A 72,089-nucleotide genomic window follows, 5' to 3' on the forward strand; every position below is an offset into this window, starting at 1 on the left:
GTGGCCTGGAAGGGTGTCTGACTCCCAGCCTGAATTACAGGCCCACTCCGGGCCTGATACCTCGTGCTGTTTACATTTCTGTCTCATAAAGTATTCAACCAATCACAAACAGAGCAGCTTTGACCTTGTTTTACAGGACCTTCACTTACTGTTGAACTTCCTCAGGGGAACCACTAGGTGTCAGTGAAGACACATGAGAACACTGTGTTTCACTGTGCGTCTCCATGACCTAGTTTTATTTATGTCAGACCATGTGACCTGTTCTGTACAACGTTACTATGAAACAATGATATTATATGATATTATATTACTATAGTATTACTGTATAATATCTTATATTGATGTAGTACTACTGTATAATATCTCTGGCATAGTAAGACTGTGTAGAACATATTGCTGTACTATGATGTGAACATAATACAGAAACATATGTATGTATGTATGTATGTATGTATGTATGTATGTATGTATGTATGTATGTATGTATGTATGTATGTATGTATGTACTCACATGGTAAATATCATGTAACTGTATGTACTCACATGGTAAATATCATGTAACTGTATGTACTCACATGGTAAATATCATGTAACTGTATGTACTCACATGGTAAATATCATGTAACTGTATGTACTCACATGGTAAATATCATGTAACTGTATGTACTCACATGGTAAATATCAAATGTTTATCATTGTGAAACAGTCTCATTAAGTGGTGCATAATAATAAGACAGTTAGTATGCTAATGTAAAAGTATAAAATACATTGAGGTGGATTGTTTTATGTATGACATCTTTTCATAGCCGAAACACAGAGGTATAAGAGAGAGAAATTAGAAAATGATTAAGTGTTTCAGCAAATGTACCTTGTAAGAATTCTGCCCAATGATACTTTTTCAAAAGACTGTGTAGACTGTGTGGTGTAAACACGCCCATTGGTGTGAACATGCCCATGTTCTAGTGTCATCTTTGCCTGCAGTTACCCATACTTGCCTTTAAGAGCCTTATTGTGTCTTATGAGCTTGTATCTTAAGAAAAGACCTATCCCACTCTGCGCCACAAGGGGCAGATCCGCCTGTGTGAGACAGGTAGTGTTATTTGGACAGGTGACAACATGCTGATGATCAAGGAAGAGAGAAAAACAACACCGTAGGTGTTAATGAGGTAATTAAAGTATTAGAACATAACACATGTTCAAAATAAGCACTTTGTCTGTAATGTAAAACAAAGCTTGTCTTGGGGTTAATTATGGCAGAAATATAGTGACTGAGTATTAGTTTATTATTGTTTGTTGTGAAGTCTAAGCACTGACTAGGCAGTCAGATTCATGGCAGCCATTACATAACTGCTGCTTTCAAACTGTATTTTGGTTTGTTTCACTTTTACAGTATTTGTGTTGCTGCCTTTAGTGTTTAAAGCTCCTGTTGTGTGTTTAACATGTTGGTCTACTTTTTGCATTTGGAAATGTTATTTTTCGTTTGCATTTAGTTTAATTAATTCCAGTGGTGCTAAACTACATTTACTCGTCTACTGTAACATTTTCAGGTGTTTTTACTTCACTGGAGTTATCCCAATTTTCAATACTTTTACTTAACTTCTACTCCACTACATCTCAGATACAAATATTGTACTTTAAGTCCATCACAAGACGTATCGTGAGCTTGTAGATCTGCTATTTTCAAAAGATTTCTATACATTTGAAAACTTGTGAAATGGCACATTCTGCATAACGAGTTCTTTCTACTTTTGGTACTTTAAGTACATTTTGATACCAATACTATTGTACTTTTACTCAAGTAAATTTTGAATACTTTTACTTCTACATTGCAGTATTGATACTTTTACTTAAGTAAAGGAATGTAGTACTTTTTCCACCACTGGTTAATTGTCTCCAGCAGTGTGTTGTAATGTGTGTTTGTAGTAGGTCTGCTAATCCAGTATTAACCTGTTGTCAGAACAGACACATGACATTTAAAAATAATTACTTCTAAAACAATATTTACTAAACATTACTGGATTAAGTCAAAGAGTTTGTTCCAGTTCATGGAAGCTGTGAAAAGTAAAAGTGAAAAAAGTCTGGAATTCAAAATTTTACCTGAGTAAAAGTACAAAAGTATTGGTATCAACATGTACTTAATTAAAGTACCAAAAGTAAAAGTACTAAAATGTTTGAAAATAGCAGATCTACAAGCCCACAATGCGTCACATTGCGACTCGTTGTGAGCTTGTAGATCTGCTATTTTCAAATGGCCAAAATGTATATAGGGCTGAAGTAGGGGGTAATGTATGTTTTGTAATAATAATAAAAATCAACAAAGTAACTAGTAACTGAAGTTTTCAATCGTAGTGGAATGAAAAGAACAATATTTTACTCTGAGATTTAGTGGAGTAGAAGTAAAAGTATAGAACATTGGAAATACTCAGTAAAGTGCAAAATATATATATATAAAAAATATTAAAAAAAAGTACAGTACTTGAGTAAATGTACTTAGTTACTTTCTACCACTGGTTAATTCTCTCCAGTTGTGTCTTGTAGTGTGTCTTTGTAGTAGGTCTGCCAAACCAGTATAACTGTGTGTGTGTGTGTGTGTGTGTGTGTGTGTGTGTGTGTGTGTGTGTGTGTGTGTGTGTGTGTGTGTGTGTGTGTGTGTGTGTGTGTGTGTGTGTGTGTGTGTGTGTGTGTGTAAAGGTCTCTGCTCTACCATGAGTAAGTCTGTGGAGAGAGAGGAGGGGGGCGTGGCCTCTAAAAGCAGCCTGTCTGAACAACATGAGAGGTAAGATAATCATCTATCCACCTGTTTCCTAGGCTTTTCACTGTGTTCCACTTCCTGTCTTTTGATCCAATGAAATCCAATGAAACCGGTCAGATGACTAATGATATCCAATGAAATCCGACAGGAAGTGGAAAACACACAGCCAAGAAACAGGTGAATAGTGGACCAGTTAGTACTTTTACTTGAGTACATTTCAGGCCTACAGTATTCTTGGCTCAAACATAAATAATACATTATGAATTAACCACTTAAGCCCTATTTTGAGTATAGTGAAAATAGACGATCTACAAGCTCACAACGCGTTGCATATTTTCACTACCAGAGGTTCAGGCTTTTACGCGGCCCTCACACCTACGTCACACTGCCAATCCGACTGATATGCCCATATTTGGAGATCTCTGTATCTGTCAGTCTTTGTCCCCTTTATGCCCATGTATAGAGATCCCTGATGCCATCAGTATTTGCCCATATATGGGCATGCTGAAATGCCCCCTTTTCTGCCCATATATGGAGCTGAGTGATATGTTTGAGCCACAACAAGAAAACTCCATATGTGGGCGTAGCTGCATTGGGAACTCCTTATATGGTTATGGCTGACATGAGCGTGACATCAGAGATCCGTCCACCCGCCGGCCGGTCCTTCCTTAAGCCAATTTTTATATAGGATTATTAGGGCCCGAGCACTGCACCAGTGCGATCTGACTTGTGGGTGACCTCATTGGACTTTATTCAGAGTCCTTGTCCTTCATTGGTGTTACTTAGCTCTGCCCCTTCGTCTGATTGATCGATATTTGATAGTTCCTATTTTTGGCTATAACTTTTGAACGGTCGATATTTGTAAATTCTTATATTTTGCCATAACTTTTGACCTGCTTGTCGTAGATTAATGAACACTAAAACATGATGTATGAATTACATGCACATGATTAGGTGTAAATATGCCGGATTTAGCGTGAAGCTAATTTTCATCCGTAGTCCCAAAACATTTAAACAGAATTATATTCTTAGCTGCTGTGCTGCCTCTGGCACTTGAATTATCTGTACAGGATTAATAAAGGTCTATCTATTTTCATTGTTGACATGCTGCTATTCTCACTTAGTGCTTCTTATATTTAGTGTTGTTTGTAGATGACCCACCTAAGGTGGAGTCATGCCTATGCTACCCCCGTTTACGGTTAGGCTTGGGGTTAGGGTTAAGGTTAGTGTTTGTTGTGAGGGAACATAGGGACACTCCGCTCAAGGTCACGGAGGCGACCAAAGGAAGGGCACCTGATCCACTTCTAGATGTTTCACAATGTTGGCATAAATGAGAGATATGCCCTTTATATTTACATGCATTCATGATCAACTATGATCCAACTAGCGTGAGGTGTTTTGTGCCTTCATCCATGGCACAACATGAACACGACCAATCACCTTTGCTCTTTTGCGGGGACATCAACCTGTACAGAAATACCTGTTCTTCAGCCACACTGTAAATCAGGGCTACTCAACTTAAGATGGCTCAGGGGCCACTCAGCAAAATACCAAAAGTCCAAGGGTCCGCCATAAAAATGACGGTCCTATTTTGGATTTTTCGATTTTGTAACACACAAGAAAATGTACATTTTGACATCATATTCTTTTCACTGTACCAGTTTATTTTGTGTTGTGTGTATGTCCAGTGGCAGCAACCTATCATGGGCGCGCGGCAAAGCCGCGCGGCTTGAAAAATTTGGGGGTCAAACCCCCCCAAAAACCCGAAATGCATAGAAAGCTATGCATTATACCTGTAACAATTGATGCACCTGTATGTATGTCTGTCTGTTTGTTTTTGAAAAATGTTTTAGCAACCCATATATTTGAACGGAAATGTTTTTTTTTTTTTTTTTTACCATGAGGGGGCCGCCAAGACGCTGCGATCGGGCCGCATGCGGGCCGCGAGTTGAGTAGCGCTGCTGTAAATAATGTCTGGGTATATGCAACAAAGTGATTTCTTCTCCCTTCTCATGATCATAGAAATGTTTTTCTTTATGATTCAAGAAATGCATCCACGGATTCTCCAACACCCAGCTGTGGGAGTGACAACTCAATGGATTTCCCTATGAACTTCAGTAACGATGAACCTTCAGACACAAAGTAAGATTGATTGATTGATTGAATATTCTATTAGGCAAAAAAGGTAAAACAGCACAGTTACACAGTTCAAATATCAATACAAACATACAGAAAAAGATAACACTATATACAAACAAAAAAGAAAAAAAGCAGGGGAAAAAATGATAATGCTATATGTACAAAAAAGGGGGGTCGTCTGTCTAACGTGAAAATAGTACTACCTCCTTTTTTGGCCTCCTGAAAGTTATTTTTAAGGGTTGTTTTAAATGAGCCCAGTGATCTGCACTCCAGATCACTGTAAAGACAACAAATAACACAATAAAGTTATCTCATGCTTCTATTATGCTGCATTATGTAATTTGCATGTGCAAAAAAGAAAAGACACAATTACAATCAAACTACTTTTAGCTATTGATAGTAATTTAATATGGTTAATGTCAGTGGTAGACAGTAACAAAGTACATTTACTTGAGTACTGTAATTGTTTTTTTTTACTTTTATAGCCCGAGCACTACACCAGTGTGAAGCCCTATTGAAATTGCAAATGTAACAGGGGTGGTATTGAGGACTATATAGCCAACTACTCCACCTAGGGAGTTGTGCCCTTGGAAATATTTGTGATAGACCTATTTCAATGACACACCTGAGTACCTTAGTGACTCCTCACACAGTTCTGGTACAATAGATAATAAAGGCAGAAACATGTATTTAGCAAAAGTGCAAAATCTTTATTTTAATTAGCAGATTATTTCATTCAATGAGTCTCATCAACATCATTAACAATAAAAAGAGAATGCATTTCAATGGGATAAAAGTACTTATTACCACCGTGGGTTAGCAATAACAATACTGTGCATAATGGGTCAGTGCTGGGGGGAAAGGGGGGGGGACAGGCCGACCGGCCCAGGGAAGTGGTACCCCAATAAATCAAAATAAAAAAAACAAACAAAATGAACTAGCACTAGCAAACAGAAAAGGGGGGTTACCACTACCACTGGGTGGCCGTCACCTGGTCCCAACGTGGTCCTGCAATGAGAACAGCAGTTAATAACTCACAGTGAAATATATTAAAATGCTATACGTTTCGTGCTCGGGTGGTGCAGTGGTTAAGTCCCTGCCCACCACCACGGAGGTTGTGGGTTCGAGTCCACCGTGGTGCATCCGGCTTTGTCGGGCGTCTACATGAACACAATTGGCCCGTGTTCGGGGGAGGGAAGCCGGGCGAGGAGGAGGAGGAGGAGGAGGAGGAGGGTGATGATGGTCATTACACATACTCCTACCGGCTGGGGCGGCACCTGTCAGTGGGGAGTGTTGGGCGGGAGGAGTAGGACGAAGGCTCTACGTCCTCCTGGTGGGGGCTCCTCACTGGCAGGTGAGTCAGAAGGATATGACAGCAGTGACAACACAGAAATGTGTGTGGAGGAGGAATTCATTGGCATAACAGCTAAATTGGGGAGAAAAGGTTCTCTCACTCTGCTATAATTTGAGCCAGTGGCACTACCTACTGGGGGGGGTGTCAGGCTTAACATTATGGTAATTATTTGTGCTGGGCCCTGTTTGGGCCCAGTCAGGGCCTAGTTAAGGCCGGGCCTTAAAGGTTCTATGACATTCATTTTCACTTTTTTTTATTTTTTATGTTTTTTGGGGGTTTTATGACCTCAATTACACCCAAAAAATCTGAACTTTGAACATTCAGTGGATTTTCTGTGGTCTGGGGTTTTCTGAATAATTAGGCTGAAAAGTAATCTGAGCTTGGCCCTTCGACAGTGAGGTCACAGCCGATTAATCCCACCCACTCTCCTCCTCGCCCCTCCCCTCCCCTATTCTTTCCTTTGGGGGGGCGGAGCAGAGGCGATGATTGACAGGCAAAATCCCTCACCAGCGACACCCGCAAGCAAAGATTTCTTTTTTCATTGCAGTTGAAAAGGCTTTAGAAATGTGAGAGAAAAACACCTGCCATGGATCACTGGAGTGGAATTTTCAGTTAAAACTTTCTATACACGTTTGAAGGACCATGACAAAGACTTTTAATGTGTGGTAAAACTGAACGTCATGAAACCTTTAATTTTCAGGCCTGTTGAGTACACTGTCACGTCGCGCCGAAAGTTGTAGTGAACCGTCGAAAGCGGACCGAGCAAGTTTGGTCGGCTTTCGACCGTCGGATAGCAGCGGGCTTGTTGTTTGAAAAAGACATGAAGCCAGAGGCTATTTTTAGCACCATAGTAGCCGTCTGTCGGTGTCGGCTCTCAGGTGCATTCAGCAACTTTTCTTCACACCTTCCAACCGACTGATCTCCCGACTTTGTTCGACTGCCAGTCTGTAGTAGTCTGTAGTCTGTGTGGTGGAGAGCTTATGACTGATATACAGCTTATGACTGTATATCACCATGATGATGATGATGATGATGATGATGATGATGATGTTGATGATGATGATGATGATGATGATGATGATGATGTTAATGATGATGATGATGATGATGATGATGATTGTTTGCCAGCAGTGACTCCCTGCTGAAAGGTAGCTCCTTGGATGGACCTGCTATGTTGGAAGAGAGACACCACTCTGAACAAAGGTCTGGTTCAGACAGATGATTAGAATTTTAACCCACTGCTCTGAGATCAGGATGTTAATTGTCTTCTGAAAATATGTTCATTAATTCAACTTCTTCTAAATTAGTTAATATAGCTTCAAGATCAGCTTAACCACTTAAACCATGTATATATATAACATTAAAACAATCTATACAAATCAATATATATTAAAAAAAAGAAAATAGTCGACCTACAAGATCAAAACGCATCCCAATACAACGCCTTGTGAGCTTGTAGATCTGCTATTTATTTATTTTTAATTGAAAATGTGAAAGATTTTGGATACTACCCAGCCCCCCCCCCCCCGCTATAACAAATATTGTGTGTAAAACCAGTTAGCATTATAGCTTTAGAAACAGAACGTTTTTAGACTATTTTTAGTCCAGTTGTGAAGAAAATTATTTTTGACCTTTTCTTGACCTTTGACAGGTCTATAAATCATCCTGATAACTTCAACGCTGGACAACACTCTACTGACCAGAGGTCAGAATGAGAACAACACATTATTTAGTTGTTATCACTCTATTGAGCATAAGTCATGAGGTACAATATATTAATGGTAACCGTAACCCTGATAAACTAAATAAATGTCTCCCGTACCCAGCTGTAAGTCCATAGAAGCACCTATTGTCTTCAAAGATGACTCTACTGATCAGAGGTCAGAGTGTAAAACAGACAGAAAACAAGTTCAACACATTATTTAGTTGTTATCAAACTCTATTGAGCAGAGGTCATGATGTACAATGTATAAATGGTAACCATAACCCTAATAAACTAAATATCCTTCATCATCTCTTTCTACCAGGGTTCATGAGTCTCCTGTACCCAGCTGTAACTCCATGAAGAGTGACTGGTCCATGGATCATCCTCTTAGCTTAAAAGATGGACAACACTCTACTGACCACAGGTTAGAGTGTAAAACAGACACATCATTTAGTTATCAAACTCTATAGGGCATAGCAGTGGCGGCCATGTTGTGGTGCCACAGATAGAAAGCCCATTCATATTTTTCCGATAGAGATTTCCCCCAAAAAGTAAATTTGTTTAAAGATGGAGTGCCATGATATTTTTCAACCCTAAAACCTGATCATAAGGTATTATTATTATGTAAGGATTTTTTTCAACAAAAAAAAAGTGTACAGTAAGTGTTAAAATGTTGTTTTTATGTAGACACACCCACCAGTGCATCAAGTATACCTGGTTCTCACCTTAGCACCTCCTCCACCACCTTAGCACCACCCACCTGTCCTAGTCCCTCCTCTTCCTCATGCCCACACCTGTTGTGTTATGATAATGAGGGGGAGGGTATGGCTTTGTGATGTCACTAAAGCGCTGTTTCTCTATTGGCACGTTTGACCCTCAAGGTTTCAGCCTCCAGGAAGAAACTCCAAATAGTCAGAGGAGACATAAAACACCATAAAAAACACCACCGGGGGGCTTAATGAAGTTCTATCAACCTCATAGACACATGAAAAACAGAAAAAGTGCAAAAACATGGCACCAGCTCTTTAAGCCTTGAACCAAGCCAGCCAGGCTCCTGGTGAATCATGGCCACAAAACATTTGATTCTGTGTCAAAATATATTTGAATATTTAATTATATCATAAACTATATTTAACGCATACCCTTTTTTGTGGGTTTTTCTTTTTCTTTTTACACAGAATCAAATGTTTTATGGTCATGATTCATCAGGAGCCTGGATGGCTTGATTCTAGGCTTTACATAATTAATATAAATATTTTTGGAAATCTGAATGGGCTTTTGATTTGTGCATGGCAAAAAAAAACATGGCCGCCACTGCTATGGCCGAGTGAGCAGAGGTCAAGAGGTACAATATATAAATGGTAACAATAACCCTGATAAACTAAATAGATGTATAAATGGTAACCGTAACCCTGATAAACTAAATAATTGTCTCCTGTACCCAGCTGTAAGTCCATAGAAGCACCTATTGTCTTCAAAGATGGACAACACTCTATAGATCAGAGGTCAGAGTGTTAAACAGACAGAAACAAACACATCATTTAGTTGTTATCAAACTCTATTGATCATGAGGTACAATATGTACATTGCTGCTTGGTAGCAGTGTTATAGCAGTGTTTAACACTTCAAAAGGCCATACTTCGGTGACCATTGCTCTTATCAGCGCAACATAGGACTAGGTTTGAAGTCCGCATACGGCACACGACACACGGCCGGAAAATCTAGTACATTTAAAATGACTAAATACAATAGAAATAAGAGTTAGGGTCTTTTCTTAGACAGGTAGACAATGGCTTATCTTTTAGCAGCAGTGTAAAAAAGACATTGTGTGTGTGTGTGTGTGTGTGTGTGTGTGTGTGTGTGTGTGTGTGTGTGTGTGTGTGTGTGTGTGTGTGTGTGTGTGTGTGTGTGTGTGTGTGTGTGTGTGTGTGTGTGTGTGTGTGTGTGTGTGTGTGTGTGTGTGCGTGATTCCTCTACAGAGACCACCATCATCAAACAGATCTGGTGAGTCACTTTACAACGTATTTTCTTAATACAAAACGTAATGGTTGAGTATCAGAGTCTTGAGCTCTGCAGTGTGTCACACCTCAGTGTGTCACACCTCAGAGTGTCACACCTCAGTGTGTCACATCTCAGTGTGTCACACCTCAGAGTGTCACACCTCAGTGTGTCACACCTCAGTGTGTCACACCTCAGTGTGTCTACGTAGGCGGTGCACCTTTTTCCCCTCCTAGCTGTGCGTAGGTTGGCTCCCACAGTGTCAGTTTGCCAACCATGAGTTGCAGGCTTAACACACACACACACACACACACACACACACACACACACACACACACACACACACACACACACACACACACACACACACACACACACACACACACACACACACACACACACACACACACTCTCTCTCTCTACAAATATGAAGTGAATGTGATGTTTTGAACGCCCATGTGTATTGTTCTACTGAATATTAATGTACACATGTATTATTGTGCATTAGGAGGGTTCTCTGGAGGAAGAGAAGAAGCTCCACATGGACCTGGAGAGAATCAACAGAAAGCTGGAGGAGGATCTGAAACGATCCCAGGAATCCATCATGGATCTGGAGAATGAGATCAAGAAGTAATGTGGAACACAGTATGAAATGACATGCAGAAAAACATACCTGCAGAATGACACTAACATATGATGTACTGTATTCCACTGTAGAATGACACTAACATATGATGTATTGTATTCTACTGTAGAATGACACTAACATAATGATGTACTGTATTCTACTGTAGAATGACACTAACATATGATGTACTGTATTCTACTGTAGAATGACACTAACATATGATGTACTGTATTCTACTGTAGAATGACACTAACATATGATGTACTGTATTCTACTGTAGAATGACACTAACATATGATGTACTGTATTCTACTGTAGAATGACACTAACATATGATGTACTGTATTCTACTGTAGAATGACACTAACATATGATGTATTGTATTCTACTGTAGAATGACACTAACACATGATGTACTGTATTCTACTGTAGAATGACACTAACATATGATGTACTGTATTCTACTGTAGAATGACACTAACATATGATGTACTGTATTCTACTGTAGAATGACACTAACATATGATGTACTGTATTCCACAGGAATAAAGAGGAAATAATCCTACTTCTGAATAAGATTGAAGATGAGCAGTCTTCTGTTCATCTACAGAAGACAATCAAAGAGCGGCAGGTATTTTTATTTTCCTTAAAGTCATTAATACAAAGTAAGAGTAAACTATGATTTTAACCTGTGTATCTACTTCACTGGTCTGGGAACCACCAGGGTTACAAATGAACCCTTGTAGCTCAGAGTGTACAAATGGAACAAAATGGCAAAATAAGGCAGAACTGGTATTGTATTTTTACCAGTGAATACCAAGTTCGACCCAATTCAAGCATGTCTGCAACTTAATGTCGATCTTGTTCATGAATAGTGTTAGGACTCGGGTGTGTGTGTTTGTGACCCAAGCGCACAGCAAGGAAGAGGCTAATTGAAGTTTTAAGCCCACAAGAGCACGTTTATTAACCACACTAACCTATAATATGATTGATTTGAAAGGCTCGTATTAAAGAACTGGAGGAAGAGATGGAGGCTGAGCGTGCTGCTTGTGCCAAGATAGAGAAGCAGAGAGATGACCTCTGCAGGGATCTGGAGAGAGCTGTGGGAGTCAACAGAAAGCTGGAGGAGGATCTGAAAGGATCCCAGGAATCCATCATGGATCTGGAGAAAGACAAGCAGCAGTCTGACCAGAAGATCAAAGAGCAGCAGGTACTTTCCTAAAGTCATTAATAAAAAGCAAGAGTAAATTAGGATTTTAATATGTTTATGTACTTCATTGGTTTCCGACATTGGGTCTGGACACACACACACAAACGCACACGCACGCACGCACGCACGCACGCACGCACGCACGCACACACACACACACACACACACACACACACACACACACACACACACACACACACACACACACACACACACACACACACACACACACACACACACACACACTCTGGATGAGTGTCTAAATACCTAAATCGTAATTGTAAATATGAAGTGAATGTGATGTTTTGAACTCTCATGTTTACTGAATAATGATACAAATGTATTATTGTGCATTTGGAGGGTTCTCTGGAGGAAGAGAAGAAGCTCCACATGGACCTGGAGAGAGTCAACAGAAAGCTGGAAGAGGATCTGAAAGGATCCCAGGAATCCATCATGGATCTGGAACAAGACAAACAGCAGTCTGACCAGAAGATCAAAGAGCAGCAGGTATTTTTATTTTCCATAAAGTCATTAATATAAAGTAAGAGTAAATTATGAATTGTAATGTTTATCTACTTCACTGGTTCCTAACGTTGGGTCTGGGAACCACCAGGGTTACAAATGAACCCTTACAGCTCTGTAACTCTGAGAGTGTACAAATAGAACCAAATGGTCCATTTTGTTCCATTTTTACACTCTGAGAGTTAAATTAACACTGAGCATTTTACAGTGTAGATTGGGGTCCCAGAGGTTTAAATAAATCATATCAAATGGGGGTCCATGGTCTAATGTATATCCAACTGGAGGTCCTTGAAATGCACAACGTTGAGAATCACTGAGTAAGAGTGATAAGTAAGAGTAAATGATGATTATCACACGTTAACCTATAATATCATTGATTTAAAGGCTATGAGATGCCTGTCCAATGACTCTTATGACTCTTTATAAGGGCTGTAGGATCTGTAGCTGTTGGGGCAACAGTACATGCACGCACGCACGCACGCACGCACGCACGCACGCGCACACGCACACACACACACACACACACACACACACACACACACACACACACCACTCTGGATGAGTGCTCAGAGGCCCTCATTGGAAACAAGCTTTCATGAACGTCCTGTTAAAAGGAATTATGATAAATGCCGAAATTTTAATTTTAAATATGAAGTGAATGTGATGTTTTGAACTCATGTTTACTGAATAATGATGTACACATGTATTATTGTCGATCCCAGGAATCCTTCATGGATCTGCAGAAAGACAAGCAGCAGTCTGACCAGAAGATCAAAGAGCAGCAGGTATTTGTTTTTTCCATAAAGTCATTAATAAAAAGTAATAATAAATTATGATTTTAATGTTTATCTACTCACTGGTTCCCAACGTTGGGTCTGGGGACCACCAGAGTTATAAATGAACCCTTACAGCTCTGTAACTCTGAGAGTTTACAAATGGAACCAAATGGACCCTTATGGGTCCATTTGGTTCCATTGGTACACTCCAGTGTTGTTTTTTGTTTCTTAGTCTTAGTCTTTTGGACGAAATGCTTGTTAGTTTTAGTCACATTTTAGTCATTTCTATCCTTGATAGTTTTAGTCTAGTTTTAGTCGACGAAAACTCAAAATGGTTTTAGTCTAGTTTTAGTCATTGGTTTTAGTCAAACAAATACAATAAAATAATGTATTTAAACTAATTTAATTAGGTCAATATACATATTGTATTTAAGATATGACTGCTAACAGTATTATCATAAATATATCCCATTTTTAGGGGATAACACAATAGGATACAACGTGTGTTACAACACATACTGTAATTCACACAAAATACTGCATGTTCAGAAAATAGAATAGCCTAGATCAGGTTCTCATTATCAACCTTTTTTTTTACCAGTACCAGCCAGAAAATATTTGTCTCTCCAAGTACCACCATTATGACTGATGTTAAAATACAGTAGCTTACACCTGCCCCATCCTATTCATATGCACAATTCACACAGGAGGCAAATGTATTCCTACAAAAAATGTTGTATTTTTGACAGTTGCGTACATTATGGTAGCACTAAACTGGAACTTAAACTCATGCAGTTGAAAGAAAAACATCTTAATAGCTTAATAACCACATGGTACCCTCTTTCTAAGCAATGGAAACATTAGAATGTACATATACTGTACTGTACATAGTGTATGTAAGAACTAGGTATATTAAGTTACTGTACTGTTGAGTTCCAAGGATTTACTCGTCACGTCACAGTCATAGGCATGATGCAAACAACCATTGAACCCCTACTTCACTGACGTACCCCCTTTTTCACTTGCTTTCACTTGCCCCTGTCCAGCCAAAAAAGCCTGCATGTTTTACTCATAACAATCCATAGCCTTGATACAAGGCTAAACAATCCAAGTTAGCTTAAGCCATTGGTTCTCAAAGTGGGGTCTGGGGACCCCCAGGGGTCCTTGAGGGAGTTCCAGGGGGTCCCCAGCTAAATGATGGATAGTTAGGAACCAAATGGACCCTTATGGGTCTGTAACTCTGAGCGTGTACAAATGGAACCAAATGGACCCTAACGGGTTCATTTGGTTCCATTTATACACTCTCAGAGTTAAATTAACATTGATTTTACAATATGAATTGGGGTCCCAGAGATAGAAATGCCATAAAATAGGGGTCCGTAGTAGGGGTGTTGGATATTGAAAAATATACTATCACGATATTTTTCAAGAAATATCACGATAGACGATATATATCACCATAATTTGTTTATGTTCGTTTTTAGGATTATTATTATTGTATGATTATTAATAACATATATGATGATTAATTATATTATATGATTATAACATTTTATAAGATATGATCATGGGGCACGTATAATCATTATATTATATAATATAATGAATCATCATATCTTATTAATTAATGTGTTCACAGACAGACAGGCTACATATAGATAGATAGATTTTATGCTGCTGATAGATAGATATAGATATAATATTAGTTTTTATGCTGCTGATAGATATATAGATATAGATATAATATTCGTTTTTATGCTGCTGATAGATAGATAAATAGATATAATATTAGTTTTTATGCTGCTGATAGATAGATATATAGATATAATATTCGTTTTTATGCTGCTGATAGATAGATATATAGATATAATATTCGTTTTTATGCTGCTGATAGATAGATAGATGTAGATATAATATTAGTTTTTTATGCTGCTAATAGATAGATAGATAATATTAGTTTTTATGCTGCTGATACTGATAGATAGATATATATTCCTTTTTATCCAGCTGTTGCATCATGTGACATTCAGTGTAGGCTGCTTATGGTGAGTTAGTATGTAACAGACTGCTTCAGACAGAACATCTGACAGTCAGTGGTGGAATGTAACTAAGTACATGTACTTAAGTAGCCTACAAATTTGAGGAATTTTCACTTTACTGGATTATCTTAAATTTTCAGTACTTTTACTTCTACTCCACTACATCTCAGAGGCAAATATTGTTCTTTTACTCCACTACAATTTAGTTACTTTGTAGATTTGTATTATTACAAAACACGCATTAACCACTTTATCCATATATACTTCAGCTATTTGAAAATAGCCGATCTACAAGCTCACAACGCGTGGCTTTGCGACCCGTTGTGAGCTTGTGAGTATTTCTGCATTGCAGTACTGATACTTTTATTCAAGTACTTTTTCCACCACTGCTGACAGTAGCCTAGTATTATTACACCTACTGTACCTACTAACAGTAGACTAGCAGGTCACACAATGGATCATTGATATGCATATGCATCCAGCCAGGTCGGTCATTCCTATGTTAATTCATGGTGTTGATAAGCTTTTGTAAGCGAGGTACGAATTGTTGTTTTTAATCGATACGCGAAGTCCGTCCATGTGCGTGCCGTGCACTCTTTATGCGGGGACGGGACACCTTTGCTGTTTCACCCGCGTTTGGTTAAAAGTTATATCGAGTGACGTTCGAACATTGCAAACTTTGCAATTAACTTTAGTTTGCACTTTGCACCGTGTCGGGCACCGAGCACTGCAGACTGACGAGACAAGAACTGCGATCGCCTCGCTGCCAAGAAGAAAGGGGGCGGGGACTTTGGGAGCGTGTGTGATGAACACAACAGATCTTCAAGCAATCAATGCGGTCCGGACGTGCGGTCGAGAGACGCGTTGTTAGCTTGTAGATCTGCTATTTTTGGCGAACGAAACCGTCGTACTACAGAAGTATAAATGAAGGAATAAAACTGCAAATCATAGACTGTGCACTCACAGGCCGTTTCTCAATACCCGAACTTGTCTGTACTCCCGTCCTCACGAACTCGTGATACGTCATCAGTCGCTGCCCAAGTACTGTTCCAATTCTAAGTTCGCATTTGCCCAAGTACAGACCAAATACCCGGATGTGAACTTGATCCGCCCCCTTTACCGAGCATGCTTCAGACTAGACTCGCTGAGGACTTTTCACAGCAGATTGCCCAGAATGCAACACCGCACCGGACCACCAGCGCTTGAAAAACAGGACCACGGACCGCGGTAAGAAATGTCCGAATTCTTTTTTTGTTTTGCCACAGAATGTAATTTTAAGATTTATTTTAGGCTTGAATGTTGTTAATTAACTTCAAATCTGTGGCTGATTTGTGCACCGAACTTTCGGACGTTTGTGTAGCCGGCTAGCCGCTGTTAACCCGGCCGCAGATGACCCGGCCCGTCAGACCACTGTACCCCGCCTAAGAAGCCTTATTTGCGGCCAGTACTTTTGAAAGTGTCCGCTGGTTCAGCTGGGTCTTCTTTGTAGTGGTTCAAATGAGATCTAATTAGTTGTGGATATATTTATTGGACTTCTATAGTCTCAGCCAATTTTGGGGAGATAGAACTGCCTCTGACTAATGTTTGATATGTGTTTATGCGAGTAGTATTAACGTTATTTTACTTCAATTGAAGGTATGCGTCCAGGGAGTTAATTCTGCACTGAGCTGTCAACGAGACTTTTCACCAAGCAAGAGGACTTCATCCAGAGAAATATGCATTTGTTTATCAGTTGTGGAAAAAGTACTCACATTTTTTACTTGAGTAAAAGTAACAATACTGCAATGTAGAAATACTCTGTTACAAGCAAAAGTCCGGAATAAAAAAATTACTTGAGTAAAAGTACAAAAGTATTGGTATAAAAATGTACTTAAATACCAAAAGTAATCCTTATGCAGAATGTCCCATTTCACAAGTTTTCTAATGTATAAAATGTCTAGAAATCTTTTGAAAATAGCAGACCTACAAGTCCTATAAGTGAGCTTGTAGATCGGCTATTTTCTAATGGGCGAAATGTAGATATGGCTCAAGTGGTTAATGTATGTTTTGTAATAATAATCTAAATCTACAAAGTAACTAGTAACTGAAGTTTTCTAATAATTGTAATGGAGTAGATTTGGAGTAGAAGTAGTGGAGTAGAAGTAAAAGTATTGGAAATTGGAAAGTAAATGTACTTTGTTGCTTTGACCACTGGTCTTTTGTCTCAGTTGGGCAAATTGGTTTGACTGAGTGCAAAGTTAGGATTCATAACTTTATAGTTCAACTTTATTAGTAAATTAGTCCATTTAACCTATTAGTATCCAACTTTAAAGTGGTACTTAACTGCCTCTTTTGTGTTCTTTTGATCAAATTTGCATGTAATTATTATTGAACAATTGCTACCAATGTGCATTTAAACTAACATACAGCATTACAATATTATTCAAGGGACAGATGTGGAAACCCAGGCCCTCATTACCTGGCGGGGGACCAATGACCGGTACTTCACTGGGAAGAAAAACACGTTTAAATCTGGATGGGAGTGAGTATTGAGTGCTTCTAGCATTTCCTATATATCTGGGCAGTGGTTGGTGTCAGATTTGGGCAGTGTCCATCTTTAATGATTTCTTATTATTGTAGTGGAAGTGAGTCAGTATTGTTGTTTTCTCAGGGAATTTGTTAAGACTTCAGGCCTGTCCATGACAGGCAAACAGGCAGGCAAGAAGTGGAATAATCTCAAAGATCGCTACAAGGTAATCTGAACATCTGCAAAGACGCAGCATTCCTTGAGTGAAAGTGTTACTTGGGAATGTGAATAGTCAGTTTCACAGTGTAGTAATTAGAACCCTATTTCCAGGAGCATAAAGATCCACCATCTGGGAAAGGGGTAGAGCCCGGTGATGTCACAGCTGCCACCTGGAAGTGGTACAGTCAGATGGATGCTGCTCTCGGGGGGCAGCACTCAATGAATGCCCCCCTGGTGGTTGCATCCAATATCACTGCCACTTCAGGTGGCGTGGTCCGCTTAGCGACCTCTAGCCTATCAGAAACAGAGGAAGCCAGGGAGAGCCAGCCAGAAAAAAATGAAGATTTGCTGGATTTCTTGCGAGAGCAGTCCGAGAGAGAAGAGGAGAGGCACAGGGAGGACTTGAGAAGAGAAGAGGAGAGGGAAAGGGCAGCCACACAGCGCTCGGAGAGATATCTGGCTCTGTTTGAGAAACTGGTGGACAAAATGTAGTGAAAAAATCATATTTGAACCGCACTTTGAGCTTGTAGATCTGCTATTTTTGAAAGAATTTTGAAAATGTATGCAAATATTTGAACACATATACATTTTTAACTAAAATCTTTGCTTCTCGGGGTCCCTGGAACAAAAAAGTTGGAACGAAGTTTGAGCACCACTGATATAGCAACATAAGTTTTTCAGAAAAGCCTCAGGTCTTAATGGATTAAGCTGTTCATCTGGGGACCCCCCCCCCAAAAAAAAAACTACCCCCCTGGGTAGTGTACCGTTAATATGTAATATATGTTGTCTATTTTGTTCACTTCCCAGGGATTTGTTTCATTTGTCAATTGTTGTACAAGTAATTACATTTTAACACATTCTTGAAAGTAAATTATATTATTTAATTTGATTTACAACAAAACAGAAAAGACACCATTGCATGAAATTAATATAATACAACATATATATAAATATATATATATATATATATATATATATATATATATACACAACTATTTACAATCTAATTATATGAAATGAAATGATGCAACTTGTACTATGAATGCTTAGTCAACTTGACCGTTGGCCTCTGTACTTAGTCTGCTCTTTTTCCCTCTACAGCAATTCTTCGCAGTGTTGTGAGCTTATAGATCTGCTATTTTCGGCTATTGTTCGGAACAATAGCAGATCTATAAGCTTGTTCCCCATCAAACAAAGAGTTGGCGGACCCTCTTTAGTAACTCTAAGAACCCCCTAGAGGTTCCGGACCCCCTGTTGAACACCCCTGCTGTACACAAACCTTCCTCTGTCTGTAGATCAGGGGTCTTCAATGTTTTTCAGGCCAAGGACCCCTATAGCTGAGAGAGAGATGAAGCAGGGACCCCCTACTACATATGTTGCAGATTAAACCTTTTCATAGATTTCATAGATAGATCCATGGACTTGTTTGACAGCACTATCATTGTGTAGTGTTGTGCTAGATTCATGTTAATGTGTATTTTCATATATTTAACCACTTGAACCATCAATACTTAGTAAACTTGACCTTGCGCTCTGTACTTGGTCTGCTCCCCCCTACACCAAACCTCTCTGCTGAAAATAGCAGATCTGCTATTTCCGGCTAATGTTCCTCTCAGAATAGGGATGCTAGGGTTCAAGTGGATAATGTAAAAAAAAAGTTCCTATCACACAAAGATTTGGTGGACCCCCCTGTAGTAACTCTGAGGACCCCCTAGGGGTCCTGGACCACCGTTGAAGACCTCTGCTCTACATGTAATCATGGTCTCCCAGCCATGCATCCAGTTCATCAGGAGCACTGATTTCATCAGCAAGCCTCTCTCGGAGACCGTTCCCAGACAGTTCCCTCTCAGCGCCGTCTGCGCCATCCTCCTCAACTGGGCCCGGGCCTTCCTCCTGCTCCTCCTCCTCGTCCAGGATATCCCCTGCTGCCTTGCAAATGTTGTGGAGTATTATATGCAGCATGCAGCGATCACCTTTGGGGCAAAGATGGGCCTGATCTCCAGGGCCCGAAGGAAGATCGAGCGCCACCGTGCCTTCAGCATCCCAAAGGTACGCTCTACGATGTTGCGTCCTTTGGTGTGGTGCCGGTTGTACCGTGCTTGAACTTGGCCTGTGAATTCAAATGTACTTTGTAAATCTATTGTGTATTTCAAAGTCACCAAAGTACTCTCTCTGTGTGTGTGTGTGTGTGTGTGTGTGTGTGTGTGTGTGTGTGTGTGTGTGTGTGTGTGTGTGTGTGTGTGTGTGTTTTCTTATGACACAGGAAGAGCGTTCTTACCTGCCAAAGGCTTGCGGTATGGAGTCATAAGAGCCACAGGGTGCTGCAAGCACGGATAGCCTCCATCACCCAACAGGAAGTACCTTGCTGGTGGATACAGGGCCTGCTTGTAGAAGCGTGATCGCCGCATGACAAGGGCATCATGTACAGTACCTGGTTGGCCAATGTATGTTGAATGTTAATGTTAATGTTTTGAATAGCCAAAGAAATCTTAAAATGACAGTCTTAATCTGAATGTTTTAGAAAATGTTTGGATACAATTTGCATTGGCTATTGATTTCATGTTTTGTCCCAAAACATGCCTAGCATTACTTGAAATACGTGCAGCCTAATGTACAGGGTCCCCACAGTCATGAAATTCCCTGAAATATTTCATAATTAGAAAAAACCTTTTCCAGTCCAGGAAAAGGTTTTGAATTTATCAAGGGTCGTGGAAAAATATTTGGCTATGCATTGTTTTTGGCTATTGATTTTGTTGATAAAAAACATTTTCCAAAACATGTACATTACACAAAACATGTAACATAAGTTAGTTTTTCGCCAAACAGGCTGTGTGATTGCAGCCTAAATGTATATCGGACGTGACAAAAAGAACAGATTAAGAGAAGACTGCACAAGCCATTATCCCCAATGCAATCTTGCGCTCTCTCCCTCTCTAACCATGGAAGAGAGACGTTGCCTTGGAATAAAATTATATTTGATACACATATTTGAACACAAGCAGATTGCTTTAAATTATCGTATATTTTTTCTTGTCAGGAATCCAGTGGAGAGCCGCCCCACCCCGGCCGGGAGGAAGCTGATGACCTGGAAAAGACCGGGGAAGCTTCCTCCCGCCCCCACCCTCCTGGCCGCGAGGAAGCTGAGGACCTGGAACAGACCGGCGAGGCTTCCTCCCGAAACAAATCCAGCATATCTTCATTTTTTTTTCTTAGGTCGTGGCTGGCTTTCCCTGGCTTCCTCTGCTTTCGAAGAAGGGCTAGAGGTCGCTAAGCGCACCACGCCACCTGCAGCTGTGGCACCACCGGGCTCTATCCCTTTGCCTGTTGGTGGGTCTTTATGCTCCTGAAAATAGGGTTCTAATTACTGCACCCCGGCCGGGAGGAAGCTGATGACCTGGAAAAGACCGGGGAAGCTTCCTCCCGGCCCCCCCCCCCCCTGCCCGCAATGAAGCTGAGGACCTGGAGAAGACCGGCGAGGCTTCGGCCAGGTAAAAGTGACCAAAATGAAAATGCACTGTGATATGTTAGCTTGTAGATCTGTTCTTTTTGTCAGGTGACACCTTTACTGTAGTCTATCTAGGCAGAGGCATTGATAGCACACATGTTTAAAGGTCAATACCACTTTGGTAGAGGCTAGGGTTGTGTAGTTAACGTGCCATGATGTAACTCCAAAGGTGGACAAGAAATCAAAAATAATCGCTCCAACACAGATACCCTGCAGCACCAGTGAGGGCAAAAGCTTTCTGTTGATGTAGGGGGGGACCATTCGGACGTGGCACCCGTCTATGGCACCGGCAGCATGGCGCAATACCGTTCCCAGACAAGTCCCTCTCAGTGCCATCCCCCACCCCCCTGGCCGCGAGGAAGCTGAGGACCTGGAACAGAGCGGCGAGGCTTCCTCCCGGCTCCACCCCCTGCCCACAAGGAAGCTCAGGACGTGGAGTAGACCGGCGAGGCTTCGGTGAGGTAAAAGTGACCAAAATTAAAATGCACCGTGATATGTTGTTAGCTTGTAGATCTGTTCTTTTTGTCACGTGACACCTTTACTGGAGTCTATTTAACGTGCCATGGTGGACAAGATTAAGAAATCACAAATAATCGCTCCATTGATTAGAAATGTATCATTCTAAATATGCTCCTCATTGACTTACATTGTACATAAACATTGACATTATTATTAGCACATAAACGAATGTAAACAACGCTGATTCAGACGATATAGAACATCACCAAACCCAGTACTGTTTTGTTTATTCTAATAAAAATGTTAACTTCCTGTTGGTTTTACTAGTTGAAGACTGCGGATTGCCGTCTTGTTGAGATGCCATGTTGGCCTGCCTCTCTAGTGTTGTAAGTTTATCTAACTAGGCAATTTTTGTATTGGATAATGCTTTGTGTTAGTAATTAGCCTAGACTTGACAGTTTTGTTCTTATTAAAAATAGTAAAATCAACAGGAAGTTTCGATTTGCACTAAAAATACAAACAGTACTGGCTTTGGTGATGTTCTATATTGTCTGAATCAGCTTTGTTCGTTTATGTGCTAAAAGAGTGACGCGTGACAAGGGCATCATGTACAGTACCTGGTTGGCCAATGTAAACAGGAACCTGCCATTCGCATCACAGATACCCTGCAGGACCAGTGAGGGGAAAAGCTTCCTGTTAATGTAGCACTTTTTTTGTGGCAGTCTAGGGGGGACGATTCGGACGTGGCAACCGTCGATGGCACCGGCAGCATGGCGGAATACCGGATGTCCAGCTAGCCAGCGAAACTCGGCCCCCACCTCCTCCATGTCCTCGGGTCTGGGGAAATGAACCACTCTGTGGAGGAGCTCTGTCATCATTTCCTCCCAAGACCTTGTGGACCGTCCTGCAGATGGTGGAGATTGGCATCCCGAAGGCGTCTCGTGTCATCCTGTAGGACGCCCCACAGGCCAGCCAGTAAAGTGTCACCAGCACCTCAATTTCATGGCTCCATCCGTGGTCCTTCTCCCGGGGCAGCATATGGATGAGCATGGTCACACTCAACCTGGATAGCCGTAGGGCTGGTTTTGTGTCGCCACCGGCGAAGTACAGGGGACTGAGGAAGGGGACATGCTCATTCAATTGCGCATAGCGCACTGTGGGTTGGTCCTGTAAAAAAAAGAACATCATGTCACAAAATGGCAGATATACAAGCTCATAGTGCGGCACTGTGCCACGCTATGAGCTTGTAGATCTGCATTTTTTTTTAAACTCTGGGACATTTGTGCACATCATTTTTTTTTTTTTTTTTTTTTTAATCATTGCTTCTGTGGGGGTCCCTGGAATAAAACGTTTTGAGATGGGGGTCCGCGGCCAAATGTTTTCTAAATCCTAACAGTATGTTGTATAAGTGGTACTCCAACTTTGCCATGTCAAGGGCCCACAAAATGATATGTATTTAGCCGCGAACCCCCATCTCTAAATGTTGTTCCAGGGACCACCCAGAAGCACAGATCGGAGTTTAAAATGTTTGCTTTAAAACATATATATATACAAGTTTTGTTGTGCACAAATCTTCCACGATTTTTCAAAAAAATATCAGATACAGTAGACCAGCTCATAGTGAGCTTGTATGTCTGCTATTTTTGAATAGCCAAAGAAATCTTAAAATGACACACAGATGCTTTCCCGGTCTTAATGGGTTAACTGAATTTTTTTAATGCTTGGATCTAATTTGCATTGTCTATTGTCCCAAAACATGTCTAGCATTACTTGAAATACGTGCCACCTAATGTACACAGGATGTCATGTGACAAAAATAGTAGATCTACAAGCTAACGCGTTGCGTCATACATTGTTGCCTTGTAGATCTGTTCCTTTTGTCACGTGACACCTTTGCTGGAGTCTATCTAGGCAGTGGCATTGATAGCACACATGTTTAAAGGGCAAGACCACTTTGGTAGGGGTTGGGGTTGTGTAGTTACCTTGCCATGATGTAACTCCAAAGGTAGTCAAGAAGAAAAAAAAAATTGCTCCCTTGATTAGAAATTGATAATTCAAAATATGCTCCACATTGACTTACATTGTACAGTGAAACAGCTCTCAAAGTCACTCTTTTAGCACATAAAGAAACAAACTGATTCAGACAATGATCCAGATCCAGTCCGGGTTTTCTTCTTAATAAAAATAGTTAATCAACAGGAAGTTGATATTTTTATTTTAAAAAAAAAACAGTACTGTGTTTGGTGATCTATATTGTCTGAATCAGCCTTGTTAGTGCTAAAAGAGTGACTTTAAGAACTGTTTCACTGTACAGTGTCAATGAGGAGCATATTTTGAATTCTCAATTTCTAATCAATGGAGCAATTCTTTTTGATTTCTTGTCCACCTTGGACAGGTAACTACACAACCCAAACCTCTACCAAAGTAGAGGTTGGAACCCACTCCCACCTCACATCAAAGCCGCCCCCACTCTTGCCGTGTTCAAAACCCACCTTTTTAGACTCGCTTTCCCTGCTTAACCCAAACCAAATCTCACTTTCTTCCTCTAAGCCTTAGCCTTTTGTTTTTAGCCTTTTAACATCTTCTTTTTCTCCTAATAAAATTGTTTTTAAACTGTTTTGTAAAGCGACTTTGGGTACTAGAAAAGCGCTATATAAGTCTGATGTATTATTATTATTATTATTATTATTATTATTAAAGTGATCTTGCCCTTATTTTACTTTTTTTAAATCTCATAGTGATTTCACCATAACATCAAAATATCAAGGTCCATATCACCCAAACCTACATTATTACATTATTATGTAATGAAGACCAGAGTTGCAACTGTACTTGGACCTATTTCTGTCTACACCACATCTCTTGAATTGCTGAAATCTTGCAGAATTATCAGACCAGAAAGCCACTGTAGCCTTATATGAAATATAGTGCTTTTCACTAATGACGTGTCCCACAGTTTATATAAAGGTTTATGTTTCACCATACATAAAGCTAGCCTTCATAGACATGACTCATGGGATATTCTGGTTTTGACTAATGATATACAATGTCACACAGATGAGGTACAGTACAGGTACTTTATTCACACTTATTTGTGTTTTATTTATGCTTACCAAGTAAACTGAAGTCTAGGCTAACTACTAACACAAAGCATGATCCAATACAAAAAATTGCCTAGTTAGATAAACTTACAACACTAGAGAGGCAGGCCAACATGGCATCTCTCCTCTGCCTCCTCAGCTCCATCCTGGCTCTCCTTGCACGGATTCTCCTCCTCCACTGGGCAGCCTCCTCTTCAGCCTCTAAATGCAGCATGCCTACAGCCACAGCAGCAACTACAAGACGCTTCTGGTCCATTTTTGTCCCGTTCTCACTTTTAAAATGCTTGTCTTTCTTATAATATCAATATAATATCTAATAATAAAATACAGTGATTTTGTTTGAATATGATGGAATATGATTAAGGATTACTGTGATTATGGTAAGCTCACATCACACACACGATACAGTAAGAACTCCTGTAAGTTATTAAAAGTAAAATAAATAAAACGTTTTTTAAGAAACGTTTATTTTGAATTTTTTTTATGCATGGGCAGGGACCACCTGCAATACCTTTGCGGACCACCGGTTGAAAACCCCTGGTATAGGCCTTCATATGCATATTTCTATACGCTTTTTAAAAAATATAACAGTAAATGGGATATTAACATGTATTTCTCTTTTGAAAACGAAAAGAGGCAGTGTTGTTTTATTTAAATTTTATTTTTTATAGAATGTTTTGTTGTAAACAGCACATTAAACTTATTTTATACTCCGTTGTACAAAAATAACGAGATGGTGACGTCATCGAGTACGCTGCCGTTCCAACTACCGTACTCCCGTTCTCCCGTTCTCCCGTCCTCCCGTCCTCGGAAGTACGCTGCCGTTCCAACTACCGTACTCCCGTCCTCCCGTCCTCCCGTACTCGGAAGTTCCTACTTCCGAGGCGAACTTGCAAGTCTGAACTTCCAAGGACGCAAGTCCATGCTTCCCAAGTTCGGGTATTGAGAAACGGCCACAGGATCTCAATGGAAACAAGACCGCAAGGACCTTTTTTGGACCTTTTAGACAAGTATTTTACCAAATAAAATAAAATTGAAATATTGAAATAATGCATTTTGAACGTCCCACCCAATACAAATTTCGTCTCGTCATCGTCTCGTCGACGAAAACACACATTCGTCTCGTCATATTTTAGTCATCAAAGAGCTATGTTCAGCACGTCAACGTTACGTTTTCGTCATGAAAAAAAGGGGCGTTGACTAAATCATATCTTCTTCGTCATCGTTGACGAAAACAACACTGGTACACTCTGAGAGTTACATTAACACTGAACATTTTACAGTGTAGATTGGGGTCCCAGAGATTTAAATAAATCATATCAAATGGGGGTCCATGGTCTAATGTATATCCAACTGGGGGTCCTTGAAATGCACAACGTTGAGAATCACTGAGTAAGAGTAATACATGAGAGTGAAAGATGATTATCACACGTTAACCTATAATATCATTGATTTAAAGGTTCGTATTAAAGAACTGGAGGAAGAGATGGAGAAGAAGCTGAGTGATTCTGACCAGAAGATCAAAGAGCAGCAGGTTTTTGTATTTTCCATAAAGTCATTAAAAAAAGTAATAATAAATTATGTTTTTAATGTTTATCTACTCACTGGTTCCTAACGTTGGGTCTGGGGACCACCAGGGTTACAAATGAACCCTTACAGCTCTGTAACTCTGAGAGTTTACAAATGGAACCAAATGGACCCTTATTGGTCACACACACAAACACACACACACACACACACACACACACACACACACACACACACACACACACACACACACACACACACACACACACACACACACACACACTAATAGAGTTTATAAAGGGTCGTAAATCCTGCTCTATGTTAATTAAAACTATTTGTAGTTAAACAGCTGAAAACCCAGTGTAAAAAGGATGAGACGAAATCAAAGGCAGACACAGGCTGGTTCTCAAATTAAAAGGTTGACATTGTATTAAGAGAAAGAATCCATCCACGAGGCACCGTACAGCAAAAATATCTCTCTGCCATTACAAAGACAGGCAATAGTATTTATACACAAGTTGGAGTCCGGACATCAGTTATGAGGTGGATCCTAACGATTGGTTAAGACCCTCAGACGTCAGATCATATCTGATGAGCTGTCAGGCATCAGGGTGTCATCATAATAAGTTGTTGTTCATCTTATAGTATCCTTGTGTACATCTTATGGTTTCATAAACAAGTTATCCCTTCGATATCATAGGACATGTGGCAGGTTTATCTGTGACAGGGTGACAGCTGACAGAGTACATTAGTGACGATGTCAGGTCATACAGAGATATAGGTCATTAGGACATTAGATCACAAAGCGTTGACCAAGACATGTTTTTACTGATATGAAACATATGGAGCCGGCACCATATGGCAAATATGGAGGTGTTGTTGCTTTGTCATAGATGGTCAAGTTAACTCCAATGAGCTGTTATTGTATTCCTCCAGAGATAATCAGTGACCTTGGAGGGCCTGCGCTCTGTACAGCTCAAAACACATGCAGTCTCTAGAGGAAAGGAGAGACCTGATACTAGGATTAGTTTTGTCCAACCTCGAACTTAATAAAATCATAAGATTGGTAGGCAAACTTGAGTTATGCCAAGATGGCACACTAAAATAGGATATGAGGGCATATATATCAATATTGTCGACAAAAGACATAGTTTTAACTCTAACACACACACACTCTGGATGAGTGTCTAAATAATCGTAATTGTAAATATGAAGTGAATGTGATGTTTTGAACTCTCATGTTTACTGAATAATGATACAAATGTATTATTGTGCATTTGGAGGGTTCTCTGGAGGAAGAGAAGAAGCTCCACATGGACCTGGAGAGAGTCAACAGAAAGCTGGAAGAGGATCTGAAAGGATCCCAGGAATCCATCATGGATCTGGAACAAGACAAACAGCAGTCTGACCAGAAGATCAAAGAGCAGCAGGTATTTTTATTTTCCATAAAGTCATTAATATAAAGTAAGAGTAAATTATGAATTTTTGTGAATATGAATGTTTATCTACTTCACTGGTTCCTAACGTTGGGTCTGGGAACCACCAGGGTTACAAATGAACCCTTACAGCTCTGTAACTCTGAGAGTGTACAAATAGAACCAAATGGTCCATTTTGTTCCATTTTTACACTCTGAGAGTTAAATTAACACTGAGCATTTTACAGTGTAGATTGGGGTCCCAGAGGTTTAAATAAATCATATCAAATGGGGGTCCATGGTCTAATGTATATCCAACTGGAGGTCCTTGAAATGCACAACGTTGAGAATCACTGAGTAAGAGTGATAAGTAAGAGTAAATGATGATTATCACACGTTAACCTATAATATCATTGATTTAAAGGCTATGAGATGCCTGTCCAATGACTCTTATGACTCTTTATAAGGGCTGTAGGATCTGTAGCTGTTGGGGCAACAGTACATGCACGCACGCACGCACGCACGCGCACGCACACGCACACGCACACGCACACGCACACACACACACACACACACACACCACTCTGGATGAGTGCTCAGAGGCCCTCATTGGAAACAAGCCCGCAAGGACTTTCATGAACGTCCTGTTAAAAGGAATTATGATAAATGCCGACATTTTAATTTTAAATATGAAGTGAATGTGATGTTTTGAACTCTCATGTTTACTGAATAATGATGTACAAATGTATTATTGTCGATCCCAGGAATCCTTCATGGATCTGCAGAATGACAAGCAGCATTCTGACCAGAAGATCAAAGACCAGCAGGTATTTGTTTTTTTCCATAAAGTCATTAATAAAAAGTAATAATAAATTATGATTTTAATGTTTATCTACTCACTGGTTCCCAACGTTGGGTCTGGGGACCACCAGGGTTATAAATGAACCCTTACAGCTCTGTAACTCTGAGAGTGTACAAATGGAACCAAATGGACCCTTATGGGTCCATTTGGTTCCATTTGTACACTCTGAGAGTTACATTAACACTGAACATTTTACAGTGTAGATTGGGGTCCCAGAGATTTAAATAAATCATATCAAATGGGGGTCCATGGTCTAATGTATATCCAACTGGGGGTCCTTGAAATGCACAACGTTGAGAATCACTGAGTAAGAGTAATACATGAGAGTGAATGATGATTATCACACGTTAACCTATAATATCATTGATTTAAAGGTTCGTATTAAAGAACTGGAGGAAGAGATGGAGAAGAAGCTGAGTGATTCTGACCAGAAGATCAAAGAGCAGCAGGTTTTTGTATTTTCCATAAAGTCATTAAAAAAAGTAATAATAAATTATGTTTTTAATGTTTATCTACTCACTGGTTCCTAACGTTGGGTCTGGGGACCACCAGGGTTACAAATGAACCCTTACAGCTCTCTAACTCTGAGAGTTTACAAATGGAACCAAACGTACCCTTATTGGTCACACACACAAACACACACACACACACACACACACACACACACACACACACACACACACACACACACACACACACACACACACACACACACACACACACACACACACACACACAAACACACACACACGTTGCTCTGGATGAGTGTCTGCTAAATGCCTAAATTTTAATTGTAAATATGAAGTGAATGTGATGTTTTGAACTCTCATGTTTACTGAATAATGATGTACAAATGTATTATTGTCGATCCCAGGAATCCTTCATGGATCTGCAGAATGACAAGCAGCAGTCTAACCAGAAGATCAAAGAGCAGCAGGTATTTGTATTTTCCATAAAGTCATTAATAAAAAGTAAGAGTACATTATGATTTTAATGTTTATCTAATTCACTGGTTCCTAACGTTGGGTCTGGGGACCACCAGAGTTACAAATGAACCCTTACAGCTCTGTAACTCTGAGAGTGTACAAATGGAACCAAATGGACCCTTATGGGTCCATTTGGTTCCATTTGTACACTCTGAGAGTTACATTAAAACTGAACATTTTACAGTGTAGATTGGGGTCCCAGAGATTTAAATAAATCATATCAAATGGGGGTCCATGGTCTAATGTATATCCAACTGGAGGTCCTTGAAATGCACAACTTTGAGAATCACTGAGTAAGAGTAATAAATGAGAGTAAATGATTATTATCACACGTTAACCTATAATATAATTGATTGAAAGGTTCGTATTAAAGAACTGGAGGAAGAGATGGAGAAGAAGCTGAGTGATTCTGACCAGAAGATCAAAGAGCAGCAGGTTTTTGTATTTTCCATAAAGTCATAAAAAAAAAATCACACCCAGTGTGAAGTGGACGGTGTGGTCACAGTGGTCATCACAGTGATGGAAGTTCACTTAAAGAAAAGTAATATAGTGGACCAACCATTGTACACCCCTAACTTAAAAAAAACCATAAATGTGTTTTTTTTAAGTGCATAGTCCTATTTATAGGGCTATGCACATGTGTCATGTTTCACTAGCCAATCACAGTCCTGAATAGACTGTGATTGGCCAATCACGGTGCAGGGTTAGGGAGGTACAATGGTGGCCAATCACAGCGCAGGGTTGGGGGGGTGCAATGTCCAAACCTCACATATATGGGCGGTTTCACCGCCCAAAAAGTAATAATAAATTATGATTTTAATGTTTATCTACTTCACTGGTTCCTAACGTTGGGTCTGGGGACCACCAGGGTTACAAATGAACCCTTACAGCTCTGTAACTCTGAGAGTGTACACATGCACACACACACACACACACACACACACACACACACACACACACACACACACACACACACACGTTGCTCTGGATGAGTGCTGATAAATGCCTACATTTTAATTTTAAATATGAAGTGAATGTGATGTTTTGAACTCTCATGTTTACTGAATAATGATGTACAAATGTATTATTGTCGATCCCAGGAATCCTTCATGGATCTGCAGAAAGACAAGCAGCAGTCTAACCAGAAGATCAAAGAGCAGCAGGTATTTTTATTTTCCATAAAGTCATTAATAAAAAGTAAGAGTAAATTATGATTTTAATGTTTATCTACTCACTGGTTCCTAACGTTGGGTCTGGGGACCACCAGAGTTACAAATGAACCCTTACAGCTCTGTAACTCTGAGAGTGTACAAATGGAACCAAATGGACCTTATGGGTCCATTTGGTTCCATTTGTACACTCTGAGAGTTACATTAAAACTGAACATTTTACAGTGTAGATTGGGGTCTCAGAGATTTAAATAAATCACATCAAATGGGGGTCCATGGTCTAATGTATATCCAACTGGGGGTCCTTGAAATGCACAACGTTGAGAATCACTGAGTAAGAGTAATAAATGAGAGTAAATGATGATTATCACACGTTAACCTATAATATCATTGATTTAAAAGGATCGTATTAAAGAACTGGAGGAAGAGTCTGCTGTGGCTCAGCTGGAGAAGACACTCGGTCAAGAGAGGGAAAAGAAGCTGAGTGATGCTGAGAAGCTGAGGAGGATCCAGAAATATGCAGTGGATGTGACTCTGGACCCTGATACAGCACAGCCCTGGCTCATCCTGTCTGAGAATAGAAAACAAGTGAGTCATGGAGACAGAAGGAAGAATCTCCCAGACAACACAAAGAGATTCTCTTATTGTCCCTGTGTCTTAGGAAAACAAAGCTTCTCCTCAGGAAGGTTTTACTATGAGGTTCAGGTTAAAGGGAAGACTGGGTGGGATCTAGGAGTGGCCAGAGAGTTCATCAACAGGAAGGGAGACATCAAACTGAACCCCAACAATGGTTACTGGACTATAATGTTGAGGAATAGAAATGAGTACAAGGCTGCTGCTGGCCCTTCTGTCCTCCTCCCTGTAAGAGAGAAGGTCCAGAAAGTGGGAGTGTTTGTGGATTATGAGGAGGGTCTGGTCTCCTTTTATGATGTGGAGGTCAGAGTTCATCTCTATTCTTTCACTGGCTGCACCTTCACTGAGAAACTATATCCATACTTCAGTCCTGATCTTAATTATGGTGGTACAAACTCTGCTCCTCTGATCATTATTTGATGGCTAATCAAATTTCAATAAAAACACAACAAACAAACAGACAAACATCACACAGGGAGAAGAGTAGGATATGAGACGCCTGTCCAATGACTCTTATGACTCTTTTTAAAGTTGATAAATAGTCTTATATTCCTGTTACTGTATACTGTATACTGTGTGTGTGTGCGTGTGCGTGTGCGTGCGTGTGTGTGTGTGTGTGCGTGTGCGCGCGCGCGCATGAAGTAAGTCGTTGCTGTCAGGAAGAAAACCAATTTAAGAAGTAGTAGAAATCAAATTTAAATTTGATTCTAAATCAATTTAGAGGTATAGAAACCAATTATTTGTATCATTATTTTAGAAAAAAAAAATATGAAAATAGCTCACAAAGAGGTTTCCATCTGACAGCAACGACTTACTTCATGCTTACACGCATGCACAAGCACACGCACGCGCACGCACACGCACACGCACACACACACACACACAGTTTAACTCCTTGAACATCTTGATCTCCTTGAATCTTCTGCCCCGCCCCCACCCCTCCTTTCTCTGTAAATAGACCTTATGTTTCTACTGAGCTTTATTACAATATGTATGTATTATATGTACTGATGAATTGAGTACAATGGGCCACAATGGAAACAAGGCCCCTGTGGGCTTTTTGTATTATCCTTTTATCCTAATGAACCTTTGACTGTACTACTTTAATCTAATAATGTTATTAATAAAGGATTCAACCAATCAATGTTATGTGTTTTTATTGTATTTACTATAGACTATATTCAACTTTAATATAAAGCTACTATAAAATGATCAAAGCTCAGGTTATGTTTTTATTGTATTTACTATAGACTATATTCAACATTAATATAAAGCTACTATAAAATGATCAAAGCTCAGGTTATATTTTTATTGTATTTATTATAGACTATATTCAACATTAATATAAAGCTACTATAAAATGATCAAAGCTCAGGTTATATTTTTATTGTATTTACTATAGACTATATTCAACATTAATATAAAGCTACTATAAAATGATCAAAGCTCAGGTTATGTTTTTATTGTATTTACTATAGACTATATTCAACATTAATATAAAGCTACTATAAAATGATCAAAGCTCAGGTTGTCTGTCCTTCTGAATGTGTTTCATTCAGTGGTTTAATCATATGAACAAAAACTATTCTCTCTCCTGATTGGTGGAAATTGTTATCCCAACCTGAAAAAGCAGTTTCAGGAAAGTTTTTTTTCTTCTTCTCATTATGAAACAGGCTGCATTTTAAAATGTTTTTTTTTTTATCGTTAAAGGGATAGTTCACCCCCAAAATGACTTTTCTTCTATGGATCAGTCACCCCATGGAGACTTGAATTCATGGATTTTTTTTTCCTTCTCATTCCTAAGACAATAATGTGATGACCGGCAGCGGTTCCGGTAGGAGACACAAAGAGTCTCCTTTGTAACTCCTACCGGAACCGCTGCCTACCGGTCCGCTGGTCATCAAATTATTGTCTTAGGAATGAGACTCCATGGGGTGACTGATCTGTGTTTCTGGGTGGGGAGGTACTTGAACTTGTCCCAGAGTTCAAGTACCTCAGAGTCATACTAGACTCAACCCTAACTTTTAAAAACAAGTGAAGAAAGTCACAAATACGATTAAATTCAACCTTCAAAATTTTAAACAAATTAGACCCTTCCTGACAGTTGGAGCTGCCAGATCGTATCTTCACTGTATGATCCTATCACACATTGAGTACTGTTTTACAAACTGCTCTTGCACAGGGCGGCGTGACGATCCTAAAACCAATCAAACAGCTCTACAAAAGTGCGCTCAAGGTGTTTGACAGGAAGTCTCACTCTTATCATCATTGTAACATACTCAGGAGGCTCCATTTTTTTTGCTTCGACAATTTCAAAAAGTTCAAACAGGTTGGGGTCATATACAAGACCTTACATGGTCTGTGCCCGCCCCCCCTAAGGGAATTCATTAAAAGGAAGCCTGAAAGAGGAATCAGTACCAGAGCAACCACTCGAGGAGATTGTGAAGGAGGAGGAGACATATCACTCCAGTTCTTGCTTCACTACACTGGCTCCCGGTTGTTTTTAGGATTGATTTAAAAAAAAATGTAATAGTTTATAAAGCTCTAAATGGTCTGGCACCTACCTACCTCTCTGACTGCCTAGAGAGATATGTTCCAAACCGGGCCCTCAGGTCTTCAAGTGCTGACCTGCTCGAGGTGCCTACAATGACATATAAAAAATACGGTGAAGCAGCATTCTGCTTTTACGGACCGACAGTGTGGAATAAACTCCCATTACACCTAAGACAGGCAGCCTCTGTCGATAGCTTTAAAGCACAGCTCAAGACCTATTACTTCACTCTTGCTTTTAGCTGATTCTTTGGTTGATTTTTAATTCCTCACTGTATTCCCTATTTTAATGTTGTTTTATGCCTTTGCTTTTGCCTTTGCTTTTATTTTATTTTATTTTATCTTTGTTTGCTTTATTGTTAAATTGGTTCTAACTGTAATTGTATTCTTGCTCTGTAAAGCACTTTGAGCTGCATTTCATGTCATGAAAGGTGCTATACAAATAAAGTTTATTATTATTATTATTGAAGTGCCGCACCGGCAAACAACCTTCGGTCAAAATGTCCTCTCAGTACAGGGTTGTGTAGCATGGAATGGCCTTCCTCTGCATATAAGGGATTGTGCTACATTTCCATCTTTTAAATTCAATGTGAAAAGATGGTTGCTTGAAAACCAAAGCTGCAACCATTTGTGATCATATTTTAGGTTTATTTTTAGGCTATGTAATGTTATGTAAATGTATTTCACCGTTTGTCTGTTTTCTGATGTTATGTTTTTCAGATTTTATGTTTTGTGTGAGGACTGCGGATGAAAATTAGCATCTTTGCTAAATCCGGTGTATTTACGTTCATGTGACGTTCATTAATATGCTCTGTCCTGTCTAAATAAACAAATAAAGTAAAGTAAAGTAAAGTGATCCATAGGAAAACATTTTTTTGGGGTGAACTATCCCTTTAAGAGAGACAAACCATAGACAGAGTATTGACTTCAACAAGGCCAGTGCTCAGAGCCTTTGATTATCATGTAAATATGTAATATCTATTCCCCTTCTATAGCCATCTGACCAGCAGTATGTTTACATTCAAATGTATATATATGTAAAGCCCTGCTCATTATCCACTCCAGGCCAAGGACCCCCTAGTGTAGAGAATCAGAATCAGAATCAGAATCAAACTTTATTGTCACATCACATTACAAGTTAGTATAAAACTACAAATACTAAAGCTTACACAGAGAGAGATGAAGTAGGGACCCCCCCCCCCACACTACATATTGTATAACATTGTTGATGATTAAACACTTTTTCATAGATTCCATAGACATTACATTACAGTCATTTAGCAGACACTTTTATGCAAAGCGACTTACAATAAGTGCATTCAACATAGGTAGGCAAGAAAACTACTAATCATCAGAAGTTTTAAGTGCATTCTCTTCTACACCAAACCTATTTGCGGAAAATATCCGATCTACAAGCTTGTGCGCTTGTAGATCGGCTATTTTCATCTAATCTTCCTCACTCAGAATATAAGGATGTGTGGTTAATGTAAATAAAAGGAAAAGTTCCCATATCACACAGAGATTTGGTGGCCCCCCTCTAGTAACTCTGAGGACCCCCTAGGGGTGCCAGACCCCTTGTTGAAGACCCATGGAATAAGTCACTAATAAAACCTAGCGCAGAAAGAAAGAATAATTGAATATTAAAGGTAAGATTTATTCGGACTATTTGGGGAGAAAGGTGTTATTCATATCAAACAATAATGAAACTAATTTATGTTAATTGTAAAACACTGATGATAGCACATGATCCTGTTTCATATTACATATTATATTGGTTACTTGATTTTAAAATGCAAGATGCAGTTTCTCAGTTATATCAAGAGGTTGTACTTGATAATATGACACTAGAGAATACATATTGCACTGCTTTTCTGTAAACCACTTACAGTAATTTTATACTGTGGATATTTGAAACAGACAGTCTACAAAATGTGTCACATTTGCAACTATTCTTGAAGAATTGTGAGAAAACATTGTGATGTTGTTTATGTTTGAACAGTTTGAAGTACAAAGTGGTTAAATGATGTTTAGTTGATGTTTGAACATGTTGAAGTACAAAGTGGTTAAATTATGTTTAGTTGATGTTTGAACATGTTGAAATACAAAGTGGTTAAATGATGTTTTAGTTGATGTGTGAACATGATGAAGTACAAAGTGGTTAAATGATGTTTAGTTGATGTTTGAACACGTTGAAGTACAAAGTGGTTAAAATGCTAAAACTAAGCAAAGAAAACAACAACCTGGATCACTTGGTTTTGTGTAATATTCCCATAACACCTGTAGAGGTCAGTAAAGTCAAACACATGTAATGACTGGTAACTTTAATGACCTGAGAGACAGTGTTAGAAGGGCTTTCTATGGATCTAAAGAAACATCAATATAAACATCCTGATTAAAATCTGTCTAAAACTATTAGACTCTGTTATAGAACTCTATGGTTGTGAGGTGTGGGGTCCACACTACCAACCAAGAACCTGAAACATGGCATAAACACTAAATTGAGACTCTGCATGCAGACCTCAATCCATTCTCTGCATCCAACAGAAAACTCTTAAAGAATTCATTCAGGTCAGAATTAGGACGATACCAACTATATATCACAATTTAAAAAGCTTTTAAACAATACAGTTCCACAGAAACCACATGCTGTGGTCCCCATAGGACTTTTTTGTGTTATCCTTTTAGTTCAAATGTCAATTCCCGGTGACCTGCCGTCTGATTGGCCTGCCTGTCCTGCCTGTCCTCAGACATAGGATAGGTGCCTGTTAGTTGGATTGGTCCAAATGTCAGTAATTACATTTTTTTTTCTGGAAGGATCAAGACGTGATTGGCTTGTTTGGCTTTCCGCCCCGCCCCCATCACAAGTGCAGTTGTAAACAGAGCAGCAACGTGAGAGAGAGAGAGAGAGAGAGAGCTGTGAGATCTGTCTGAGAAGGAGATTAAATGACGTTTGCCTCATATTATCTTGATCAAATATGGACCCCAAGCCCCTTCCCAGTAAGAAAAAGGGTGGAGGAGCTGAAAGGTGTCTGTCCTGTGGAGGAGACTGTTTCTAAATGACTGATATATTCAAAGCCTCCAGACAGTCAAAGTAAGTTACACAACACTGATTCTTCTCAACACAAGGGCTTCTCTTTAGACCAGCTATATGATTAACAATCCATCATTTAGCAGCTCTTTAGCAGTACTGTCCAGCTGGTTGCAGACTTATTTTTGGCTCTTCCTGAACACACCTGTGGATTATAACAGGGAGAAATGACTTGGACTTAGCTCCTCCTTGGACATATATACCAGGGTCAGTCCACCTTAGGTGGATTATGCGGTCGACACGCACTGATTTTTTGCACCTTAATCCCATGTAGGCTATAACGCACTGACAGTTTTTGTCTTTTTATTGTGCTCTTTTTTTTCTCTAAGCACCTTAACGTCCATAAGTATATCATGCACAGTATACATACTCTGCTGCTATGCTCAGGCACCTTAGTTTTTCTTTTATCTCAGGTACTATTGTAAATATGTAGATAACTTGTTTGGCCTTTTTGTTGTTCTCATGTTGGATCTCCTTCCCACTTCCCCCCCCCCCCCTTCTTTCTATGGAAATAACGTTGCGATGGGAACGATGTACCAAAACAAATGTCACCCACTTTTTTACCTTGTAAACCTGTGATGTGACAATAAACCTGAATCTGAGCTCTCAGGTCTGTGGTCTAATCAATACTTTATGCACTGCAGCTGGGTCCTTAAAATTAAGGTTGAGAATCACTGACCTATAGATGCCACAACAAACAGTCCATAGTTGGACATATAACTGACACAATATTGAGTTATTTGTATGTTGGTAGGCTATTCTATATGGCTGAATGCAGTGGTGTAAAGTAACTACATTTACTCAAGTACTGTACTTAAGTAGACTTCTGAGGTACTTTTACTTCACGGAGTACTTCCAATTTTCAGTACTTTTACTTCTACTCATGCAACTACATCTCAGAGGAAAATATTGTACTTTTACTCCGCTACAATTATTTGAAAACTTTAGTTACTTTGTAGATTTTGATTATTATTACAAAACATACATACCCACCAAAATAACAGATCTACAAGCTCACAATGCGACACATTGTGAGCTTGTAGATCTGCTATTCTCAAAAGATTTTTTATATATTTGAAAACTTGAAATGGGACTTAATGCATAATGAGTACTTTTGCTTTTGATACTTTAAGTTCATTTTGATGCCAATACTTTTGTACTTTTACTCAAGTACTTTTCCACCACTGGCTGAATGTTTAGCTGTAAAAAATAACCTTGTCATTAGGCTACTAATGTACAGGTTACTGTCAAAGCTGATTCCATTTAGTGCTGTAGATGTGGTTTGTTGTATTATGTCTCTCATCACAAACATAAAACCTACTAGTCTCTTATAGTTGAGTGAGTCGACTTTGGCAACTTTTAATGTTACTGAAATAACACACAAACTGAACGTTGCTTTTTACATACAGTAGGTCTACTACTGTACACGTTTACTATTCTTACTGTTATTCTACTCTTATTGGTATTGGCATATTGACTATTGGTAAGCTAATTTGATGACAAAATAAGACAATCATGTTTTCATAGCATTATTTTAGGAGTCCTGTTGTGACTTATCTCCAATCGGAACCTCTCCCTCCGCTGTATAGTTCCGAGATGAGGTTCCTCGTTTGTCGGTGCCGTTTGAGCGAAAATTATCCACACATTTTCCACTTTACATGTTTCTTACCCCTTTCTGCACATCGTATCCAAAGAGTAAAGGTTTTCTGAAATGCTCTCAGATGTTTGAAATTTTAACGTACAATAAAATCTATCCAACGAGTTGAAAAAAGCGTTTAAATCGCTTCTCTCCTCAGCCGGTTCCATAATATTATGCATTAGAAGATGCAATTCAATATTTTACCAGTAGGGGAATCAGTAATGTTATCTCTACGGGTGCAACTTCCGGGTATGTCTTAGAAACATTTAGGAGAGAAGCCATTTAAACGCTTTTTTCAACTCGTTGGATAGATTTTATTGTATGTTAAAATTTCAAACATCTGAGAGCATTTCAGAAAACCTTTACTTTTTGGATATGTATATGTGCAGAAAGGGGTAAGAAACATGTAAAGTGGAAAATGTGTGAAAATATTTCTCTCAAACGGCACCGGGCCACGACTCATCTCGGAGCTACATAGCGGAGGGAGAGGTTCTAAATGGGGCTAGTTGTGACTCTTGTATTGAGGGAAATGTTAGGGATAAGAAGGGGAATGTTGTTGATAAGATGTGATGGTACTTGTATGTAGGGAATAGAAAAGCACTGGATATAGAACTGTTGGTGTTGGTGAATAATGATTTCCGGTGTAAAGGAATAATGCTGTAACTGTTGAATTCATATGGATTGTTCCTGTGACATACTGTACAGTAGAAGTGAGTGTTGTAGTGACTACTACTGTAGGCCTACAGTGTGTGGTATATGTTTGTATTTTTAGTTTTTTTGACAAGAAACATCTCAGACAAAATGGACTATTGTTATGGTCTGACACACTGTCAGTGCTGCAAGGCATGTGTGTGAGTGGGGCGGCAGGCGCGTTCGTGTTCATGTAGCCTAGTGTTTGGGTAGGGTGGCCTGGAAGGGTGTCTGACTCCCAGCCTGAATTACAGGCCCACTCCGGGCCTGATAGACACACACGGCCGGAAGAGGGCCGCCTACAAATCCACGCCCACTTTTGCACAGCGCCGCTACTCGAGGTCCTTTAGAACGATGAACTGCAGCTCTCAATGCAATCTCTATGAGAGGCATTGTAAAATACCATCATTTCACTGGTTAACTACTGAGGCTGTAGCGATTTTTTTGTTTGTTCTAGTAAACTGTCCCATTCATTTAATTTATCCTTTTTAATGTCCCATATCTGTCATCTCGATATACTACCCACAATATACTATAATATACTCCATCAGTGTGTCAAAAGTTCTAGCTTCTGAGATCTTACGATTAAGTGGTCGCATGGTATATACGTCACGGACGTATCCCTTGAGGTTTTCAATACCCAGAAAACCGGCGAAAGTGGCCGTTTTCATATGTTTTGATCATTATCTCTGGAACAGAAGGTCCAATCTGCAGGTCCATTCAAAGCTTGTTGGATGCGTGACTTTGAGGACATTTTCGGGTTGTTTGGGGTTTTTAGGGGAGGCGAGATCTTAGTTGGGCAGGTGACCGCCTGTTCTGCCTCTACAGTGGGTACGGTATCCTGTCATAGGGAATGCATTGGCAGTTGCAGTTCATAGTGCTCACGGACCTCGAGTAGCGGCGCTGTCTCAAAAGTGGGCGTGCAATTTGTAGTTCCCGTGTTGGTCTATACCTCGTGCTGTTTACATTTCTGTCTCATAAAGTATTCAACCAATCACAAACAGAGCAGCTTTGACCTGGTTTTACAGGACCTTCACTTGCTGTTGAACTTCCTCAGGGGAACCACTAGGTGTCAGTGAAGACACATGAAAACACTGTGTTTCACTGTGTGTCTCCATGACCTAGTTTTATTTATGTCAGACCATGTGACCTGTTCTGTACAACGTTACTATGAAACAATGATATATGATATTATATTACTATAGTATTACTGTATAATATCTTATATTGATGTAGTACTACTGTATAATATAATATTCCTGGCATAGTAAGACTGTAGAACATATTGCTGTACTATGATGTGAACATAATACAGAAACATATAAATGACTTTAATATGTATATTAATATATGAATAATATATGCTATTAATTCATTGTGTACATGTTAAACTATAAGATAGCAGGTAATCAATGAACCAGCATCTGTCTAAACAACATAATGTTCAACATATGGCACGAGGGCCAGACTTTGAACCACCCTTGAACCAATCCGGTCCACAATTTCCTCAAAGAAAAACAAAACGAGCCCCAGATTTGGAGCTGAATTAATTTAACTCCATTCCAAATATATAGGAAAGTAATGTTTACAATGTGAACTGTATGTACTCACATGGTAAATATCATGTAACTGTATGTACTCACATGGTAAATATCATGTAACTGTATGTACTCACATGGTAAATATCATGTAACTGTATGTACTCACAAGGTAAATATCATGTAACTGTATGTACTCACATGGTATATATCATATAACTGTATGTACTGTGACGCCCTCCCACTCTGTCTATCAGTGCTAGTCTGTTGAATGCCTGGTAGGTGGAGCTGGGAGGCCATCAGCTCTGATCTGGAGCACCTGAGCCTATTGCTCTGAGGGCTTTAAAACCAGTCCTCTTTCTGTCAGATTCTCTCTTCTCCTCTCTCCCCAGTTTGTTTGTTAACATACCTTGGTTTACACCTTACAACATTCACACTGCACATACACTCGCACCCATACACTGCCTTCACACTGATGCTCATTCATATTTACTGATGTGTTATGTTTGTTGTTTAGTTAGTTTATCTTTAAATAAAGACCTTTTATACACTTTTAACTGTGCCTGTGTCTCCCTTTTGTTGCAACCTTGAGTCAGGTCGTAACAGTACTCACATGGTAAATATCATGTAACTATATGTACTCACATGGTAAATATCATGTAACTGTATGTACTCACATGGTAAATATCATGTAACTGTATGTACTCACATGGTAAATATCATGTAACTGTATGTACTCACATGGTAAATATCATGTAACTGTATGTACTCACATGGTAAATATCATGTAACTGTATGTACTCACATGGTAAATATCATGTAACTGTATGTACTCACATGGTAAATATCATGTAACTATATGTACTCACATGGTAAATATCATGTAACTGTATGTACTCACATGGTAAATATCATGTAACTGTATGTACTCACATGGTAAATATCATGTAACTGTATGTACTCACATGGTAGATATCATGTAACTGTATGTACTCACATGGTAAATATCATGTAACTGTATGTACTCACATGGTAAATATCATGTAACTGTATGTACTCACATGGTAAATATCATGTAACTGTATGTACTCACATGGTAAATATCATGTAACTGTATGTACTCACATGGTAAATATCATGTAACTGTATGTACTCACATGGTAAATATCATGTAACTGTATGTACTCACATGGTAAATATCATGTAACTGTATGTACTCACATGGTAAATATCATGTAACTGTATGTACTCACATGGTAAATATCAAATGTTTATCATTGTGAAACAGTCTCATGAAGTGGTGATTAATAAGACATTGGCAAGATATACATTAGTGGGCTAATCTAAAAGTAGAAAATGCATTGAGGTGGATTGTTTGATGTATGACATCTTTTCATAGTGACCTAGCAACATTCATGCCATTTTAATATAATTCAGCACCATGTGTTTCAAGTCTCGGCCCTTCACTCACTTTATCAAAGTCAGTAGCCTACAGGCCCTCTGGGGGAAAGACATGTTGCTTACCGCAGGAACAACATGCTATCTAAGTAGCATTATGTACATTTGAAACTAGAGGATAGCAGGCCGTGTAGTTAGTAGTGCTGATTATTTGAACTGGTGGGACCTTTATTCTAAAGATGTCACACGCACGTCACACGTCTACACCTACAGTACTTATCAGGTCACACAATGGACCTTTGATATGCATCCAGACACCGTCATTCCTACGTTGATTCAGGCTGTTGACACCCGGCAGCTTCTGTAAGCTTTGGTAAGAGATGTGAAGAGGTGTGTGTGTGCACGCACATGTGCATGTGCATGTGCATGTGCATGTGCATGTGTGCTCAAAAGACTGGCGGGACGCCGTGGTACTATGTGCACCAGTGGTGTGTGTACTAGGTTTTTTAGGAGGGTAAACCATAATGATGTTTTAAAAATGTTCTTGTACGGTATACTACGTACACAGCGTTACACGGTAGAACGCACCACTGCTAGGCACCACTGATAGCAGGTACACAATGATCCTAACATCGGTCTAAACAACTTTCTACATACCATGCTGTACATTTGTGGTCAAGAAAAACTAATGTAAAGCCACTTTCAGACATAAACACTGGAAAATGTCCGGGGCTTCATGTCAGGACATTGGCCCCGATTCATTATGCTGGTCGTAAATATGGGGTAAATAAAGTTTGTAAAGGAGGGCGTATTTTCTGTACTCACAAAATGACATGCAATTCCCAAAGGGGTTCGTATATCCCTGAGACGTGCGGATGACCAGGTGTAGGACATGATTAATCTGGAAGGCTGCATCCAACATCATCCAACTTCAACGTCACCGTACTGAACAGTGTTGCCATATCCGCTTATTATAAGCAAATTTGCGCTTTTTTTCCTGTAAAGTTGCTTGTAAATATTGGTAGTTGTGGGTTGCGTTTTTTTGGGCTTGTTTCTAAAGTGTAGTTACTTATTTGGGCTTGCTTCACAATTTTGTAATTATTTTAACCAGTGGTTCTCAAACATTTTCATGTCATGGACCCCCAAGTTAATATGTAGGCTAATTTATCTGAAAATGTTTTGTGCCAGCTGGAGCCCCGTACCAAATTTGTGTTAAAAATCTTCCAAATCTTCCACATTTTAATGCATGATTTTAAATAATAAATAATAGCAGATCTACAAGCTCACAATGCATCGCATCGCGAAGCGTTGTGAGCTTGTAGATCGGCTATTTTCAATATGCTTGTAGATTGGCTTGTAGATCCGCTATTTTCAATGTATACAGTAGCCTATATAATTTCAATGTATAGAGGTTTAATTAAAGTGCTCATAATGGCCTAGTGCCATAGTTGCTTCTTTTGGGCTTGTTTTCCTAGATCTGGTTGCTTATTTCTCTCACAACATCTGGCAACGCTGGTGCTCTCTGGCGTGTCTATCGTGTAAACATAACAGATGCGGCGTCGCATCGCCTTGACTTGTACAACTGTTCTGTCTGGAAGCAAGTCCTTCGATCGCACGATGGATCAAGTAATACATGCTCTCATGTGTAAGGAGAATAAAGAAGTTTACAAGGTTTAACCCCATGACCAAATAAAAGGCTAATAAAACATGGAAAGGATATTATATAAGCCTTTTCTAATGAACATTGCTCACCTTTACCGAGGTAAAAATATGATGAAATCCAGCATACAAGTGGAACACTGCTATCCGATTATGGACCAGAGCTTATTGATTACTTATTGATTAAATTAGTTAATTTTGGATTAATATATCACTGTCCTACGTCGGAATGGATCTTCTGGACACAGCTTTCATCCACTATAGTTTCCTCATCAGATGGTAACATGTATTAGGTTATTGTGTGTGGTGTTCATGTGATCAATATACAGTAGCCTACAGTATTATAAATTAATACCGCGCAGGTCTGCGCCGCCCCAGTGACATTAAGGCATGATAGTCTATTTTCATTATTACGTGACACTTTGGCTGAGATGGCCCACTTGCCCGAAACTGGCAAACACACTGAGGGACCTAATAATTCAGCTCTAAATGCAACTAATGTCCTACAAAATAAATAAAAAGCGGTGGGATCTGCATCAAGTCTTATTATGCATAGGCTACAAGCAATACATCGTTTGACATATGTTTTATTTTTTTATATATATGTGTTGACAAAGGTTGGCCACATCCATATTTTATTTGAGGTTTGCCACTGTTGTAATTGATTTTGGCATGAAGAATAAAGCATTCTAAAGATATACGCACATTTCAGCCCTGGTAAGACAGCCTCGGAGCTAGCCTGAGGCTACGAGCTCAATCCATGGTCTTGAAGGGCGGACCCAAACACAGCCGCCCGGATTTGTGCGTGGCTTCCTATTGCTTCACCAATCTATGTCCCCGCCTCCCCTCCCCTCCCCCCCTCGGCCTGTGCACGGAGCACGCTGACGTCACCAAATTTAGAGCGACGCCCCTCTGCACTCTGATTGGTTAGGAGATAACAAGGTCCAAGACCATCGTTCCTGCATGGCTCCCCCAGGCTTTTTTTCTTTTGTAACAAAAAAAAAAGCCTGGGTTTCCGAGGCTACCTCGGAGCTGACTTGAGAACGTGAGCACCTCACGCTCAAAACACAGACAAAAAAACAGTAATGAATCTGACTGCTAGTGTAGGAATTGTCTTAAATGCCGGTAAGATCAAAATATGGTCGTAAATTGCTTAGTGAATCGGGGCCAATGTCCAGTGTTGGCCGTTCACACATGTAGCGACAGGAGAATGTCTGTTTCAGACGCGTTCACACTTTATGTAAATTCGCCGTTTGATAAGGTGAGTGGCGGGGCCTGTGCAGTAGACACACACATTAGCTCCTCCCACATAAATATAACACAGACACAGCCTGAGGGTGATGTGAGGATCATTATGCAATCTTTTTTTAATTTCCTTCCACAGCTCAACGAGCTACAACGTACTTTTAATCACAACAAGCTTTCTCCTCCGAACTTGAACAGTCTCAACTCAACTGGGAGAACATTGGCCCAGTGCGCTGCGGGTAGATGTGACTTATTATAACGTGACTCGTCAGGTGTAGCATGTCCACTCTCTGGGTCACTTTTCTTTTGCACTTTTGTAAGTAAAGGACCATTTTTGCATCAAATTTTCATTTTTCAGTATGCGAGTCCAGCAGTTTCTCACACTGACTCTCCTGCACAGACAACACGTGACAACACTTCTATCCAGCACCTTGCACAGCAGACCACACACACACACGCGCGCACGCACACACACATCCTGTTTGAGAAAGAAAGGCTTGATATGGAAACATCAGTGGTCTTCGTCTGTGACGCAGGCAGCCTGTTTGTTCATCGAGTTCTTGCAATCAGAAACCACATCCTAACGAAATAATACTGTTCCACCTGACCTACATACTAACACACACACACACACACACACACACACACACACACACACATACACACACACACACCATTTATACCTGATAGTGGAAGCATTCTATGATTATTATACCCTATAGTGGATGAATTGTATCCCACAGTCAATAGTACATCAGGATGGTCACTATCACATATGTTACATCCTATAATGCATTTTTCTGAATGAAAAAGGCAGACATTCATTTGGCACGTTTTAATTGTGCGACAGTATCAACGTCACTAACTGTGTGTGTGTGTGTGTGTGTGTGTGTGTGTGTGTGTGTGTGTGTGTGTGTGTGTGTGTGTGTGTGTGTGTGTGTGTGTGTGTGTGTGTGTGTGTGTGTGTGTGTGTGTGTGTGTGTGTGTGTGTGTGTGTGTGTGTGTGAAAGTGCGAGTACGTGCTGGATCTTTTTCAACATCAGCAACAACAACAACACTGGACTGGCCTTAAAATTCAGGGAAAACTTGCTTGTCTTCCCTCTGCTGATCACTCTGTTTCCCGTTCATTTCTAAGGAACACTGCTCTCAATGAGTAGCCTGGTGAACCCTCTCTCCGAAATCTCATTTGTAATTTATTTCAGGAGTGAGTCTGGCATGATCGCCCATTCGGCAATTTGGCTGTGGGCTGGAGTTGGGCAGGAGTAATACCGTTGACTGACAACCCCTTCAGCCAATCAGCAGTGTTCCCCTTCAGCCAGTGCATTTTTGCCACCTCCACACTAATGTGATGCAACGGGACTTTTGAGACGGCCATGCCCAAAATAGGTTGCCTTATTCGGATACATGCGTGTCACTGCCCGCCCCTGCCCTCTGAATTTTTTTTTTTAAACGATATCTTAAAAATAAAATTCCGTGCCTCAAAATAGAAGTTTGAGAGCGTTTCGAAGTTTAAAAGAGAGTAGAAAACATTGCGGTCAAAAAAGATGGCTGCCGTTAGTTTTTGGTCGGCTGCACTCAGGCTGCACTCGGTTCCATTCGGGTTCACTCGAACTTGCCACCTGATTGGCCAACTTTCGCTGTCAATCACAGAACGATGAGCGACGATTCTGATAGGCTCGTCCATTTGGTGAATGGGCTAGAAACGCCCAGACAAGCCTTCAGGCCAGACTCCTTCCTGAAATAAAATGCAAATGAGATTTCCAGAGGGAGGGGGGTTTACCAGGCTACTCAATGAGGACATTATCACCTTTACAGTAAAAGCCAGGTTACAGATCCTTCCCACCAGACTCAACCTTTCCCTCTGGTTTCCCACCACCCATGTACCTCATTGTTTGCATCACACCACAGGGCTTGTTACAGAAACCACCTATGGGCGCCGATGCGCGCGTTTGCATGCGTCCCCTGCTCAGTGGCGTATGGTGAATTCTGCGTTGACCGGTATGTTTTTTTATTCTCAAAAGCGTATTTACAACAGCAAAGTTAACAAATCAAATACAGTGCACTGCAGTGCAAACATATAGCAGCCTAGTCTGCTGTCTATAGCAGAGAGGTCTGTTGGAACAAGGTCGCCGCTGGAATCCGGGGAGCAGGGGCGCACGGGTATGGTGCTGACCGCGGCGATGGTTGCTGGTGGTGGCGGGTCTGGCGTTGTGGCTGCTGGTTGTGGCCCCCCACCAGCTGCCACTGGTGGGATTAGGGTTGCAGTCGTCACCGCTGGCACGGTGATGGGCGCTGGTGTCCTGGCACTAATGCTGTCCTTTGCTGGCGTCTTGCTGGAGCTGGCGGCGAAGTGTAGTAGCATGCTGCTCTGGACGAATCGTTTTTTGGTTGGTGGCTTCTTCATGTTGTAGAGTAGTAGACTAGTCACAAGTCACAACAATAATGAAATGTGAAGCTATTTCTTGGCCCTCTTTATACTGTGTACCTGGCAGGAAAACCGGTTTGACGGCGGTGTTGTTGGGGATTTTTTTGTGACTTTAATTCGGCCTATGGGCGGAGGTGGAGCTAGCTAGACAGCTAGTAGTAATGGTACTGTAAATCTGGGCGCCCGCCACTGAGTTTGTGATGGGTGCTCATCATTTCTCCTGGGGGCTTTAGCCCTGAGGCACCCACAGTATCGGCGCCCTTTCATGTCACACATTCTGAATGGCTGCTATGCCTATAAAGGGCTTTACATAGCACACCTTGACAGAATAGTTGATCTCATAACTAAGGACATATCTAAACATTTTACACCGTCAGTGAGAATGTACAAACATTCCTGTGTCAAACCTTCCATGTTTCAACTCTGTACTGAAAATACTGAAATCTTTGCACATCTCTCTGCTAATACACCAGATGTTGTTGTTGTCAATGAAGGCTCCAGATCAGTTTCCATTCTTGAAGTGGCTGCACCTTTGACTCTAGCTTAGAGGAAGCTTTTATGACCAAAGTCATTAAATACCAGCCGCTCCTCCATACCATCACAGAGCTATGTTATAGGTGCAATACTTGTGTTTATCTTTGGCAGCCTATAGGACATGTACATGGGTTGGTTGTAAGAGGCTTCCAACAACTTGGGATGCCAAAAAAGCAGCTAAACGGCTTGCAAAATTCTGTGGAATCTCTTCTATTATCGGTAGCCTCCAAATATGGCGAAGACGCTGTTATTTGTACCCCTGAAAGGTGTGGGGGTATTTGTACCACTGAAGTGTGTGGTGTATTTGTACTCCTGAAGGGTGTGGGGGTATTTGTACCCCTGAAGGGTGTAGGGGTATTTGTACTGTGGGGGTATTTGTCCATGATTTGCTGACTGTAATTTTTTTTACAGCACCTTGTAATATGTGTGTCCTTGTATCGTATCTCTTATGTGGACATAAATAAGTGATTCAATGTGTGTGTGTGTGTGTGTGTGTGTGTGTGTGTGTGTGTGTGTGTGTGTGTGTGTGTGTGTGTGTGTGTGTGTGTGTGTGTGTGTTAACTATAGTTGTACTGGTCACTGGCCTGATGGAGGGGAAAGGAACTGGTTGGAATAACGTGATCCTTCCACGCGCTACGTCCTACGGTCAGGAGATAAGAAGCGGCTTGCTAGCTCCTCATGCATTGAAGGAAGCATGAGCTCAGGGTGCAGGGAGTGGCTGAACATAAGCATCCTAGCTTAGCTACCTAAACTATCGGAATTATATTATAACGTTTGAAGAAGCACCATTTAGGAAGAGTCAGCAAATCCACCATCAACCCCTGAGAACTCAGGGTCCTTGACACGGGGCAACCCGTGCCCTATAGACCATATTCACACGGCGGCCATATTGCCATTAAGTCAATGAAATGCCACCCCAGTTGCCACAGCAACGCAATGTTAAATTCAAAAATGGCCGCCGTGTGAATATGGACTATAGACATTGATGAGGAACTTCACATGCACACACTGCACAACTGCTTCCCAATGCATTTACCAGCAAGCCGGCTGGGAACAGTATTTAGTAGTGTTGTATTGAATGTGTCCTTATGTATATATCTGAAGACATTCTAACACTCAGTGACTGAAAGGGTTTTTAAATGTTTATTGATGGACACTGTGTGGGGAAATTGAATTGTTTGTGGGGTCACCTGTCTCTCCTGCAGTGCTGGCAATCCTGTTGATTGGAATGGGCCAAGCACTGTAGAGGAGGAGGGGTGTGTGTTTATGTTGGTATTATATTGTGTCTGTAGTTGATAATTGGTGAATGAATTGGCACCTGGGAAACATTGTAATGAACATATTTTACTTACTTCATTATGACATAATTGTGTAAAATATCTCATGGGCCTTAGTTAGCCTTGTTTGAGTATATAGAGTTACCAATTAGTAATCATGTGATGGATTGCCTCACCTGCTTAAAAGGCATGCTACAGGTGAGGGTACAAGTTCAGTTTGGCTTGAAGCTAGCCATGACAACATCCAGGGGAGAGGAGCTACCAGGGCCTTTGTTGAAGGGTTTCCTTGTTATAGATTCTTAAGTTCCTGGTTGTTTCATTTATTTAGCTGTCAAGTGTGTATTCCTAAATTCTGTTATTTGGAGCTTTGTTGTGGCCAGTCTTATTTATTTTGTATTATTTTTACCCGGGCCTGCACTGTGAATAATTATGCACATTCTGAGGTAAATAAAATGCAAAAACCTGCATTGGTGGACTCGTCAACTTTTTGGAGCCTTGGCCGTTCGAGCCTTTTCACAGTCCTGTTTAGCTGTTAAAGTGGAGTGTAGCCGTAATAGTTGTTGACAGTAGTGTAGTAGACTGTAGTGTAGAGAGAGAAAAGAAGAGGACCCAGAACCGAGCCTTGGGGAACCCCAGTAGTGAGCCTGTGTGGTTCTGGGTTGGTTGTAAGAGGCTTCCAATAACTTGGGATGCCAAAAAAAGCAGCTAAACGTCTTGCCAAATTCTGTGGAATCTCTTCTATTATCAGTAGCCTCCAAATATGGCGAAGACGCTGTTATTTGTACCCCTGAAGGGTGTGGGGGTAGGTGTACCCCTGAAGGGTGTGGGGGTATTTGTCCATGATTTGCTGACTGTACATTTTTTACAGCACCTTGTAATACTTGTGTCCTTGTATTGTACAGTATCTCTTATATGGACATAGATAAATGATTATATGTGTGTGTGTGTGTGTGTGTGTGTGTGTGTGTGTGTGTTAACTATAGTTGTAATGGTCACTGGCCTGATGGAGGGGAAAGGAACTGGTTGGAATAACGTGATCCTTCCACGCGCTACGTCCTACGGTCAGGTGATAAGAAGCGGCTTGCTAGCTCCTCATGCATTGAAGGAAGCATGAGTTCAGGGTGCAGGGAGTGGCTGAACATTAGCATCCTAGCTTAGCTACCTAAACTATCGGATTTAGATTGTAACGTTTGAAGAAGCACCATTTAGGAAGAGTCAGCAAATCCACCATCAACCCCATGAGAACTCAGGGTCCTGTTTAGCTGTTAAAGTGGAGTGTAGCCGTAATAGTTGTTGACAATGTGGGAATTTTATTAAAATTCATTATGTTGAACAGCTCACTTTAAAATATAGGCTTAACATTATATTATCACTAGATATGCCTAAAGAAGGAATATGATAGAGGAAATTACAGTTTGTATTGAATGGTTGAACAGAATGCTGAGGCACACTCGAACGCTAGCAACAGGAAGAGGGTTTTTGTGGTTTTACATCCTGTATATGAGCTGCACACGCTATCTGACATACAATCTATATTTATGACTGATTAGTGAGAAAATATCCATATTTTAAGAGATTAGAGGTTACATGCAGACATGTAAACGTCAATCATTAGCTTTTCTCATTTATTTAACATGACCCCCCCCCCCCCCCAGAGCACTGCTAGAACGCGTGCAAACTAAGGGGCAGGGTTTTTCGTGGGTGCCACCCACATATAGACACACTCACTTCTCCAACAGTCACCTACGCACACACACGCGCATGTCTGGGGACGTTCCATAAGACCGTATTCTCACCAGAGCATCGGCTGGCTTTTTCTCCTGCACCTCGTTCACATTTCAAGCTTGGAAGGTAAAAACATGACTTTTTCTCCATTTCCAGATGAAACATATTTGGTGTCAGATCTACTCTGTGGGTGACGGTTGGCTGAGTCGGCCTGAGTCGCTTGAAACTCCCTTCAACAGCCAATCCTCCCCCTGGATAGGTTTATTATCTATACATGTTTGGACCTACCACATTTAGACTGAACTGTGTTCAAGGCTGAATGAGATCTAAATGGAACCTTATTATTTTACAACAAGCCCAAATTATGGCATTAGTATTATGTAGGTAGAGAATGTAGCTGAATTGTGAATGTAGCTGAATTGTGAATGTATAGCTGAATTGTGAATGTAGCTGAATTGTGAATGTAGCTGAATTGTGAATGTATAGCTGAATTGTGAATGTAGCTGAATTGTGAATGTAGCTGAATTGTGAATGTAGCTGAATTGTGAATGTAGCTGAATTGTGAATGTATAGCTGAATTGTGAATGTAGCTGAATTGTGTAACTAAACTTGGGACAAACCCAGAGTTGCTCCAAATAGTATATGATGAGAGTTGGTTATACGGTCACTTGGCACATGTGTACCACGCACTGTGTGTATAGGGTACCACGTTCCCGAGGGGGAACCACGGTGAATTATTTTATTTAACCCTTATGCCTTGCTAAAAAAAAGCTGAGTTGGGAGTGTTAACTACAAGATTTGTATTTGGGACTTTAAACTGCAGTAGCCTACAATGCACACATTATTGAGTAATTTCAAAAACAGCTCAAATAATGTCATAACATAACATGTGCAAATGCCCACGTCCTCCTCTGTTGATTATAGTTTACTACAACATGAGACAATGGGGCTTGCACTTGAAAATGTCTATAATTGTTAAATCTCTCTCATATGCTAGGAGACATAGGACATTTTTGGTGACTAATTTTCTTTGTGTTTCCACAATGTTATTTGCCAAGTAATATTGGCATGAGATATTTCCCTCACCGATTATTTTATTAAATGATCGATTGTCAATAATTAATTGTATCATTGATTAACCGTTGCACCCCCAAGTCATCATTAAGTGATGGCCTGTATTCACTTACTGTGACTGTAAGTCAGTGTTCATTTTGACAACAAATTTTGATGTAGTTTTAGTCATAGTCTTTTGAATGAAAGTTTTAGTCATATTTTAGTCATCTGAAATGATTTAGTTTTAGTCTAGTTTTAGTTGATTAAATATCATAAGATTATAGTCGACTAAATCTACAGTTGATATTGTCAACTAAAATGTATGTTGGTGGTGCCTTGATGGTGTCATAACGGCTGATTTTACACTTGGTTGCATGCTGAAAATCGCAGATCTACAAGCTCACAACACTCCACGCTGCGACGCGTTGCAAGCTTGTATATCTGCTATTTTAGGAGCGTGACACCCGAGCACAACCAAACATAAAATGACTTGTCTTTTAGTTCTACTGGATCTCTTCTCCACTAGAACCTCACTAACATTTTAGTATATTTCTTATTTGTTGATGAAATTGTCAATACATTTAGTTTTAGTCATCATAGTTTAGTTTTTATTTTGTTTTCGTCAGTGAAAAAGAGTAGTTGACAAAAAAAATGTCTTTATAGTTTTAGTCGACAAAATACTTAAACTATTGGTTCTCAATCAAGGACTTAGCTGGGTTCCCCCTGGAACCCCCTCAAGGACCCCACTTTGCGGAACCACTCTTCATGTAATGAATGAACTAATTGTGTGTGTGTGTGTGTGTGTGTGTGTGTGTGTGTGTGTGTGTGTGTGTGTGTGTGTGTGTGTGTGTGTGTGTGTGTGTGTGTGTGTGTGTGTGTGTGTGTGTGTGTGTGTGTGTGTGTGTGTGTGTGTGTGTGTGTGTGTGTGTGTGTGTGTGTGTGCGCGCGCGTGCGTGCGTGCGTGTGCGTGTGTAGGTCTCTGCTCTACCATGAGTGAGTGTGGCCTATAAAACCCGGTCTGTCTGAACAACATAAGAGGTAAGATAAACACCATTAGAGACACTGGTGACTCAGTAGATGATGTGTTTCACGTTTAATTTGCCCCTTGAATGTGTTTTACCCATAACGTTAACAGAGCAGAGGGGAGACGGCAGACAGACAGGTAGTCCCATTTCAGAGGGGAGACGGCAGACAGACAGGTAGTCCCATTTCAGCAGTGGTGGAAAGTAACTAAGTACATATTGTAATGGATATTATTAACCCTCCTTCAGTATAAAGGAAAGAATTCCCACAAAGGGTAAAGTGGAATGAATCAATGTATTTATTATACAATAAACGAGAGCTCTCAGAGACTGTCTCATGCAGATGCAGCCTCCCAGTTGTTAGACATGTGTCTCCTTTATACACAACAAGAAGAGAACACAAATATCTGGAGGTTTGGTTAGTGGACACAGTCATACATGGCTCTATAAAGTACAAGTTATTCTGACAGGATACCAACTACTACTGTGAGTTGTAAATAGACCTGCAGAGTGAGCAAATGTCCTTTTTTTAGAAGGCTCATATGAGTTATAACTACTAGTCCATACCCGGTCGACGCATCCATGGGGGATATGCGCACATGATCTGGCAACCTGGGAGGCAGTTCGTCCCATAGCTAGGCAGCCCCGTAACCATGGCTTCTTTTACACAAAAACGCTAATAAAAAGTTGAGATTTGGTCAAATCGATATCAGATCAATTGGTCCAGCCACTGAGGAGAACCGGGTGTTTTTGTGCGCACAGCACAGACAGAGGTTTGTAGAATTATAGGAGGATAATCACAGGGGAAACAGTGTAGTATTCTCATAAATGCTATTACATTCCTCCCTTTGATTCAAATAGAATCATAGACCAAGATATATGAAATACTAGACTGTAATGAGATATTACTACAATTATTTACACTCTTGACTCCAACAGTGGGCCTCTGAACTCCAACCAGTATTTTTCAGGAGCCTAATAGTTCTATGTACATGCTAAATAGCAGTGGTGTAAAGTAACTAAGTACATTTACTCAAGTACTGTACTTAAGTACAATTCTGAGGTGTTTGTACTTTACTTGAGTAATTTCAGAGGCAAATATTGTACTTTTACTCCACTACAATTATTTGAAAACGTTAGTTACTAGTTACTTTGTAGATTTTGATTATTATTACAAAACATACATTACCACTTCAGCCCTATATGCATTTAGGCCATTTGAAAAAGTTCACAATGCATCACGATGCGCCACATTGTGAGCTTGTAGATCTGCTATTTTCAAAATATTTTAATAGATTTGAAAACTTGTGAAATGGGACATTCTGCATAATGACTACTGTCTACTTTTAGTACTTTAAGTACATTTTGATACCAATACTTTTGTACTTTAACTCAAAGTACATTTTGAATTCCGGACTTTTACTTGTAACAAAGTAGTTCTAAATTGCAGTATTGATACTTCTACTTAAAGGGCAAGACCACTTTGGTAGAGGTTTGGGTTGTGTAGTTACCTTGCCATGATGTAACTCCAAAGGTGGGCAAGAAATCTAAAATAATTGCTCCATTGATTAGAAATTGATAATTCAAAATATGCTTCTCATTGACTTACATTGTACGGTAAAACTGCTCTCAAAGTCACTCTTTTAGCACAAAAACGAACGCAAACAAAGTTGATTCAGACAATATAGAACATCACCAAACCCAGTACTGTTTTTTTTTTAAATAAAAATGTCAACTTCCTGTTGATTTTGCCATTTTTAATAAGAAGAAAACCCGGACTGGATCGGCGGATCCGGATCCAGATCTTCAAATAGTAAAATCAACAGGAAGTTGACATTTTTATTAAAAAAACAAACAGTACTGGGTTTGGTGATGCTCTATATTGTCTGAATCAGCTATGGTTGGGTTCATTTATGTGCTAAACGAGTGACTTTGAGAGCTGTTTTAACGTACAATGTAAGTCAATGAGGAGCATATTTTGAATTATCAATTTCTAATCAATGGAGCAATTATTTTTTATTTCTTCCCCACCTTTGGAGTTACATCATGGCAAGGTAACTACACAACCCAAACCTCTACCAAAGTGGTCTTACCCTTTAAGTAAAAAAGGTGAGTACTTTTTCCACCACTGCTAAATAGGAGAAATAGATTCAAGTTATTTAATGTCCACCAACACAACACTCCTTACAAATAAATATGGAAACACACAGGACACTTCTGATCACCTGTAGGGGAGAAAACCCTTTCCTTTCTATGCATTATTTTGGGAAATTCCACCTACGATCCTCTTTACTGTTTTTTCGTGAGCGACCACTTGTAAGCCAGCAATTTCTTTTACATGAGCTCAAATGTCATTGAGTCTCTCTTCTCTCCTCGTGGCTACAGTTTCAAGCTGTATGTCTTTTTCTCCTTGTTTGGGAACCGACAACTGGGCTCGCTTGGCCTCCCAAAAGGATCTGAAACAAGGGGCGTTTACAGTAGCCTGGAACCAGACGAATATGCCGTCGCATAATGCTATTAGTCGGCCAGGCTAGGTTCACGGTGCTCCTCTCAACCAGTGCACCCATCACAGCTGTTATAGTCCAGAGGCCAAGCCATATTTTGGTACCACCTAAGGTGACCGTAAAGTCTTTGTATTTTTGTCTTCCTACATGTCTCTAGTTTATATTTTGGTATGATAACCCTTCCAATCTTGTAGCTTAATGGCAGTTATCACTACCTACCGGCTAATGTATCCGGTAGGAGACACAAAGTAGAATCTTTGTGTCTCCTACCGGAAATACACCCGGGCATCAAATTATTGCGACAAAAAACAAAATATATCCATGTATTCAAGGCTTCATGGGGTGTGCAATTGATAGAAAATATTTTTTTTGGGTGAACTCCTCCTTTAAGTTTCCCAGGGGGACTCTCTACCCATTCAGCTATGACCAACCTAGACCGAAGGAGGGTCAACTTTTACAAGCTTATGGAAAGCAGTCTTTTTGCAAACACCAAAAGTCTGAGAAGTTATCAATTGCACACCCCATGAAGCCTTGAATACATGGATATATTTTGTTTTTTGTCGCAATAATTTGATGCCCGGGTGTATTTCCGGTAGGAGACACAAAGATTCTACTTTGTGTCTCCTACCGGATACATTAGCCAGTAGGTAGTGATAACTGCCATTAAGCTACAAGATTGGAAGGGTTATCATACCAAAATATAAACTAGAGACATAGGAAGACAAAAATACAAAAACTTTACGGTCACCTTAGGTGGTACCAATTTGTGAGAATATCAGTGTTGGCCCCTGGACTATTACTGGGGATACAGGATAGGTGGTCACTAGGGGCACCTTGACGCAACATTGGCCATCCTGTTACAGTCACTGGCACCCATACGTCACTGTATATCCTTTGGTTTTTCATTACTGGAAAAAAAAAACTTGTGCAAGTAATTGTGCTTCACATAGATCGGTCACTTTTTTTTTCACTATGTCACTTTTTGCACTTTTAAGTAAAGGACTATTTTGGAATTTAAAGAGCCTCAATTTCCATTTTTTCAGTGTACACTCTACAGTGTACATTCTAGCCGCGTATGCAAACTAACGCAGAGTTTTCTGTGGGTGTGGGTGGCAGTTGAGAAAAAGCCACATACACACACATATAGACACACTCACTTCTCGAACATTCACCTACGCACACAGACAATACACACGCTCATGTCTGGTTCCATAAGACCATATTCGCACGAGAGCATCGGCGGGCTTTTTCTCCTGCACCTCGTTCACATGTTAAGCATGGAAGAAAAACATGACTTTTTCTCTATTTCCAGATTAAACATATCTGGTGTCAGATGTTTGGAATTGGCATGACACCTTCCTAGATTGTAATTCTATTTTTATTTTTATTCTATTTTAATTTATATTTTTTAAAGTACACATTTGTAATCCCAACATAAACTGAGCAAATAAAAGGGAAACTTTTAAAATTCAAAAAACTTTATTTCTGAGTACATAGACCTTTGTAGTACTAACTTCATAAGGACATCAGAATTCCACACGACAGCTGTAACACAACTGATACAAATTCACATACCTTAGGTAGAGAATGTATCTGAATTGTGAATGTAGCTTAATTGTGAATGTAGCTGAATTGTGTAACTAAACTTAGGATAAACACAGAGATGCTCCAAACAGTATGTAGGCTATATATGATGGGAGTTGGTTGCGGCCATTTGGCACATGTGTACCACGCACTCTGCATATAGGGCACCACGATGCCGAGGGGAAACCACAATGAGCCATATCATCATAATAACTAAATGATAAATTATTGTATTTAACCCTTATGCCTTGCTAAAACAAAGTTACGTTGGGAGTGTTAACTACAAGATTTGTATTTTGAAATTTAAACTGCAGTAAAATGCACAAATTATTGAGTAATTTCAAAAACAGCTCAAATAATGTCATAACATAACATGTGCAAAAGCCCACGTCCTCCTCTGTTGATTATAGTTTACTACAACATGAGACAAGAGGCTTGACTTGAAAATGTCTAGTTAAATCTCTCTCATATGCTAGGAGACAAAGCACATTGTTGGTGACTCATTTTGTTTGTTTCCTACTGAGGTGAGGGTGTGAATTGCCCACTTGCCCACCCCAGTCATCTTTTATATAGAATTGAGCGATTAATTCATAGAGAAATGTGCATGCAGTTTGTGATGCTCCAACAGTGGACATGTTTGGACTCCAAACAGCTGTTGTTGGGGGAAGGTGACTTGAGGAGAGACTATAAAAAGAAAAAAAAAGGTTATAAAAAGATGAACAAGGAAGAGAGAAAGACCAACAGCAAAAAACATTAATATTGGCATGAAATATTTCCATCATCGATTATTTTATTGAATACAATTTGAGTCATCTGAAAAGTTTTAGTTTTGGTCTAGTTTTAGTCGACTAAATATCATAACATTATTGTCCACTAAATCTACAGTTGATTTTGTCAACCAAAGTGTAAGTTGGCGGTGCCTTGATGGCGTCTTAATGGCTGATTTTACACTTGGTTGCATGCTGAAAATAGCCGATCTACAAGCTCACAACGCGCCACGCTGTGACGCGTTGTGAGCTTGTAGATCTGCTATTTTCGGAGCACGACACCCGAGTGCAACCACACATGAAATGTCTTTTAGTTCTACTGGATCTCTTCTCCACTCGTCCCTCACTAACGTTTTAGTCTAGTTTTTATTTGTTGATGAAATTGTCAATACATTTAGTTTTAGTTTTAGTCATCATAGCTTAGTTTTTATTTAGTTTTCGTCAGTGAAAAAGAGTAGTTGACGAACATTTTTCTTCATAGTTTTAGTCGACAAAATACTATTGGTTTTCAAACGTGTGAGGGGGGGGGGGGGAGTGGCTGAGCATTAGCATCCTAGCTTAGCTACCTAAACTATCACATTTAGATTGTAGCGTTTGAAGAAACACCATTTAGGAAGAGTCAGCAAATCCACCATCAACCCCTGAGAACTCAGGGTCCTGTTTAGCTGTTAAAGTGGAGTGTAGCCGTAATAGTTGTTGACAATATGGGAATTTTATTAGAATGTATATGTTGAATAGCTCACTTTAGGATGTAGGCGTAACATTATAGTATCACTAGATATGCCTAAAGAAGGAATATGATAGAGGAAATAGCTTGTATTGAATGGTTGAACAGACTGCTGAGGCACACTAGAACACTAGCAACAGGAAGAGGCTTTTTGTGGTTTTACATCCTGTGAGCTGCACACGCTATCTGACTTACAGTCTATATTTATGACTGATTAGTGAGAGAACTTGTTCACAAAGTATCCATATTTTGAGAGATTAGAGTTTACATGCACACATGTAAGCGCAAATCATAGATTTACTCAATTCATTTGACCCCCCCCCCCCCCCCAAGCACTGCTAGAACGCGTGGAAACTAAGGCAGGGGTGTGGGTGTGGGTGGCTGTTGATAAGGCCACATACACACACATATAGACACACTCACCTACGTACGTACACACACAATACACACGCTCGTGTCTGGGGAAGTTCCATAAGACCGTATTCTCACGAGAGCATCGGCGGGCTTTTTCTCCTGCACCTCGATCACATGTCAAACATGGAAGGTAAAAACATGACACGGTGCAGAGGGGGTACCATAGTGCAGAGGGGGCACCATAGTGCAGAGGGGGCACCATAGTGCAGAGGGGGCACCATAGTGCAGAGGGGGCACCATAGTGCAGAGGGGGCACCATAGTGCAGAGGGGGCACCATAGTGCAGAGGGGGCACCACGGTGCAGAGGGGGCACCATAGTGCAGAGGGGGCACCACGGTGCAGAGGGGGCACCATAGTGCAGAGGGGGCACCATAGTGCAGAGGGGGCACCATAGTGCAGAGGGGGTACCACGGTGCAGAGGGGGTACCACGGTGCCAAGGGGGTACCACATTGAGTCAAGCCGATCATCATAATAACTAAATGATGAATTATTTTATTTAACCCTTATGCTTTGCTAAAAAAAAAGTTGAGTTGGGAATGTTAACTACAAGATTTGTATTTTTCACTTTAAACTGCAGTACAATGCACACATTATTGAGTAATTTCAAAAACAGCTCAAATAATGTCATAACATAACATGTGCAAATGCCCACGTCCTCCTCTGTTGATTATAGTTTACTACAACATGAGACAATGGGGCTTGCACTTGAAAATGTCAATAATTGTTAAATCTCTCTCATATGCTAGGAGACATAGGACATTTTTGGTGACTAATTTTCCAAAATGTTATTTGCCAAGTAATATTGGCATGAAATATTTCCCTCACCGATTATTTTATTAAATTATCGATTGTCAATAATTAATTGTATCATTGATTAACCGTTGCACCCCCAATTCATCATTAAGTGATGGCCTGTATTCACTTACTGTGACTGTATGTCAGTGTTAACAAATTTTGATGTAGTTTTAGTCATAGTCTTTTGAATGAAATTTCATTTAGTTTTAGTCATATTTTAGTCATCTGAAATGTTTTAGTTTTAGTCTAGTTTTAGTTGATTAAATATCATAAGATTATAGTCGACTAAATCTACAGTTGATATTGTCAACTAAAATGTGTGTTGGCGGTGCCTTGATGGTGTCATAATGGCTGATTTTACACTTGGTTGCATGCTGAAAATCACCGATCTACAAGCTCACAACACTCCACGCTGCGACACGTTGCAAGCTTGTAGATCTGCTATTTTAGGAGCGTGACACCCGAGCACAACCAAACATTAAATGACTTGTCTTTTAGTTCTACTGGCAGTGGTGGAAAAAAATACCTAAATGTTTTACTTAAGTAAAAGTATCAATACTGCAATGAAGAAGTACTCTCTTACAAGTAAAAGTCCGGAATTCAAAACTTACTTGAGTAAAAGTACAAAAGTGCTGGTATCAAAATGTACTTAAAGTACCAAAAAAGTACTAAAATGTTGGAAAATAGCAGATCTGCAAGCTCACAACGCGTCGCGATGCGACGCGTTGTGAGCTTGTAGATCGGCTACTTTTTAATAGCCTAGGTATAAAATGGGGCTGAAGTGGTTAATGTATGTTTTATAATGTAATAATTTATTTCTCTGCAAAGTAACTAGTAACTAAAGTTTTCAAATAATTGTAGTGGAGTAAAAGTACAATATTTGCCTCTGAGATGTAGTGGAGTAGAAGTAAAAGTATGGACAATTGGAAATACTTCAGTACAGTTAAAGTACCTCAAAATTGTACTTAAGTACAGTACTTGAGTAAATGTACTTAGTTACTTTACACCACTGGTTAGTGGACAGAGTCATACATGGCTCTATAAAGTAATAGTTATTCTGACAGGATACCAACAGGTGAGACCATGGCTTTCCTACTACTGTGAGTTGTAAATAGACCTGCAGAGTGAGAAAATGTCCTTTTTGCTGAAGGCTCATATGAGTTATAACTATAATCACAGGGAGAACAGTGTAGTATTCTCATAAATGCTATTACATTCCTCCCTTTGATTCAAATAGAATCATAGACCAAGAGATATGAAATACTAGACTGTAATGAGATATTACTGCAATTATTTACACTCTAGACTCAGGGCCGCATTAATGTCTGAACGGGCCCTAGGCAAAGGCCAATTTTCACAGCGCGTGTTCATGTGCGTGTGCACGTGTGCAGTTTTCCGTGCGTGTGTGCGCACGCGAGGCACGAAAATTTGTGTTTTTTAACCGGGTTTGTAACTTTTTTTGGGTGTTTTTGTTAGACTGGAACCAGACGAATATGCCGTCGCATATGCTATTAGTCGGCCAGGCTTGGTTCACGGTGCTCCTCTCAACCAGTGCACCCATCACAGCTGTCACTGGGGATACAGGATAGGTGGGCACTAGGGACATCTTGATGCAACATTGGCCATCCTGTTACAGTCACTGGTACCCATACGTCACTGTATATCCTTTGGTTTTCCATTACTGTAAAAAAACAACTTGTGCAAGTAATTGTGCTTCACATAGATTGGTCACTTTTTTTTCACTATGTCACTTTTTGCACTTTTAAGTAAAGGACTATTTTTGAATTTAAAGAGCCTCAATTTTAATTTTTCAGTGTACACTCTACAGTGTACATAGTTTGCACGCATTCTAGCCGCGCACGGCTAGAATGTGTGCAAACTAAGGCAGAGTTTTCTGTGGGTGTGGGTGGCAGTTGAAAAAAAGCCACATAAACACACATATAGACACACTCACTTCTCGAACATTCACCTACGCACACAGACGATACACACGCTCATGTCTGGTTCCATAAGACCATATTCGCACGAGAGGATCGCCGGGCTTTTTTTTCTGCACCTCGTTCACATGTTAAGCATGGAAGAAAAACATGACTTTTTCTCTATTTCCAGATGAAACTCTGGTGTCAGATGTTTGGAATTGGCATGACACCTTCCTAGATTTTATTTCTATTTTTATTTATATTCAATTTTTTTTTTATTTTTTTAAGTACACATTTGTAATCCCAACATAAACTGAGCAAATAAAAGGGAAACTTTTAAAATTCAAAAAACTTTATTTCTGAGTTAGTACTACAAAGGTACATAGACCTTTGTAGTACTAACTTCATAAGGACATCGGAATTCCACACGACAGCTGTAACACAACTGATACAAATTCACATACCGTAGGTAGAGAATGTAGCTGAATTGTGAATGTAGCTGAATTGTGAATGTAGCTGAATTGTGAATGTAGCTGAATTGTGTAACTAAACGCAGAGTTGCTCCAAACAGTATGTAGGCTATATGATGAGAGTTGGTTACGGCCATTTGGCACATGTGTACCACGCACTGTGCATATAGGGCACCACGGTGCCGAGGGGAAACCACGGTGCAGAGGGGGCACCACGGTGCAGAGGGGGCACCACAATGAGCCGAGACGATCATCATAATAACTAAATGATGAATTATTTTATTTAACCCTTATGCCTTGCTAAAACAACGTTACGTTGGGAGTGTTAACTACAAGATTTGTATTTTGAAATGTAAACTGCAGTAAAATGTACACATTATTGAGTAATTTCAAAAACAGCTCAAATAATGTCATAACATAACATGTCCAAAAGCCCACGTCCTCCTCTGTTGATTATAGTTTACTACAACATGAGACAAGAGGCTTGACTTGAAAATGTTTATAATAGTTAAATCTCTCTCATATGCTAGGAGACAAAGCACATTGTTGGTGACTCATTTTGTTTGTTTCCTACTGAGGTGTTGTTGAGGGCGTGAATTGCCCACTTGCCCACCCCAGTCATCTTGTATATAGAATTGAGCGATTAATCACTGATTAATTCATAGAGAAATGTGCATGCAGTTTGTGATGCTCCAACAGTGGACATGTTTGGACTCCAAACAGCTGTTGTTGGGGGAAGGTGACTTGAGGAGAGACTATAAAAAGAAAAAAGAAGGTTATAAAAAGATGAACAAGGAAGAGAGAAAGACCAACAGCAAAAAACATTAATATTGGCATGAAATATTTCCATCACCGATTATTTTATTGAATACAATTTTAGTCATCTGAAACGTTTTAGTTTTGGTCTAGTTTTAGTCGACTAAATATCATAAGATTATTGTAGACAAAATCTACAGTTGATTTTGTCAACCAAAATGTATGTTGGCGGTGCCTTGATGGCATCGTAATGGCTGATTTTACACTTGGTTGCATGCTGAAAATAGCCGATCTACAAGCTCACAACGCGCCACGCTGTGACGCGTTGTGAGCTTGTAGATCTGCTATTTTCGGAGCACGACACCCGAGTGCAACCACACATGAAATATCTTTTAGTTCTACTGGATCTCTTCTCCACTCGTCTCTCACTAACGTTTTAGTCTAGTTTTTATTTGTTGATGAAATTGTCAATACATTTAGTTTTAGCTTTAGTCATCATAGCTTAGTTTTTATTTAGTTTTCGTCAGTGAAAAAGATTAGTTAATGAACATTTTTCTTCATAGTTTTAGTCGACAAAATAATTAAACAATTGGTTCTCAAACGTTTCCATGTCGAGGATTTAGCTGGGTTCCCCCTTGAACCCCCTCAAAGACCCCACTTAGCGGAACCACTCTTCATGTAATGAATGAACTGTGTGTGTGTGTGTGTGTGTGTGTGTGTGTGTGTGTGCGTGCGCGTGCGCGCGCGCGCAGGTCTCTGCTCTACCATGAGTGAGTGTGGCCTGTAAAACCGGTCTGTCTGAACAACATAAGAGGTAAGATAAACACCATTAGAGACACTGGTGACTCAGTAGATGATGTGTTTCACGTTTAATTTGCCCCTTGAATGTGTTTTACCCATAACGTTAACAGAGCAGAGGGGAGACGGCAGACAGACAGGTAGTCCCATTTCAGAGGGGAGACGGCAGACAGACAGGTAGTCCCATTTCAGAGGGGAGACGGCAGACAGACAGGTAGTCCCATTTCAGCAGTGGTGGAAAGTAACTAAGTACATATTGTAATGGATATTATTAACCCTACTTCAGTATAAAGGAAAGAATTCCCACAAAGGGAGTGGAATGAATCAATGTATTTATTATACAATAAACGAGAGCTCTCAGAGACTGTCTCATGCAGATGCAGCCTCCCAGTTGTTAGACATGTGTCTCCTTTATACACAACAAGAAGAGAACACAAATATCTGGAGGTTTGGTTAGTGGACACAGTCATACATGGCTCTATAAAGTACAAGTTATTCTGACAGGATACCAACTACTACTGTGAGTTGTAAATAGACCTGCAGAGTGAGCAAATGTCTTTTTTTTAGAAGGCTCATATGAGTTATAACTACTAGTCCATACCCGGTCGACGCATCCATGGGGGGATATGCGCACATGATCTGGCAACCCGGGAGGCAGTTCGTCCCATAGCTGGGCAGCCCCGTAACCATGGCTTCTTTTACACAAAAACGCTAATAAACAGTTGAGATTTGGTAAAATCGATATCAGATCAATTGGTCCAGCCACTGAGGAGAACCGGGCGTTTTTGTGCGCACAGCACAGACAGAGGTTTGTAGAATTATAGGAGGATAATCACAGGGGAAACAGTGTAGTATTCTCATAAATGCTATTACATTCCTCCCTTAGATTCAAATAGAATCATAGACCAAGAGATATGAAATACTAGACTGTAATGAGATATTACTACAATTATTTACACTCTTGACTCCAACAGTGGGCCTCTGAACTCCAACCAGTATTTTTCAGGAGCCTAATAGTTCTATGTACATCCTAAATAGCAGTGGTGTAAAGTAACTTAGTACATTTACTCAAGTACTGTACTTAAGTACAATTCTGAGGTGTTTGTACTTTACTTGAGTAATCAGTTTTCAGTATGTTTACTTCTACTCCACTACATCTCAGAAGCAAATATTGTACTTTTACTCCATTACAATTATTTGAAAACGTTTGAAAACGTTTGAAAATGCGTCACGATGCGACGCATTGTGAGCTTGTAGATCTGCTATTTTCAAAAGATTTTTTATAGATTTTATACATTTGAAAACTTGTGTAATGGGACATTCTGCATAATGACTACTGTCTACTTTTAGTACTTTAAGTACATTTTGATACCAATACTTTTGTACTTTAACTCAAGTACATTTTGAATTCCGGACTTTTACTTGTAACAAAGTAGTTCTAAATTGCAGTATTGATACTTCTACTGAAGTAAAAAAGGTGAGTACTTTTTCCACCACTGCTAAATAGGAGATATAGATTCAAGTTATTTAATGTCCACCAACACAACACTCCTTACAAATACATATGGAAACACACAGGACACTTCTGATCACCTGTAGGGGAGAAAACCCTTTCCTTTCTATGCATTATTTTGGGAAATTCCACCTACGATCCTCTTTACTGTTTTTTTCGTGAGCGACCACTTGTAAGCCAGCAATTTATTTTACATGAGCTCAAATATCATTGAGTCTCTCTTCTCTCCTCGTGGCTACAGTGCACCCATCACAGCTGTTACTGGGGATACAGGATAGGTGGGCACTAGGGACATCTTGATACAACATTGGCCATCCTGTTACAGTCACTGGTACCCATACGTCACTGTATATCCTTTGGTTTTCCATTACTGTAAACAAAAAACAAAAAAACTTGTGCAAGTAATTGTGCTTCACATACTGTATATTGGTCACTTTTTTTCACTATGTCACTTTTGTTCACTTTTGCACTTATAAGTAAAGGACTATTTTCACACACACACACACACACGCACGCACGCACGCACGCACGCACGCACGCACGCACGCACGCACGCACGCACGCACGCACGCACGCACGCACACACACACACACATAAGTAAAGGACTATTTTCACACACACACACGCACACGCACACGCACACACAATCAGTTCCCAGTTAGACTGTGGTTGTACTGGTCAGCTCAGCTCAGGCGTGTGTGTGTGTGTGTGTGTGTGTGTGTGGGTTGTGTGTGTGTGTGTGTGTGTGTGTGTGTGTGTGTGTGTGTGTGTGTGTGTGTGTGTGTGTGTGTGTGTGTGTGTGTGTGTGTGTGTGTCTGTGTCTGTGTCTGTGTCTGTGTCTCTGTGTGTGTGTGTGTGTGTGTGTGTGCGTGCGTGTGCGTGTGTGTGCGCGTGCAGGGAGTGGCTGAGCATTAGCATCCTAGCTTCGCTACCTAAACTATCACATTTAGATTGTAGTGTTTGAAGAAACACCATTTAGGAAGAGTCAGCAAATCCACCATCAACCCCTGAGAACTGAGGGTCCTGTTTAGCTGTTAAAGTGGAGTGTAGCCGTAGTAGTTGTTGACAATATGGGAATTTTATTAGAATGTATATGTTGAACAGCTCACTTTAGGATATAGGCGTAACATTATATTATCACTAGATATGCCTAAAGAAGGAATATGATAGAGGAAATAGCTTGTATTGAATGGTTGAACAGACTGCTGAGGCACACTCAAACACTAGCAACAGGAAGAGGCTTTTTGTGGTTTTACATCCTGTATGTGAGCTGAACACGCTATCTGACTTACAGTCTATATTTATGACTGATTAGCGAGAGAACTTGTTCACAAAGTATCCATATTTTGAGAGATTAGAGTTTACATGCACACATGTAAGCGCAAATCATAGATTTACTCAATTTATTTAACATGACCCCCCCCCCCCCCCCAAGCACTGCTAGAACGCGTGCAAACTAAGGCAGGGGTGTGGGTGTGGGTGGCTGTTGATAAAGCCACATACACACACATATAGACACACTCACCTACGTACGTACACACACAATACACGCGCTCATGTCTGGGGAAGTTCCATAAGACCGTATTCTCACGAGAGCATCGGCTGGCTTTTTCTCCTTTAAATTTATTTATTTATTTTTCACTTTAAACTGCAGTAAAATGCACACATTATTGAGTAATTTCAAAAAACAGCTCAAATAATGTCATAACATAACATGTGCAAATGCCCACGTCCTCCTCTGTTGATTATAGTTTACTACAACATGAGACAATGGGAGTTGCACTTGAAAATGTCTATAATTGTTAAATCTCTCTCATATGCTAGGAGACATAGGACATTTTTGGTGACTCATTTTCCAAAATGTTATTTTCCAAGTAATATCGGCATGAAATATTTCCCTCACCGATTATTTTATTAAATGATCGATTGTCAATAATTAATTGTATCATTGATTAACCGTTGCACCCCCAAGTCATCATTAAAGGAGAATTCCGGACAAATTAAGTGTTATCTTTGATGTCTCGTTACTCACCTACCGATGTGAAAAGTAGCGTTCTTTTTTTTCATATATTCCCCTGTCGTCATTTTTTAAACACCCTCCGTTGTTATAATGGGAGCGTGAGGGTTAGTGAAGTTCGTCTATTATAACCGACGCAATGTTATTTTTTTCTCTACTACGATTCATTGTAGAGTCTCATGATAGTCAAACATGCGCTGAAAATTCCTGCGAGCCTGCCGTTAATGGCGAACGATTTAACACTGGTTGCTTGTTTCCAGAATCTGGCAACACGAGTTGCCAGGTTCTGGAAGAAACAAGCAACCAGCAACCAGCAATAAGTGAGGTTGGCCTATAAAACCCGGTCTGTCTGAACAACATAAGAGGTAAAATAAACACCATTAGAGACACTGGTGACTCAGTAGATGATGTGTTTCACGTTTAATTTGCCCCTTGAATGTGTTTTACCCATAACGTTAACAGAGCAGAGGGGAGACGGCAGACAGACAGGTAGTCCCATTTCAGAGGGGAGACGGCAGACAGACAGGTAGTCCCATTTCAGAGGGGAGACGGCAGACAGACAGGTAGTCCCATTTCAGAGGGGAGACGGCAGACAGACAGGTAGTCCCATTTCAGCAGTGGTGGAAAGTAACTAAGTACATATTGTAATGGATATTATTAACCCTACTTCAGTATAAAGGAAAGAATTCCCACAAAGGGTAAAGTGGAATGAATCAATGTATTTATTATACAATAAACGAGAGCTCTCAGAGACTGTCTCATGCAGATGCAGCCTCCCAGTTGTTAGACATGTGTCTCCTTTATACACAACAAGAAGAGAACACAAATATCTGGAGGTGTGGTTAGTGGCAGTGGTGGAAAAAAATACCTAAATGTTTTACTTAAGTAAAAGTATCAATACTGCAATGAAGAAGTACTCTGTTACAAGTAAAAGTCCGGAATTCAAAACTTACTTGAGTAAAAGTACGAAAGTGCTGGTATCAAAATGTACTTAAAGTAGGCCTACCAAAAAAGTACTAAAATGTTGGAAAATAGTTGGAAAATAAATTTTATACCTAGGCTATACCTAGCCTAGGTATAAAATGGGGCTGAAGTGGTTAATGTATGTGTTATAATTTAATAATTTATTTATCTGCTAGTGGAGTAAAAGTACAATATTTGCCTCTGAGATGTAGTGGAGTGGAAGTAAAAGTATGGACAATTGGAAATACTTCAGTACAGTTAAAGTACCTCAAAATTGTACTTAAGTATAGTACTTGAGTAAATGTAATTAGTTACTTTACACCACTGGTTAGTGGACAGAGTCATACATGGCTCTATAAAGTAATAGTTATTCTGACAGGATACCAACAGGTGAGACCATGGCTTTCCTACTACTGTGAGTTGTAAATAGACCTGCAGAGTGAGAAAATGTCCTTTTTGCTGAAGGTTCATATGAGTTATAACTATAATCACAGGGAGAACAGTGTAGTATTCTCATAAATGCTATTACATTCCTCCCTTTGATTCAAATAGAATCATAGACCAAGAGATATGAAATACTAGACTGTAATGAGATATTACTGCAATTATTTACACTCTAGACTCAGGGCCACATTAATGTCTGAACGGGCCCTAGGCAAAGGCCAATTTTCACAGCGCGTGTGCATGTGCACGTGTGCGCGCGAGGCACGAAAATGTGCGCTTTTTTAACCAGGTTTGTTACTCTTTTGGGTGTTTTTGTTACATTAATTCTGTTAATTCTGTTAATTCTAAATGGGTGTTTTTTGCCCCCCCCCCCCCCCCCCCCCGACAGGACATAATAGGCATTTGCCTATATTGCCTGTGCTTTAACACACGGCCGTGTCTAGACTCCAACTGTGGGCCTCTGAACTCCAACCAGTATTGTTCAGAAGCCTAATATGTCATGTATATCCTAAGTAGCAGTGGTGTAAAGTAACTAAGTACATTTACTCAAGTACTGTACTCAAGTACAATTCTGAGGTGTTTGTACTTTACTTGAGTAATTTCAGTTTTCAGTATGTTTACTTCTACTCCACTACATATCAGAGGAAAATATTGTACTTTTACTCCATTACAATTATTTGAAAACGTTAGTTACTAGTTACTTTGTAGATTTTGATTATTATTACAAAACATACATTTACCACTTCAGCCCTATATGCATTTAGGCCATTTGAAAATAGCAGATCTACAAGTTCACAATGCGTCACGATGCAACACATTGTGAGCTTGTAGATCTGCTATTTTCAAAAGATTTTTATAGATTTTATACATTTGAAAACTTGTGAAATGGGACATTCTGCATAATGACTACTGTCTACTTTTAGTACTTTAAGTACATTTTGATACCAATACTTTTGTACTTTAACTCAAGTCAATTTTGAATTCCGGACTTTTACTTTTACTACAAAGTAGTTCTAAATTGCAGTATTGATGCTTTTACTTAAGTAAAAAAAGGTGAGTACTTTTTCCACCACTGCTAAATAGGAGAAATAGATTCAAGTTATTTAATGTCCACCAACACAACCACTCCTTACAAATAAATATGGAAACACACAGGACACTTCTGATCACCTGTAGGGGAGAAAACCCTTTCCTTTCTATGCATTATTTTGGGAAATTCCACCTACGATCCTCTTTACTGTTTTTTCGTGAGCGACCACTTGTAAGCCAGCAATTTATTTTACATCAAATATGCTCAAATGTCATTGAGTCTCTCTTCTCTCCTCGTGGCTACAGTTCCAAGCTGTTTGGCATTTGTCTTTTTCTCCTTGTTTGGGCACCGACAACTGTGCTTGCTAAGTCTCCTAAAAGAATCTATCTGAAACAAGGGGCGTTTACGGTAGCCTGGAACCAGACGAATCTGCCGTCGCATATGATATTAGTCGGTCAGGCTAGGTTCACGGTGCTCCTCTCAACCAGTGCACCCATCACAGCTGTCACTGGGGATACAGGATAGGTGGGCACTATAGGGACATCTTGATGCAACATTGGCCATCCTGTTACAGTACCCATACGTCACTGTATATCCTTTGGTTTTCCATTACTGTAAAAAACAACTTGTGCAAGTAATTGTGCTTCACATAGATCGGTCACTTTTTTTTCACTATGTCACTTTTTGCACTTTTAAGTAAAGGACTATTTTTGAATTTAAAGAGCCTCAATTTATTTTTTTCAGTGTACACTCTACAGTGTACACTCTACAGTGTACATTCTTCACGGCTAGAATGCGTGCAAACTAAGGCAGAGTTTTCTGTGGGTGTGGGTGGCAGTTGAAAAAAAGCCACATACACACACATATAGACACACTCACTTCTCGAACATTCACCTACGCACACAGACGATACACACGCTCATGTCTGGGGAAGTTCCATAAGACCATATTCACACGAGAGCACTGGCGGGCTTTTTCTCCTGCACATCGTTCACATGTTAAATATGGAAGAAAAACATTACTTTTTCTCTATTTCCAGATGAAACATATCTGGTGTCAGATGTTTGGAATTGGCATGAAACCTTCCTAGATTGTATTTATATTTTTATTTTTATTTTAAGTACACATTTGTAATCCCAACATAAACTGAGCAAATAAAAGGGAAACTTTTAAAATTCAAAAAACTTTATTTTTGAGTTAGTACTACAAAGGTACATAGACCTTTGCAGTACTTCATAAGGACATCGGAATTCCACACGACAGCTGTAACACAACTGATACAAATTAACATACCGTAGGTAGAGAATGTAGCTGAATTGTGAATGTAGCTGAATTGTGAATGTAGCTGAATTGTGTAACTAAACTGAGGAGAAACGCAGAGTTGCTCCAAACAGTATGTAGGCTATATGATGAGAGTGGGTTGCGGCCATTTGGCACATGTGTACCACGCACTGTGCATATAGGGCACCACGGTGCAGAGGGGGAACCACAATGAGCCAAGACGATCATCATAATAACTAAATTATTAATTATTTTATTTAACCCTTATGCCTTGCTAAAACAACGTTGGGAGTGTTAACTACAAGATTTGTATTTTGAAATTTAAACTGCAGTAAAATGCACAAATTATTGAGTAATTTAAAAAACAGCTCAAACAATGTCATAACATAACATGTGCAAATGCCCTCGTCCTCCTCTGTTGATTATATAGTCCTGTAGCAAGTCCTCAAAAAAGCCCTTAGTTTTTGAGATACCCCCACCCGAGTTAGAACAAAACACAACCATGTTTTTTCTTATCTTTAGGGTCTCCCATTAATGAAATGGATTGTTGTGAGATTTTATTTTGGGGCAAAATTAGTTTTTTTGGCTATTCTTTAGAACTACCCCAATCTCTGAAAAAGGCAAATCCGAATAGGGCAAAGGTGACCAAATATGCTATAACTTGAGAATGCTCACTCTTATCTTCATCAAATTTGCTGAGGTATGAACCAGGTGTCTACCCTACATCACCAAAGAGTCAGAATGTAATTTACATAAA

General features: G+C 39.9%; 2 protein-coding genes and 1 long non-coding RNA gene across 6 annotated transcripts; 2 read left to right on the top strand and 1 right to left on the bottom strand.

Annotated features, from left to right (window-relative positions):
• Positions 1-1,094: 1,094 nt before the first annotated feature.
• On the top strand, positions 1,095-32,598 carry LOC308103536 (uncharacterized protein). Of its 3 annotated transcripts, none has more exons than XM_080453549.1 (16): positions 1,095-1,166; positions 2,692-2,776; positions 4,799-4,894; positions 7,374-7,448; positions 7,897-7,950; positions 8,072-8,125; positions 8,273-8,374; positions 9,930-9,954; positions 10,457-10,578; positions 11,120-11,207; positions 11,577-11,786; positions 12,147-12,293; positions 13,031-13,093; positions 26,373-26,447; positions 27,724-27,870; positions 31,275-32,598. In XM_080453549.1, the coding sequence occupies exons 2-16, from the start codon at positions 2,706-2,708 to the stop codon at positions 31,923-31,925; spliced, it is 1,980 nt and encodes a 659-aa protein (XP_080309675.1). In that variant the 5' UTR covers positions 1,095-1,166; positions 2,692-2,705; the 3' UTR covers positions 31,926-32,598. The 3 variants fall into 3 exon arrangements, with proteins under 3 accessions (XP_080309675.1, XP_080309677.1, XP_080309676.1); XM_080453551.1 differs by having other exon boundaries at positions 10,460-10,578; XM_080453550.1 differs by having other exon boundaries at positions 7,377-7,448.
• LOC308103189 lies at positions 18,963-21,808 on the top strand. 2 transcript variants are annotated; one of them, XR_013934709.1, is made up of 4 exons: positions 18,963-19,897; positions 20,112-20,292; positions 20,886-21,336; positions 21,559-21,808. It is a non-coding gene; the product is annotated as an uncharacterized lncRNA (long non-coding RNA). The 2 variants fall into 2 exon arrangements; XR_013934708.1 differs by having other exon boundaries at positions 20,886-21,808.
• Positions 22,534-26,265, bottom strand: LOC308103188 (uncharacterized protein). Its single transcript, XM_080453083.1, has 2 exons — positions 25,005-26,265; positions 22,534-22,979 (listed from the first exon to the last, which is right to left on the bottom strand). The coding sequence occupies exons 1-2, from the start codon at positions 25,167-25,169 to the stop codon at positions 22,536-22,538; spliced, it is 609 nt and encodes a 202-aa protein (XP_080309209.1). The 5' UTR covers positions 25,170-26,265; the 3' UTR covers positions 22,534-22,535.
• Positions 32,599-72,089: the final 39,491 nt, after the last annotated feature.

Source organism: Gymnoscopelus braueri (genome assembly GCF_963280865.1).
Source record: "Gymnoscopelus braueri genome assembly, chromosome: 16".
Lineage (NCBI taxonomy): Eukaryota > Metazoa > Chordata > Actinopteri > Myctophiformes > Myctophidae > Gymnoscopelus > Gymnoscopelus braueri.

Bases quoted from the DNA above. Each gene is read 5' to 3' on its own strand.
- LOC308103188 (XM_080453083.1), bottom strand. From the start codon at position 25,169: ATGGACCAGAAGCGTCTTGTAGTTGCTGCTGTGGCTGTAGGCATGCTG. The intron at 22,980-25,004 runs GTAAGTTTATCT...TTTTTTTTACAG, and splicing joins TGGCCTGCCTCTCTAGTGTT to GACCAACCCACAGTGCGCTA.
- LOC308103536 (XM_080453549.1), top strand. From the start codon at position 2,706: ATGAGTAAGTCTGTGGAGAGAGAGGAGGGGGGCGTGGCCTCTAAAAGC. The intron at 13,094-26,372 runs GTATTTGTTTTT...ATTGATTTAAAG, and splicing joins AGAAGATCAAAGAGCAGCAG to GTTCGTATTAAAGAACTGGA. The intron at 26,448-27,723 runs GTTTTTGTATTT...GTGCATTTGGAG, and splicing joins AGAAGATCAAAGAGCAGCAG to GGTTCTCTGGAGGAAGAGAA.